Raw genomic sequence first — 54,257 nt, 5'->3', positions numbered from 1 at the left:
ACCTTGTGGGCATGTTGTGACTTCATATCAGACTGGCTGGTGCTTTACCCATGGTTTTCACTGTTTCTTTTGGAGTCCTAGGGAGCAGACCCAGGATCTCATTCCTGCTAAGCAAGCACCCCACCTCTGAGCCACATGCCACCTTTGCTTGCCAAGCACGAGGCTCTGAGTTTCATTCCAAGAACCTCAAAAAAAACTTGTTGGGGTTTCTTTTAGGAGACAGTGTCTCAGCCTGGCAGTGGTGGCCCATGACTTTAATCCCAGCACTCAGTAGGCAGATTTCTGAGTTTGAGGCCAGCCTGGTCTATAAAGTGAGTTCCAGGACAGGCTGCAAAGATACACAGAGAAACCCTGTCTCGAAAAACAGAACAAAACAATAAACCAAAAAAGAAGAAGAAGAAGAAGAAGAAGAAGAAGAAGAAGAAGAAGAAGAAGAAGAAGAAGAAGAAAGAAAGAAGGAAAGAAAGAAAGAAAGAAAGAAAGAAAGAAAGAAAGAAAGAAAGAAAGAAAGAAAAAAGACAGAGAGACAGTGTCTCACTGTGTAGTCCAGGCTGGCCTTGAATTCACTTTGTAGACAAGGCTGGGGTGGAACTCAGAGATCTGCCTTCCTCTGCCTCTCAAGTGCTGGGATTAACAGCATGGATCCATCACCAGCCTTGCCATAAAATAAGCAACACATACCATAAATATTTTCAAACAGGCCTTACGTGTCTCAGGCTTTCTGAATCTTGAACTTACTGTGTAGCTGAGAAGGACACTTAGAATCCTTATCTCCTGGCTCAGTGCTTGGTGTCTACAGTGCTGGGGATGGAACCCAGGGCTTCCTGCAAGCTGGGAAGGAAAGAATTCCACTAACTGAGCTACAGCCCCAGCCACAAGAAGTATTATTTAGTTATTTAATTTATTATTTTTGTTTTGTTTTGTTGAGGCAGGGTTTCTTTGTGTAGCCCTGGCTGTCCTGGGACTCACAGAGATCTGCCTGCTTATGTCTCCCGAGTGCTGGGATTAAAGGTGTGCACCACCACAAGAAGTATTTTTTAAAGTTTTGTTTGTTTGTTTTGAGACAGGGTCTCATTATGTAGCCTTGGCTGTCTTGGAACTCCATGTAGACCAGGGTGGCCTTGAACTCACAGAGATCTGCCTTTCTCTGTTCTCAAGGGCTGGAATTAAAGATTAAAGGTGTGCACCACCATGCCTGGCTTTTTAAAGATTTAAGTGGTGGTGGTGGTGGTGGTAGTGTGTGTGTGTGTGTGTGTGTGTGTGTGTGTGTATACAGAGGCCAGAAGAGTATCTTCTGGAGCTGGAGTTACAGAGAGACATGAGCTGACTGCCTTGGGTGGTGCAATCAGGCCCTCTGAATAGCAGCCAATGTTCCACTGGGTCATCCCTCTAGCTCTAAGAATAATAAGACATGTCAGTGACTTTTAAACTTTATTTATTTTTATTTTATGTGCATTGCTGTTTTGCCTGCATGTATGTGAGAGGGTGCCAGATTCCCTGGAACTGGAGTTACAGACAGTTGTGAGCTGCCATGTGGGTGCTGGGAATTGAACCTGGGTCCTCTGGACCTCTGGGGCAGCTCTCTAGACCCTGGATTTGTTTTTTAAGTAAAGCTGGAAGCTGAATATGGTAGTCACATGACTGTAATCCTAGCACTTAGAAGCCTGGGGCCGGAGAATCAAGAGTTTCAGATGACCTTGAGCTACAAAATCCATCTCAAAAATAATAAAATAAAATAGAAAATGATGAAAATAAGAAATAAAAAAATAAAAGAATCTACAATCAGGAGAGGCAGGATCTGGGAGTCCCGAGGTTCCCAGTTTCATGTCTGTCAGCATCCCTGAGTATGCAGGAATCTCCTTCCTCTCTGCTGTCTTTGTCTTCCCTGGCTCCCTCCTCCTCTCCTCCCTCCTCCACTCCTCCCTCCTCTCCTCCTTCCCTTCCCTCTTTTCCTGTCCTCTCCTCCTCTCCTCCTGGACCCTTACATCATCCTGCACTAATGCTGTGAAGATGGAGTTCTTTCTGATGACCCCACACACCTCTGTGTCCCATGATCCTTGTTGACTGACTATTCACAGAATCTGTTGATATGAAAATACTCAAGCCACTATGGAAAACTCCAGAAGACAGTTAAGAGACAGTCTCTCCACCACAGTTGCCGGAAGCTGCCAGCACTTGTTTCTCCTTCTGCACATTTCTCAACCACAAGGAAGTCAGTACCCGTGCCATCTTATTTCCTAAAACAGGAGGCGGGGTGTTAGGAGAAAGTCTGTCTTGTTTTGTTTTGGACGTAGGGTCTCGCGTTGTCTGCACTGGCTCTGAGCTTTGTAACCCAGGGATGACCTGAAGTCCTGACCCTCCCAAGGGCTGGGGTCACGGCCTGGGGCACCTGAGGAGGCGTTTTACCTGCCTTGCTCAGAGGCTGTGGGCGTCCTAAAGAAGAAGTCAGCTCTACATCACTAGAGGAGTCCAGGCAGAGGTCCACGGTGCATCTGGGGTGGGCAGGGCAATATATGTTCTTCCTCAGACCCAGAGGGTGTGTATCTCCCAGGGGACCCCAAACTACACAGGTGGCTGTGGCACCTGTCTGGACTTGGAGCTCTGTCAGGGCGGTCGTCTGGCCACATCACAGCTGGGGGAGTGGGACAGTTTTTATCCATTCAACATCTTCCTGGCCTGAAGTAGTGGTACATGCCTGTTACCCCAGAAGCTGGGAGGAAGCAGCAAGAGGGTCAGGTGCTCAAGGAGCCATCCTTAGCTCCACAGTGAGCACCTGAAAACCAAAACAGGGCAGAAGATGCGGAGCACTCGGTAGACCGATTGCCTCAAATGCACAAAGCCTGGGATTCGATCCTCGGTACCTAATAGAGTGTGGTGGCCACACATGGATGTGCAGGCAGGAAGATCAAAAGTTCAAGGTCATCCTCAGCTACATAGTAAGTTTGAGTACAATTTGTGTTACTGGAGACACTATCACACACACACATACACTACACACACACCACACACTCACACCACACCAGACACACATCACACAAACACACACACACACACACACACCATATATGCACACACCACACACACCACACCACACCATACCACATAAGTACACACATATCATAACACACACACACATACCCCACATACACATACATACCACATTACACATACACATACCACACCACATACATCACACACACTACACACACACACACACATCAATCTTCTGGGTATCAAATTATCAAGTCTTGAACTTAGATCTGCACCATCCGGCCAAAGTCAAGGAAGGTGTAGGAATTCTCCTGGGTGGTTTTTGTCAATTTGACCCACGCTAGAGATACCTAAAAACCTCACTTGAGGAAATGCCTCCATCGGATTGACGGTAGACAAGATTACAGTGCATAGTTTTGATTTATGATTGATGTGGGTGGGTCCAGGTCATGGGGTGGGGGTAGTGCCCACCCTGGGCAGGTGGTCCTGAGCTCTGTAAGAAGCAAGCTGAGTCGATGGTGGTGCATGCTTTTAATCCCAGCACTTGGGAGGCAGAAGCAGATGGATCTCTGTGAGTTCGAGGTCAGCCTGGGCCTGGTCTACAGCGTGAGATCCAAGACAGGCACCAAAACTACACAGCGAGAGCCTGTCTCAAATTTAAAAAAAAGAAAAGAAAGGAAGAGGAGAGAGAGAGAGAGAGAGAGAGAGAGAGAGAGAGAGAGAGAGAGAGAGAGAAGGCTGAGAGCCATTAAGCTGCGCTCCTTAATGGCTTGTATCAATGCCAGCCTCCAGGTTCAGGTCCCTTTGTGATGGATTGTGATTCCAGAGCTGTAGGTGAAATGAACTCTCTCCTCCCAAGTTGCTTTTGGTCTTGGCGTTTTATCACAACAGTAGAAACTTTAACTGAGAAAGGATTCAGTAAGATTTGGGGATGTTAGTCAACCAACTGAGCTCCTATGGACAAGCTCGAGGGGCGTGGTCGGGGCGTGGCCTCTCGGGTGGGCGTGGCTCCGGGCTCTCCTCTTCGAGCTGCAGACTGGTCTGAGCGCTCGGGGCCGAGGACCATGGAGCCCATGCCGCTGCAGGACTTCGCTAGCTTCCTGGACCCCGCCTCCCTTCCGCGCGTGCTGCGGGTCTGCTCCGGAGTCTACTTCGAGGGTAAGCGGGCCCTGGGGGAAGCAGCCAGGCATGGTGGATCATGCCTGTAATCCCAACAATGAGGAGCCCAGGCAGGAGGACTGGCACAAGCTGGAGGCTAGTCAGTCTAGTACTGAGTGAGACCCTGAGGATGTTGGGGTTTGAAATCGGACCCTGCCTCTTGCCCGAGCTTTATGAGTTCGCACCAAACCCACCTCCCCGCTCCTCGGCTTTCGTCCCGTGGGTGATGAGAAGTCGGTGAGGTAGCACCGGGCGGCGGGGAGGCAAGGACAACCTGAACAACCTAGGGAGTCCTGTCTCAAGTAACAAGAACAGTTAAAACCGTAAGTGGATAAATAAGTAAACGGAGATCACTGGTCCTCTGTGTGAGGCGGGCTTTAGGGCGCTTGCTACAGTTATTGTTGCCTTTTTTTTTTTTCCTTACATGAGAGGGGATCTTGTTTTGTAGCCCAGGCTGGCCTCAGACTTGCAGTGATCCTTTTGACTCTGCCTGAAATTGCCTTGACTGGCTTGCTGTTGCTCCTTTTTCTGTCTCTCTCCTCCCTCTCCCCCACTTTTCTCAGCTCTCCCTTTCTGGGGCCCTGAGCTCCAACCACTGAGATACACCCCAGTTCATTTTGTTGTTGTTGTTTTTTTTTTTTTTTGCTTTTCGAGACAGAGTTTCTCTGTGTAGCTTTGGTGCCTGTCCTGGCTCTGTAGACCAGGCTGGCCTCGAACTCACAGAGATCCACCTGGCGCTGCCTCCCCAGTGCTGGGATTAAAGGCGTGCGTTATTTAAGGACCAGATCAGCCTTCCGACTGGGCTCTATGCTCCTTGCCTTCTGTCTCCCTGGCCCTCTTGCTAGATGGTCAGATCATGTCTTGCTTTCTTCAGCTTGAGTGGTCCTTCCTCCAGGAAACCTTCCCGCTCTTTGCCTTGCACACCTGCCCCTTGCCTACAGCTTTTCTGGTTCGTAGCAGAGAAGAGATGGGCATATCAGGGACACAGTCACCAGTTATGGCTCAAAACAGCAAGTGGCCGAGGACTGACTGGCTGGGGGTGGGGGTTGGGGAAGAAGGGGATGTAGTGGATGAGAGACCCGCTTGGCTGCTCTGTGGAGGGAGGAACCACAGCCCCCTCGGAAAAGAGGGAGGCAGAGAGGAGAGTGGAGGGAGATCCTGGGATGCAGGCTCCTTCCTCAGAGAACAGCCTGTCTGTCGTGGGTGCCTGCTTCTTCCTGCTCTCCAGAGTGAGGGAACCTAGCTCTGCCACAGCAGCTGCCAGCAACGTGTTCTGATGGCCAAGTGGACTCTAGACTAAGGAGGGTCTCCACTTTCCAGTGGGTGTCTCCAGTCCCCTGGAATCTGATGGGTCCCTGAAGCAGCCATCTGTCTGTCTGTCTCCAGCCCAGAACATCCTCCCAGCATCTTTTGCTCACCTCTGTCACAATACTTGAGTTTCCTCATTTGGTCTGACCTGGGGTGGTGGGAAGTGGTCGAAGTTGGGGTGTGGGTGTGCAGATAAGGTCACATGGAAGGTAGGTGACCAGGGGGCAGGGTTGGGCAGAGTGTGGTGAAGTAGCTGGCCATATGGTTAGGAATTCCAGTTTTGAAGGTAAATACCCTGGACTTGACACCCCTAGTTCAGCCTCCTGCTACCCTCTCCCCTTCCCACCTCCACATTCCTGCCATGCTGGTGATGGAACCCAGGGCTTCGTAAAACCTTGAGCTAGCATCCTTAATCCTTTTTTTGGTTTAAGACAAGCTCTTCCTGTGTAACGCAGACTTCTTCCTCCTGCCTGTTTCCTGAAGGTGTGGTTACAGATGTGTTTTGCCACAGCTGGCCTTATGAACATTTGTTTACATTTATTTATTGTGTCAGGGGAGTATGCATGTGCCACAGTGTGCATGTGGAGGTCAGAGATCTCATTTGGGAATCAATTTTCTTCCACTGTGTGGGACTTGGGGATGAAAGAATCTTTACCTGCCAATATCTTGCTGACCCCTTTTTGGTATTTTTGAGGCAGGGTTTCATGTAGCCCAGGCTGGCCTACAACTCCCTATTTAGCCAAGGATGATCCTGAGTTCCTGATCTTCCTTTTTTAACTGGTCATTTGGAGGCACTGACAGCACTTCTCGGGGTTGTCTTTTATAGGAAAGAGAAACTGCTGTCACTAGTTATTTAGAAAGGGAAATTGTGGGCCCCTGTTCCCCATAGGGCAGTCATGCATCTTCAGGGCAGTGGAGCATCAGCAGCAGTTAGCAATGCAGGGCCAGGTATATATAACTCTGTGGCTAACCGGGGCCTAGGTATATATAATCTCCTCTGCCGGAAGGTCCACACCCTGTGTGCACTTCTCGGAGGGCTTAGAGTGAGGTTTACACCAGTTTCCCATGGCCGTGTGTGCAGGCCTACTAGGGCTGTGCTGGGGGAGGGGCTCTTAGGTGGCCTCAAGACACTGCTGCCTGCAGATCCCCATCCTCTGCCAGCTGGATGGGGACCCTGCGCACACAGCGTTGTGAGATCCTTACTGTGTGTCTTCTGATGGTCTCCATGGCTTTAGTACTTTGCATCAGGTAAGTGGGCTGTCAAACTTGGAGGTGGGGCTCAGACCCTCAACCTCCTCTATTTCCTTTAAGAGGAGGTCACTGGGCTGGTGAGCTGGCTGGTAGACAGGGTGGTCGCTGCCAACCCTGACAACCTGAATTCAATCTGTGGGTCTCACACGGAGAGAACTGGCTCCCAAGAGTCAGTTTATCTTGAGTGCTGTGGAAAGTACTCAAGATAAACAGGGTTAAAAAAGAACAGCAGGGTTGGGGATTTAGCTCAGTGGTAGATAGAGCGCTTGACTGGCAAGCTCAAACCCTTTCCTCAGCTTAAAAACAACAACAACAACAACAAACAGCTAAAAGCAACTCATCCGGGCTGGGAATGTGGGTCAATTGGTAGAGTGCTCACCTATCATGTGTGAAACCCTGGATTTGATTCCCAGTACTGCAGAGAACTTGGCATGGAGGCACACCTCCTGTCTGTCATTCTAGCACTCCGGAGGATCACAAGTTCAAGGTCATCCTCGATATAGAGTTCCAGGCCAAACTGAACTATAAGAGAGCCTGTTTTAATGATAGATAGATAGATAGATAGATAGATAGATAGATAGAGCAAACAAGTGTGCAAATCCCTCATCTGAGGTAGAAAGCAGTGTGTGAGAAGAATTAGGTACCCACCTGGCCCTCTGTATCTACATGGAGACTACGTATTCGGAGCCTGATTTTGTAACTGTAAAGGGGAGTTGGGGTTCAATGGGCTATTTATTACTCCGTGGGTAGAACACCCACCCCCTCAGAGGCTGCAGTGATGTGGAAAATGGACCAACCCTGACTGTACAGTCACTCTAGGAATCACTAATTGGGAGAAAGGCAAGAATGGGCCTGACCAGGGCTGCCTCCCATGGGCTGGGGATGGCCGGCCGAGCCAGCTGCCTTTTTTTTTTTTTTTTTTTTTTGGTTTTTTGAGACAGGGTTTCTCTGTTGCTTTGGAGCCTATCCTGGACTAGCTCTGTAGACCAGACTGGCCTCGAACTCACAGAGATCCACCTGCTTCTACCTCCCAAGTGCTGAGATTACAGGTGTGTGCTGCCACCACCACCCGGTGCCAGCTGCCTTTTAGCAGAAAAAAAGGAGGAAAGCTGAGGCTGTGGCTTGGAAGGCAGCTATGCTCACCACTATACCACCAACGCAGTGCTTTTTAAAATTTATTTAACTTTATTTAATGTGCATTGGTGTGAAGATGTCAGGTCCCAGGGAACTGGAGTTACAGACAGTTGTCAGCTGCCATGTGGGAGCTGGGAATTGAACCTGGGTCCTCTGGAAGAGTAGCCAGTGCTCTTAACCGCTGAGCTATCTCTCCAGCCCCGAGGCTGCGGCTTGGGACAGAGTACTTAGATGTACGCTTGGAACCCCAGATTCTGTCCTCAGCATTTTGAAAGAGAGAGAAAGATACTCAAGGCAGCAGAGTTTGTAAGGAACAGGGCACAGGCCACCCAGGGCTCCGCCTTTGCCAAAAATAGAAACTGAGTCTGTGTCTCCACAGGTTCCATCTATGAGCTTTTTGGGAATGAGTGTTGCCTCTCCACAGGGGACCTGATCAAGGTCACCCATGTTCACCTCCACAAGGTGGTCTGTGAAAACCCAGAGACAGGTCAGACCTTGGAGCTCAACCCCAACTTCTCAGGTAAGGTGTGCACCTCTGCCTCCCCGCCTGCCCTGGCATCCCATCGGCGGCATATCTTCAGCCTCTCATGGGTGGGGTTGCCACTCCCCACATTACTCCGTCCCTCTGGTTTTAGGCTGCCCTGAGCCTGGCATGTCCCTGACCTCTTCTAATCACATCTGCCTCCAGGTCTTCAGGTTTTGGTCTCTGTTTGCTCGACATTCATCCATCAAACATCTCCTGACGCCCATGTGTGCCAGTCCCTATGGGGAGCTGGGTGTGTGGATTCAGGATGAACTAGTCCCTTCTGGAGTGGCAGTGAGAGACGGCCAGGGTCCATGAAGCAGGCACCAGCTCAGGATGGGGTGGCCTGTCCTCCAGGGTCTTCAGATCCAGGAGCAAGAGGTGGTCCCCAGATAAGGGAGTGTGGCATGTGCCCATTCCGTGCCTAAGAAATCCCAAGGGAAAGAGGTGTGGTGGCACATGCCTGGATTCTAGCACAGGGAGGTAGAGGCTAGAGATCTGGACTTCAAGGCCAGCTTTAGCTACATATCTAGTCGGTCTAGGATGCATGAGACACCGTCTCAAAAAGGGTCAGGATCTGAAGATGAGGCTCAGTTGGTAGGATGCTTCGCTGTGTACACAAAGTCCTGGGTCCTATCCCAGCACCGCATAAACCAGCTGTGGTGTAGTGGCACATGCCTGTAATCCCCAAATTTAGGTGGTAGGAGCATGAAGATGCTGCCAAGCCTGATGATTCCAGTTCAATTCCTAGAACCTACGTGGTAGAAGCAGAGGGTGACGCCTACAAGTGGTCCTCATCTGACCTCCACACATGTGCTGTGGCATGCACACGCATACATACATCTGACCTCCCTCCGCACATGTGCTGTGGCATACATAGATCTGACCTCCACACATATGCTGTGGCATGCACACACATACATAGATCTGACCTCCACACATGTGCTGTGGCGTGCACATGCATACATAGATCTGACCTCCACACATGTGCTGTATGCATAGATCTGACCTCCACACATGTGCTGTGGCGTACACACGCATACATAGATCTGACCTCCACACATGTGCTGTGGCATGCACTCGCATACATAGATCTGACCTCCACACATGTGCTGTGGCATGCATAGATCTGACCTCCACACATGTGCTGTGGCGTGCACACGCATACATACATCTGACCTCCACACATGTACTGTAGCATACATAGATCTGACCTCCACACAATGCTGTAGCATGTACATGCATACATAGATCTGACCTCCATACAATGCTGTAGTATGCACATACATACATACATACATTTCATTTTTTTGAGACGAAGTCTTACTATATAGCCTTGGTTGGCCTGGAACTCACCATGTAGAGCAGGCTGGCCTCAAACTCATAGTGATCCGCCTCCCTCTGTCTCCTGAGTGCTGGGACTAAAGGTGTGTACCACCATGCCTGGCTTAAATGTGATTATTTATTTATTTATTTATTTATTTTTATTACATTCATGATATTAATTACATTTGTGGTGTTCATTGATTACATTCACAGTATTCATTCAATAACTATATGATATTCATTAAGTATATTAATTTTATTGATTTATTACATTCATGATATTATGTCCTGATACTACTGTCCATTTATGGGACTTTTCCATCACACAAAAACAGAGATTCTGTACTTAGGAAACCACTGCTCTGTATTTCTTTCTTCTCCATCTTGAGATAACATCTAATCTTTCTGCCAAATGATTTTAATTCAGTTCCTAAGACCCACATGATAAAAAGAAAGAACTAAACCAGCACATCTGTCCTCTATGACAGTATATGCATGCACATGTACACACACGTGCACACAAATGTGATTTTTTTTAACTTAATTTAATATTAATCTGGATTCTTAAAAAATGTCCATATGGTCTAGTGTGGCGGCACATGCCTTAAATGCCAGCACTCAGGAGGCAGAGGCAGCCAGATCTCTGAGTTCAAGGCCAGCCTGGTCTACAGAGTGAGTTTCAGGACAGCCAGGGCTACACAGAGAAACCCTGTCTCAAAAAAAAAGAAAGAGTGAGCCCTCAAAACACAGGAGAAACACATCATTTGAATATCTGAATAGCCCCGGGCTCCTCAGCACTGTCACAAGAGAAAGTGTGTCAGTCCAACCTAGAGGATCAACCTCTGCTCACCTCCCGCCACCCGCTGTAAGCATGTACACAAGTGAGCATATGTACATGTATGTGCATTCAGGATGCACCTGCTCTGTGCCAGCCTCTCCTCCCCTCTCTATTTACACATGTTACTTCTTCAAATCTAACACCAAGTCCAGGCCTCATAATAGAGGAGGAAGCTGAGGCCAGTGCATCATGTTTTCCACCCAGGCTGCTCCCAGCACAAACAACACACCTCCTGTTCTGTAGTAATGAACCCTTTAGGGGTTACTTTTTCTGCTTGCTTGGCTGGCTTGCTTGTTTTTGAAACAGGGTCTCACAGATTTCAGGCTGCCCTTGAAGTCCAAAGAAATCTGGCTGCCTCTGCCTCCTCAGTGCTGGCATTTAAGGCATGCACCACCACACTAGGCCATATGGACATTTTTTAAGTATCCAGATTAGGGCTGGAGAGATGGCTCAGAGGTTAAAAGCACTGACTGCTCTTCCAAAGGTCCTGAGTTCAATCCCAGCAACCACATGGTGGCTCACAACCATCTGTAATGAGATCTGGCACCTTCTTCTATACACATAATAAATAAATAAATCTTTTTAAAAAAAGAAAAGAATCCAGATTAATACATTTCTTTTGCACTGAAGGTCTAGCTCAGGGCCTCTCTCATGCTAAGTGAGCACTCTATCACTGTACCATATCTAGTTCCAGTATTTCTGTAAGATTTCCTTAAGTCCAGGCTTTGTGATATTTCCTTGATTAGATGTGGGTTGTGAGTTTGGGACAGAAAATTACTGTTTCCGGAAGTTGGGCGATGGACCGGCCTGGTGGTGAAACGTCTAGGGACTGCAGATGTGGTGGGAGAGCAGTCGGGTGGTCCTGGCAGATCAGCTGAGGGGTGGGTGTCAGAGGGCACCTGGGCCAGGAGCTACTGGGGCTCTAATTTAGGAGAGACAATGGAGGCAGAATTTGGATGTGTGGGCTTGGAGCTGTAGGGGAGGTATCTGGAGGAAAAAGTGATGGGTTGGCCAAGTTGGAGACAGAGGTCAGAAAAGTGGGAAAGCATGGGAGTTTGGTTTTGTGTGTGTGTGTGTGTGTGTGTGTGTGTGTGTGTGTGTGTGTGTGTGTATGAGTGAATGTGTCCTTATTCTGTTCTCTGTGTCTCTGGCGACATCCCTTGTATCACCATTCCTGTTCTTCACTGTCTGTTCACACACTCTCACCCAGCCTCCATCCATAGACCTTTGGTCTAGATGTCCAGATGCAGGCCCTAGCAGAGACTCTGGCTGGTAGTCCGCAGAGCCTGCCCCAGCAAAGGCCTGCCCTTCCCCCCTTCTTCCTCCCTCTGCTGACTCCCACAGGTCTCTTCAGCACACTCACCAGCCTGCAGAGCTACAGAACCCTGGACAAGCTCATCTCTGCCATGCCTCAGAACGCCACACAGCAGCCCATTTACTTCAAGTCAACTCAAAGAATTGTCACAGAGGCCAGGGTGGTGCCTGTGAACCAGCCCCTCAGGCTTGAGGCTGTAGAGATGCATCATGGGACCCACTATGCACGCTGTGTCCAGGACTCAAAGAACCAGGAGATCATCCTCCATCTGCCCCTTTCCCAGAATGGACCCTTCTGGAGATGCAAGCCTGGTCCCCCACAAACTCTGCTCCAAATCCTGCAGGACCCAGCCATGACGGGCCTTATGCTCACCTGCCCCAGCCTACCCTGGCGCACCGTGATCCTGAAGCCCCAGTATATGCTCCAAGCCGTGATGCACAGTGAGTTACCTGGGCAGGAGTGGAGTTGGCTGGAAGCTGCACAGTTCAAAGATACCAACTCTGTGCATAGTCTGGGGGCTCCAGCTTGCTTACGCAGTGTCGGCCACATAGGAGGATACAGATGCCCAATGCGATGGGAAATGTGGTATAAAAAGAGAGAAAAATAGGATAAACACATCCGAAGTCCCACATGCTTTACAGAGTTGGCCAAGGTTGGGTTACACAAAGGCCAGGGCTACACAGATGCTGTCTCAAAACTGAAAAACAAAACAATTTATTAATTAAAAGAGGGGACAGCAAGGTAGCTCAGTGCATAAAAGCCTTTGCTGTGAAAATTGTCCTCTGACCTCCATGTTCACTTTGGCGTTTGTATACACACACACACACACACACACACACACACACACACTCCAATAATAAAATTATATATACATGTGTTTTTAAAGCAGGAGTGGGAGAGTGAGATGCCTCAGAAAGCATAGGTGCTGCCACCATCAAGCACAAGTTCCATCCCTGGGGCTCACATGCAGAAGGAGAGAATGGACTTCTGTACATTGTCCTTTGACCTCCACATTCATACCACAACATGAACACATGCCTACACAACTGGAAACACAGATAGACGCACACACAAATAAATGAATAAAAAACAAACAGTTTTTAAAATAGTAAAATCAATAAAGGGGGAGGGGACCAGGCAGTGGTGGCGCATGCCTTTAATCCCAGCACTCGGGAGGCAGAGCCAGGCAGATCTCTGTGAGTTCGAGGTCAGCCTGGTCTACAAAGTGAGTTCCAGGACAGCCTCCAAAGCTACAGAGAAACCCTGTCTCGAAAAACAACAACAACAACAAGAAGTTGAAGAGGTTGGCTAGAAAACCTAGTATAGTATGATTGTGGGAAAGAAAAGATGAAACAGGAGTTGGAGCTGGGGCGGGGGCCACCACGGGGTGTTATGCTGCACTCCTGAACTGCCCTTCTCCCCACAGTGCGCCGCACCATTGTCAAGATCCCATCCACCCTGGAGGTGGAGGTAGAAGACGTCACCGCCTCCTCCCAGCACATCCACTTCATCAAACCGCTGCTGCTGAGTGAGGTCCTGGCCCAGGGAGGCCCCTTCCCAATGTCCACTGAGATCCTGGAGGTTCCTGAGGGCCCACCCATCTTCCTCAGCCCCTGGGTGGGCTCCCTACGCAAAGGCCAGAGGCTCTGCATCTACGGGCCAGCCTCGCCACCCTGGCGGGTCGTGGCCTCAAGCAAGAGCCGAAGAGTTCCCAGATACTTTTTTCTCTCTGGGGCCTACCAGGGCAAGCTGAGGCGGAGGCCAAGGGAGTTCCCCACGGCCTATGACCTTCTGGGTGCTCTCCAGCCAGGTCGACCCCTCAGGGTGGTGGCCACAAAAGACTGTGATGGAAATGAAGAGGAGAACCCTGGGTTTTCTTTCCTGGCTGTGGGTGATCGGCTGGAGGTGCTGAGGCAAGGCCAGGTCTGTGGGACCCAGGGCCAGGGCATAGATGTCGTGATATGTCAGCGTCTGAGTGAGCAGGCCGGGGAGGAAGAGGAGGAGTTGGAGGAGGAAGAGGAGGAAGTGGAGAGCAAAGAACAGATTCTGCTACCCCTCTACCTCTCTGGTAGCTTTGTGGAGGAGGTGACTGATGGCCGGCGCTACAGCCTAACAGATCTCACTGCCCAGTTCCCCCTGCCCTGTGAGGTCAAGGTGGTGGCCAAGGATGCCCAGCACCCCACTGACCCTCTGGTCTCCTTCCCCGGCCTGCGGCTGGAGGAGAGGCTCGCAGAACCCTCTTTGGTGGTAGGCCTGGATTCCCAGCCAGAAATGTGCTTTGAAATCCCTCCCCGGTGGATGGACCTGACTGTAGCAGAGGTTGAAGGGCAGCCGGGTCAGGTGGCTAGGCCACTCTCTGTCGCCAGGGTAGAGGAACTGTCAGAAGCCTTCTACTACAGTCTCCGGAAGCTGCCAGCCTCTGAGAGCCAAGCACCCCCACCCAGGCCCCCAAAGAGCAAGAGTGTCAGTGTGCAGAAGCAGATCATACAGAGCTGCAAAGAAGACAGTGTGAAGGTATACACGGGACCCCACGGGCAGGGAGGGGCTCACCTGTGGGGCTCACCCTGGGCCCTTTCCTTGCTTTTTGCCTGCCCTGATTCTCTCCAATTGTATTGAACTTGCAGCTCATTAAATTCTGTTCTTTGTACCAACTGTTCCCACTCAGGCCTCATAATCCTGAAGTTGGTGCAATTATCAGTATTTTAGTATTGAGAAAATGAGGATTGAGACGCTGGCATGCCCCCAAAGTCAGAATTACTAAATGGAAGGCCTGGACTTGAGTGTGGACATTCTGACTCTAAGTTCCTGGTGCTTTTCCTGCCACCTGGCTGCCACTCCCAGTGGAGCATCATCTGTTCTTACAGTGGCTCTGAGGATGGCCTCCTGTCCAGTTTGTTTTCTGTGGCCGTGATAAAATGCCCCGAACCAAAAGCAACTTAGAGGAGGAAGGTTTATTTTAGTTCACAATTCCAGGTTCCAGCCTTTCACTGCAGGGAAGTCACAGACGGGCTTGAGACAGCTGGCCATACCATGTCCAGTCAAGAGCAGAAAGCATCTGAGGCATGCATACCGCCTGCTAGCCTTCTTGCTGACTTTCTTTCTTTCCTTTTATACAGTTCAGCATAGGGAATGGTTGTCCAACATTGGTTGGCAGTCAAGACAATCCCCCATAGGCATGCCCACAGACCAACCTAATCTAGATAATTCCTCATCTAGACTCTCTGCCCAGGTAATTCTAGGTTGTATCAAATTGGCAGTTAAAACTAGCCAGAATAGATCCTAAATCTTTCTCTGGTTGCCTGCTGGACAGTGTTGAAACCTTCAGTGGTTCCACATGGCATCCTTTATGACTTGATTCCAGTCTGGCATTCCTGGGCCACCTTCTACAACTTTGTATTCCAACTCCAGCCACAGAAGAAGGGCTCTGGGTTGGCACATGGGTCTAGTATGGGTCACAGAATTCAGGTGACCCATACTAGACCTATACTAGACCCATGGCCATCGTCGCCCTGTTCTCTGTCATCTTACTGCTGTGTGCATAGCTTAGAGACATGCCATTTTCAGCTCACTGTATTGTAGTCTCTCTGCCTAAAGAGAGTTAGGCAGGGTAAGGGAGTGAGAGCAGAAATCCCACATCTCCAAGGACACTGGTGGACACTGCTGAACGAGCTAAGGGGAACCAAAGATGGGAGAGTGAGGACACAGGCTCAAGCTACCCGAGCATCTTTCTTAGTGGTAAACCCAAGAGGACTTCCCCCACAAGCCCTTGTGTTAGCCACTTCCTATTTGTCTATAGTATGTTTACTTGGTGGCTGACCCTACCTATTCTCACAGTGCCCCTCCTCTGTGCACACGCACGCACACACACACACTAACACAGACACACTCACACAGACACACACACAAACACAGACACACTCACACACTAACACAGACACACTCACACAGACACACACACAAACACACTCACACACTAACACAGACACACTCACACAGACACACACACAAACACAGACACACTCACACACACTAACACACACACACACACTCACTCACTCACTCACACAGAGATACCAGCATTCTCTTTACAGCAGAGATAACAAAGGCAAGTCACCTGAACTCATACAGCTAGGAGGAAGGAAGGGCTGGGTTTGAACTCGGCCCTGACTGCACTGCCTATGTGCCCGAGGAAGTTAAAAAGGTGAGTCCCGAGGAGTTTAAGTCTCATGAGGGACTCCTGTCCCTGAGGAGCCTGACCCAGAAAAGCAGACAGCAAGTGGCACTGTCGGGAAACTCTGTCTCACACAGGCTTGACAGCTGATCCTTGTACCTTTTCTGATTTCTGGTCTTTTGGATTTTTTGTTTTGTTTTCCTGCTCAGTCTCAAGTTATAAGACAACAGGAATCCTACCCACAGCCTGAACCCAAGGCGAAGACGACCTTGGAAGACCTTCCCAAGGACAAATCAAATCTGTACAGCAAGATTCCTGTCCACAAGAAAGACCTTAAATCCCAGACTCAAACCCAGGATTCAGGTGAGTCCTTTGGCCCATCAAGTTCCTCTCCCACCTCTGCTAGTTCTGCCCGGGAGACCCTACTGTGGTGCTAGTTTGAGAGAGCCAAGCTTGTATGGAGTGGGTCAGGTAGAGAGGTCTTTCTCCCTAGACCCCACACCCTAGCAATGAAATGAGACCAGTCCCAGATACAATGTCCTCTTATGACAATCAGGACAGAAAAATGGCTGCAGTGGTCAAGGAAAATGGACTGTGGCTTCTAGGAAGTTAGCCCACCTTCCCTGTTCATGGGAGGAAACTGAAGAGGGGAGGAACTTGCCTAAAGACAAGATTCCGAATAATCTGGACTTTCTTTTCTTCTTCTTCAGTGGTGGGCATGACATCCAAACCCTCAAGCACACTCGGCAAATATTCTATCACTGAGTCATATCCCCTGCCTGACCCAGATATGGATGACCATGACTATGAAGAAATTTGAGCCCTTTCAGAAAATCATCTAGGTACTGGGGAGGCCACAGTTCCCAGCTGCTGCTGCACTCTTGAGACCTAGGGCAAAGTCTCCAGGGACTCAGACTCGGATGGGCATGGAACTGAAAATGGGACAGACACTATTCCTACCTAGTTGTAGAATAATCCTTCTCTATACTGTGAGTATGTGTTGCTCTCATTGGTTAATAAAACGCTGATTGGCCAGTAGCCAGGCAGGAGGTATGGGTGGGTGACCAAACTAAGGATGGGAAGGAGAAGGGCAGAGTCAGGAGTCACCAGGCAGGTGCCAAGGGAGCAGCAGATGAACACACCATGCTAATAAAGGTGTCTCTACATAGCAGAATGTAAATAAGGAATATGGGTTAACTTAAAATGTAAGCGCTAGTTGGTAATGAGCCTGAGCTATTGGCTGAGCATTTATAATTGGTATAAGCCTCTGTGTGTTTATTTGGGACTGAACAGTGGGGATAGGGCAGGAAATGTCCAATTACACTACCTCCTTTGGGTTCTAGAGGGTTCCTGCCTCTGCCTGGTCCCAGAAGTTTACATGTGATGCTCTCAGCCTTAGAGCTTTAGTGTCCAGAGAAGCCATTTAAGTTCTGTTCACTCCTGCGCTTATCAGTTGTCCCACAACTAGGTGCAAAAAAGAATCAAAGGCCACCAGCTTCAGTACTGCCTGCCTCCTGGTAAAGGGAAGTCAATTCTCACTGCAGCACCATGTTTGCCACCTCCTTTGTCTGTTCTGACGATTCTGCAGTCCAGGCTCTGTGCCCAGGGGCAGACAGTATTCTCATGTTGGTAGAATCCAGCTCATGATCAGCACCTGGTAAATGGGCTTGTACAAATAAATGTGAGATTTTGCCTCCAAGAACAAAACTTTAGGTAGTACTTTGGGTCTCAAAATCTGTTTGTGGAACTAAAAGAGCTAAATCACAAAGATGGAGGGACTGGAGAGATGGCTCAGTGATTAAGAGCCTTTTGCTGCTCTTGCAGAGGACCCAAGTTCAGTTCCCAGCACCTACTCACAACTGCTTGTAACTCCAGCTCCAGGGCATCTACCACCTGTTTTTGGACTCTGTGGGCACTATACTCATCTGCACATCCCTGTCCACCCCCACAAAAATAAGACACAATTAAAAAAATTTAAAGCTGGGCTTGGTGGTGTACACCTTTAATTTCAGCACTCTGGTGGAGGAAGAAGCAAGTGGATATCTCTGAGTTCAAGGCCAGATTGATCTACATATTTATTAAGGGCAGAAAAAAAACCCAACAAGAAACTAATGGGACCCAAAGCTGTGGAAACTGGCATGCTTTTTAAAATAATTTATTTTTATGTGCATTGGTATTTTGCCTGCATGTATGAGGATGCCAGATCCCCTAGAACTGGAGCTACAGGCAGTTGTGAGCTGCCATGTGGGTGCTGGGAGCTAAACCCAGGTCCTCTGGAAGAACAGCCAGTGTGCTTAACCACTGAGCCATCTCTCCAGCCCCAAGGCATGCTTTGAGTGGTGCTGTGACATGGTTAAAGCTGCTAGGTGACTACCCAAGACCATTTCAGGCTAAAGCCCCAGACTCAAAATGACACCCACTTCTGTATGAATAATTTATTAAGTCTTACCTGAGCACCAGACCCTTTAGAAACCATATCCAAACCTTGAGCTCTTGAAGAGAAACAGCAGCCTGATTTTAAAGATTAAGAAACAGGCTTAGCAACTGATGGTCTCAGGAGGTAGACCACCACAGTGGTTAAGGAGAGGGCTCCAAAAAGCAGTCTGGATTAGGTTCCCAGCACACCCTGTACCAAATGCCAATTTCAGCCACTTGTTTCACTTTAGGCTTTAGTTTCAGGACATCTAAAGATTGTTTTAGGGATCAACTGATATATTTGCAAGGCATTTGGTACCTGTACTTGGCACTGTTGTATTTCTGGTAACCAAGCCAGACTAGCACGATGCCACACAGCTCTGTCTGCCATCCTGGTTTCTATGCTGCAGTCTCATCATGTCCAGAGGTAGAGATAAAAGGACAAATACAAACCTTTGTCCATGTAACTTCCAAGGTTGGTTTAGGCATGTTGGGTGAGGCCATCTGTCATATCCAGGGAAATGTGGGAGCTGAAAGCTGGTGAAGTCACAGAATTTAGCCCTAGGCCACCAGAGAAGACAGCAGATAAACAAATGCTGAATTTACAGCTGTGAGCCGGGGTCCATTTTCTGATTGGATCCCAGGCACTACTCCTGAGTCTGCTCCTCTCTGGGCTGCCTGGACCTGTCATTGCAGGTCCTCTGACCTTTATACCCTTGAATGGAGTTCTCCAGGTGATTCCTACAGGCTGCTGGCCAGTCCCAACTATGGGTATCTCATCCACCAATTTCTACCTGCCTCTCCCCTAGAAGCCAATGTTCCTTGTACTGGAAGATCCAGGGACAGACAGTGGAGAGAAGCGGTAAGATCTTGACAGGAAGTTCCTTCCTGGCTCTGAACTACCAGAGGATGGATCAACATAGAAGGTGCCACATACAAGTTCAAACTTGGCACAAGTTCAACCTTGGCAGAAAAGAAGGCTACCAGTTCCTAGGAAATAGGATTTCCAGGGCTTAGAGAGACAGCTCAGTGGTCCAGAGGACTGGGTGTTCTTGTAGAGGGCCCAGGTTTAGTTCCCGGCACCCACTCGGCTGCTCACAACTGTCATCCAGTTCCTGGGATTCTGACCCTCTCTTCTGGCTTATGTGGGCTCTAGATGAACATGGTGCATATACATGGAGGCAAAATACTTAAACACATTAAAAAAAAAAAAAAAGGATTTCTGAGTAATCAAATGCTTCAGTGTAGAGAAAGGCAGTAATTTCTTAGCTTGGAAACTATGCTTAAAGGAATTACAAGGACTGGGGAGGTGGCCTAGTGGGTAAGGTGTTCCCTTTATTGAGGATGGCCTGTTTGGATCCATAGCACCTAGAGGTAAGCTGGGCCTAGTGGCATGTATTTGTAACCCTAACATTAGGAGGTGGGGGCCAGAGACAGGCAGATCCCAGGGGCTCACTGGGCAGCTGGTCTAGCTGAAACATCAAGTTCTAAGGGCTCAGAAATACATGGTTGAGGGAGATGCCTGGTGTCAACCTCTAGCCTTGTGTACATGCCTCCATGGGTAGATGTCCTCAGCCAGTGTCAGAATGCACCTCAACACAAGCTGATTTTTCAGACTAATGGCTGTTGGTCAGAGGACTTGTTTTCTTTCCCTCAACAAGCTGGACAAGTGGGAAGGATATTACAATGGGGGTGGGGATGCCCCTTGAGCAGTGGCCTTCCAAGTGATGACTTAACACTAGTGAGTTCCCTTGGGAACAGAAAATAAGTATCAGCACTTTTTGTTTTGAGACAGGGTCTCATTGTGTAGCCTTGGTTGACTTAGAACTAGCTATGTTAGACCAGGTTGGCTCCAAATTCAAGAGATCTGCCTGCCTCTGCCTCCCAAGTGCTGGGATTAAAGGTGTTGGTCACTACACCTGGCTCATTTCTACTTATGATTGCTTTCTAATGATAGGTATATTAATAGGGTAAACTTATGTAAAAGTTGCTAAAAATAGGGTACACGTCCATTTTACCAATGTGAAGTTTCTCCCAGCTACATTATCTTTTTTCTTTTAGGCTTGTGAAATCAACTGTACTAAAACCATTAATCCACACTAAATATTAATTCTTACTCTGGCCTTTCTCTGGGTAAGCTTAGTAAATGTTATATTTCACCACGTTCCATTTCCCACTGCAGTCCTAAAAATTTTCCCAAGAGAAGGCAGAACACATGAGAGGTGACACCGGTAGTTTTTTGTTTGTTTGTTTTGTTTTTAGTCTTTGGTGTCTGGTTTATTATGTATACAGGAGAGTGTGCCAGGATCTCATTACAGATGGTAGTGAGCCAACATGTGGGTGCTGGGAATTGAACTCAGGACCTCTGGAAGAGCAGATGGTGCTCTTAACCTCTGAGCCATCTCTCCAGACCCTGTTTTTGTTTTTTTTAAGACTTATATATTTATTATGTATACAGTGTTCTGCCTGCATGTATGTCTGTATGCCATATCTCATTATAGATAGCTGTGAGCCACCATGTGGTTGCTGGGAATTGAACTTAGCCAGTGCTCTTAACCTCTGAGTTATCTCTCCAGCCCCGACACTGGTAATTTCTAAGAACATGGATCATATTGGTGTTTCAATGTACTGAACACCTTGTATTGGACTCCCAAACACAAGCTCTTCTACCTGTGCAGTGCAGCAGTTCTAGGGGCTGGAATTCCACACCACTCTCCTGTCTATGCTCTGTTTCCGACTACTAGTGCTCAGCAATCATGTGATCACTGAGAGCCATCAAGTGACCAGGAGTCAGGCTAGTCCACTACAAGCTTCCTGGTGCTTATCTCCTATTGCTAGTTCCTAACTAACAGCTTGGGATATAATAAAGACACTGAACAACTTATGTGTGTGTGCAAGCAAATGCCAGGAGGCATTAGCTCCCCAGAACTAGAATTACTATAGTTGTGAGCTGCCTGACATGCATGCTTGGAAATGAACTCAGGCCCCCTCGGAAAAATAGCAGGTGCTCATAACCTGCTAGGTCTCCCTACCCTCCACCCCCTTTTTGTGAGACAAGATTTCACTATGTAGTCCTGGCTGCCTAGAATCTGGTGATGTAGATCAGGCTGGCTCAGAACTCAAGAGATCCACCTGTCTCCTGAAACAAGCCACTTAATTGCTAAGTTATCATCCATGGAAGACCCACCTAGAACCAAAGCTTTTTTTAACCTGGTAACAGAAGAAATTGGAAATCTGTGAAAGTACCCTGATAGACAATTACATGCTTATTACACGGTTGGGCTTGCCCGGGGGACCGCCTATTTCCAGTGTAGAATAGCCATCTCCGGGTCAGACATCTCGCGGGACTGGGACTCTGGCCTAACGTGGTTGCGTAAAGCGCGCACGCAGCCATGTAATCTACGCGCATGCGTGGAGTACACACAGGAGTCCCTGTACGCATGCGCGGCCCAACCTTTAAAAAGCTGGCGCCACCTTACATGACCCTCTCAGGCGCTCAGTCTCTCTCCTCCTCCTCCTCCTCCCTCCCCTTTCTCTCCCCACCCATGTGTGTTTCACCCAGGCCTGTCACCTCTATCCACTTTAATAAAACTCTTCCGTGGTCTTGTCGTGTTCGGGACGTGTTTCTCGCGCCAAATAACTAACATACCATCATACACCCCAGACTGGAACATGGGTTTGTTTTTTGGTTTTTTTTTTTGCGGGGGGGGGGGGGGGGGTTGAGACAGGGTTTCTCCGTGTAGCTTTGGAGCCTATCTTGGAATTCACTTTGTAGACCAGGCTGGCCTTGAACTCAGAGATCCTCCTGTCTCTGTCTCCCAAGTGCTGGGATTATGTGTACCCCACCACACCCGGCTATGTTTTGTTTTTTTCTTGTTCTCAGCAATCCCCTTTGTCTAAGAATGCATCCATAACTAATAATACAACTGGTTAGCTGCCCTTACCTATGGTGTGGCTCTAACTACGCTCTCTAGCAAACCACCAGATGTTCACCATCAGCAATCAGGGTGAGAGCTCATTTAGAAGTGAGCAGTTATTTGCAGGTTCCACATTATAAACTCCATCCCCAAGTTAGTTTTCATCCAAGACATCATTTACCTTTGACTTCTGTGAACTCATTTCCTCTACCACAAGAGCAGTCTCTGTGAAGTCTCTCAGCAGACAGCCAACTCAGTTACATGATCACATACTGTCAGCACCAACATTAAAGGCCCCATTCTTCAGTGCTGCCAGGGGCTGAATAACCCTAGCCCAAGGTCTATTCATAATCCTTCATGGCAATGCCACATGCGTTGCACATGTACAACAAACCTGTGAGGAACTAAGCCTGACGATCGAGTCGGATCCCTGAAATGCACAGTGAAGATGAGTGAGTCTGTCCACCACAGAAAGGAAAACATACCCCAGTCAGTTGTGCTCTAACTTCCACACAATAAGTAAATGTGAAAAACCAGTAACATCTCAAAAGCTATTACACCAAACTGTTTTATTGAACATATGGACATTTATGTTACAAACAAGGCAGTAACATTTCTTCCCCTCTGCCCTGTGAGGCCCACACCAGAACCTCACTTAAACCACTTTCAGCCGTGGGCAAGACAAGGGGAAGGAAAGTGCAATTTTGAAAGTAACACCACAGACCAGAGTGGGAAACAAAAATAGGCAAAAGGTAGTGGGTTCTTTTTGTGGCCCATGGCCTTATTATTATTCATCACCTCAACAGGAAGCCTTTCAAGAACAGAAGCTCCCAAGCATGACGCAGTTCTGCCTAGCTGCTGGGTTGTGTTCCTCTCCAATCCCGTCCATCCAGCCTGGAATCCTGCCTAGCTTATCTGGAATTTCTGTTAAGGAATCCCACCCTGGTTTACTTCCTTCTCAACTGTCTATTTCCTTTTGAACCTCTAAACAACAAACAACAAAACAGAACAGCAGTGAGTTTCAAGAGGACATAAGATGAGACCTCCTCAATGAAACTTCTGTCCTAGAAGCCACTGGCCAAAACCTACAGAGCTGGAGACAACAGATGACGGAAAAACAGGAAATAGTTCAGGTACCTAATGAGCCTAGTTACTCTGCATCTGTGGATTTAAAGTGATCATCATCCACAGTAGAATAAATGTGCCCCTCGTTGCACAGAAAATCCACTGCTTGCCTAGAAGGAAAAAAAAAGGGGGGGGGGCACATATTAAAACCAGTGCCTTTTGAATATAGCTAAAAAGGAAACATCACTTGTTCTTCACTTCCTATCCTAACTAAGAATTACTCAGTGATTTTGTTCATAGAAGCCTCTTGCAGAGAAAAGCCAATTAAACCTCAGGGTTGAGATTATCCACGCAGACAAGAGCTACCAGGGCTGCCTCAAGATCCCAGCCTCAAATCCAAAAGGAATAGGGCCCCACTTAAAATGCCAATGTGGCTGATACAAGGACCTGAAGCCATAGTCAGCTTGCACATGAAATCCCTACTGTACACAGGGGTCTAAGTCTGCCCTCCCTGGATTCAGGCCCCAGAATCACACTGAAACGCTCTGCCTGTAGGCAGCAGAGAAACAGGAAAGGTCATTCAGAAAGAGTGACTCCTTCAGATCCTCAGGTCCTCAGACAGTGACATGTTTAGTGGCAGCCAGGATTTACCCAGTCATTCTTAACTCATCACCAGACTCTGAGATGGGCATTATCTATCACTACTTTACAGCACAGGAATAGGAAACTGACTCGGGCATTTCTTTTCTATCTAGACCTACAATTTTTTCCCCCAAGACAGGGTTTCTCTGTGTAACAAACAGTCCTAGCTGTCCTGGTACTTGCTTTGTAGACCAGGCTGGCCTCAAACTCAGAGATCCACCTTCCCATGACTCCCAAGTGCTGAGATTAAAGGCATGCACCAGCTAGGCCTGCAATTATTGAATGGGCTTTTGTTTTGTTTTGTTTTGAGACAGGGTCTCTTTAAGAAGTCATGGCTGTCCTGGAACTTGCTATATAGATCAGGCTGGCCTCGAACTCAAGAACCATGAACACCATCTACTTATATAGTCATCTCAGCTCAGTGCAATGGAACCAGGAGCCTGCTGCCTAAAACAGAAATTAGGTCAAAGCAGGACTGCCTAACGCCTTCAGACCCAGAACACATCAGGAAGTGGTGCAACAGTGCCCCCATGAGTCCTTTTGATTTTGTCAATTTCCCTCTCAACAGGCTGCAGCTGACAACTTCCCTTTTCTCTTTTGGTGCGGGTCTCATGCAGTCCAGGTTGGCTTTGAAGTCCTGATCCTCTCATTTCTACCTTTCAAGTGCTGAGACCACAGGTGAGGAACACCAAACCCAGCTCCAGCTTTACCTTTTACACTCACTTCTTTTTTTTTTTTTTTTTTTTTTTTTGGTTTTTCGAGACAGGGTTTCTCTGTGTAGCTTTGCGCCTTTTCCTGGAACTCACTTGGTAGCCCAGGCTGGCCTTGAACTCATAGAGATCCACCTGGCTCTGCCTCCGAGTGCTGGATTAAAGGCGTGCGCCACCACTGCCCGGCTACACTCACTTCTTATTGTCAGCAAACAGACTAGTACAATTCTGGACTAGAATCTAGGTCATGGACAGCAACACTCACTTGATTGAGGGTATAGGCATGTGTTGGAGCTGGTTCCTGAGATCCTGAAAGTTCAGTCCTTCTGGTCTTGGGCAAGCCTTGATCAAATTCAGCACCTGACAGTTCAAATAAAGACTTTAGCAACTACTCTGAATCAGTTTACTTGTAAACCCGAGTCCTACATAAGCAAAAAGAAGGGCTGGAGAGAGGGCTCAGGAGGAGCACTTGCAGAGAGCCTGGGTTTGTGTTCTCTCTAGCTTCCACTGGTATCAGGCCATTTGGTTTGGACACATGGACAAGAAAGGATGGACGGGGGGGTGGGGGGGGGGGGGGGGGGGGTGTTGGGGATTTAGCTCAGTGGTAGAGCGCTTGCCTAGCAAACACAAGGCCCTGGGTTCGGTACTCAGCTCTGGCAAAAAAAAAAAGAAAGGATGGACGGACACGGACACAGACACACACCAAAGGGGGTGGGAGGGATATAGGCCCGCTTATGCTTCACAGGGGAAACAGGCATCTTACCTGGTTTTGGACCATAGTGAGGCCATTTGCTGGCATGAAATTATTCCCACTGAAGTTTCCTGGCTCACTCATTCCTGGGTTGCTGATAGATGGTTTCCCTGCTGAAAGCTGAATTAAGAACAAGTTCAGAACATTAGAAAAGCCATCAAGTCAAGCCTACTTCAAATAACTTGCTAATAAACAGCAAGACACAATTTAATGTTTTCCTAGTAACTGTTTATATAGGAAAGCTATAACAATAAAAATTTCAGAGGGCTGGAGAGATGGCTCAGAGGTTAAGAGCACCGGCTGCTCTTCTAGGGATCCTGAGTTCAATTCCCAGCAATCACATGGTGGCTCACAACCATCTGTAATGAGATCTGGCAGCCTCTTCTGTATACTAAATCAATTAAAAAAATAAAATAAAATTTCAGAGAGGAAAGTAAAATAACCTCCTGAAGCACATATTCCCTCTCCCCTGAAAAGGATACTTCTGGCTTTGCGATTTCATGTGCAAGTTATGATTTCACTGAGAACCACTCAAGCAAGCATTTATTATGAAACATCACTGGGAGACAAAAGAACTTAGGCTTGCCTGCAGGTGCAATAAGGCTGTGGGTTCAATTCACAACACTATGAAGAAAGGGGGCACAGTTGCTCCATCCTCTTTTTAGTAACTCCTTTCGTTGCCTACCACTATCAGGATTACCTCAAATACTCCTCTGAATCGAATTCTGCCAAAGTCATCCACGGCTTCTCAAGCAGCAGCTCAAGTCTTTCAGTCTTCACAACATCTGACCTCTCAGCAGCAGACACTGCTGACCATTACCCCCGAGACTTCTTCACACCGAATTCTCTGGTTTCCTACTTACTCAAACTGTGCCTTCTCAGTACCATTCATTTGCCCTGTCTCCAAAGGCTAACAAGTTCCCCATCAGGATCCCATCCCAGACCTCTTTCTAGGCCACAAATCTTCACTACTGGTAGCCACCCCAGGAATCAGAGACTTATGAATTAAATTCTTCCTTTCCTCTCTAAGGCTGCTTGTCGATATAATTTACCTCAATTAGCAGACCCATTAGCAGAACTAATCCATCTTTGAGTGTCCATTCTTTCACTTTTCATAGCTATTAATTTCTACCATCTATGAATCAGACTGACTCTCCTCACCCCAGTCTCCTGACTAACACTTCAGCTCAACCTAGCCTTTTGAACCCTAATCATTCCTCCCATCAGAACAACTCCTAAGTTCTGGTCTGCATGTCCTCCTTACCTAAAAACTCATTAAGTGGTTCTCTCTGCTGTAAAAGGATATGAAACACTCAGACCAAGAATGCATGACTTACAACTAGTCAAAAGCTCTACTTCTCCAGCTGTTTCTCCCCCAGTCTACTCAGCCCAGGCTGACCTCTCTCATTTGGGATCCACCCACATCAGTTCTCAGGTGCTAGGACTACAGGCTGTGTTACATGTACTTTATTCACTGAGCTAGTCTCTACTTCCTTCTTGGCTTTAGCCTGTGTGCGGAGGCCAGGACAACCTCGACTGTCAATTCCTCAAGTGTCACCCATTTTGTCCCTTCTTCCTTTTTGGACATAAGGCCTCTCACTGGCTAGAACTTGACAAGTAGGCTAAGCTGGTTGGCCAGTAAACTCCCAGACACTCTCCTGTTTTTGCCTCTCAGCATTGGGATTACAAGCATATGCCACCATGTCCTGCTTAAAACAACAACAAAAAACCTTTAATAAAAAACATTTATGTGTGTGTTGTGTGTGTGTGTGTGGGGGGGGGGGGGACAGAGACACATGCATGCCATGGCACATATGTGGAACACAGAGAACAGTTTTCTCCTTTGATCATGTGGAGTGCAGGATCAAACTCAAGATAGTTAGGTTGGCCATTTGCATTTGCCCGCCAAGCCATTTCATTAGTCCATGTTCTGCTTTCCCCCAAAGGTTCTTGAGGTCAAATTCATGTCCTTAAGGACTATATCAAATGAACCAACTAGCCAATCATTTGGCTTCAGCTTTTGACCCATCCCCAACTGTAACAGCAACTGCTATTTCCAATACATGTCCGTCATCTTTAGAGTTCATTCTGTAAGTGTTGTCTCTACGGCACTGAATGACAGAACAATAAATCTATCCTGTAAAGTTAAAGCATCAGTACACTATCCAGTCAACAAACGTTCATTGAATATCCACGGTTGAGATGCTTTTATAATGGAGAGCCTAGAAGCAAAAGCTATCTAGTTTGAGAATTTTTGCTCAGCTTTCTTGGAAGTACTGGGTGAGAAAGAACACAAAACTCTAACAATGAGTGTCTCATTTAGACTTAAAAAAAAAAAAAGGCAAAGCTCAGGGAGACAATGTTCTGAGTACCTAGAGCCCTTTGAGCACTTCCAGAGGACCCGAATTTGGTTCCCAGCATGTGTTAGGATACCACCGGTCCTCCAGCTGCATGGTCACACATGTGCAAGGGGTCTTATGTCATCAGTGCAGCTGCATAGCCACGCAATCTGCGATGCGTGGCATAGCTCCACAAGCCCACCGGCGCCTTAAAAAGCCGGACAGACTCCTCCTCTTTCCCACGCCTCTCTCTGCAAATGCTTCTTCCCCAGGCCTGGTTCTTTTGTGTCTTCGCCCCCCCTCCCCCCCAAGCTCTGATACGGGGCTTTGTGTGGCTCGTGTTTCTGCATGGTAACCAGGACCGTTTATCATTTTTAAAACAGCATGCACGCTGTTTTAAACAACTGCTTATAACCCTACTTCCAGGGGATCCCATGCTCTCTTCTGGCCTCTGAAGGTACCCTCACACAATCACATACATTTACATAAACACATGTAAATAAATACAAATATTAATGTTTGTTTTCCCAGAAAAGGGAAAAAGCTGATTGCAGCTCACCTGGTTGTTGGATTTGCTAAGCATCATGTGTGAATTGACCACCTCCAGAATATGTGCAGTGAGCTCATTCATATCTTCCAGGGGAATGATCTTAAAGGCTACCAAGCTCTTCTTGTTCTATTAAAGAAGAACATGCAAGCAAAAGACAAAAATATTCAAGTCATTTTCTGGACAAACCACTGGCTTTTCCTTTAGTTGTATTTTTTCAATTTGGGGAAAATGTTACTTTTAAAAAACATGTATATGAGGGAGGTCAGAAGATAGACTTGGGTATTGGTCTTCACCTCCCACCTCAAGATAGAGGTGGTTTTTCCACTAATGACAGTCTATGTTGGAGAGGATGTGGAGCAAAGGGAACACTCCTCCATTGTTGGTGGGAGTGCAAACTTGTACAACCACTGTGGAAGTCAGTGTGGCGGTTTCTCAGAAAATTGGGAATCTAACTACCTCAAGACCCAGCCATACCACTCTTGGGCATATACCCAAGGAATGCTCAACCATACCACAAAGATATATGCTCAACTATGTTCACAGCAGCACTATTCGTAATAGCCAGAACCTGGAAACCACCTAGATGCCCGTCAACTGAAGAATGGATTAAGAAAATGTGGTACATGTACATAATGGAGTACTACTCAGCAGAGAAAAACAACGACAGCATGAAATTTGCAGGCAAATGAATGGAACTAGAAAATATCCTGAGTGAGGTAACTCAAATCCAGAAGGACAAACGTGGTATGTACTCACTCATAAGTAGATACTAGATATAACAATCAGACCACAACCCACAGAACCAGGGAGGCTACCTAGCAGGGGGGACCCTAGGATGACTGTGGCTTCTAATAAGTTTTGGTATTACTCAATCACTGGGCAAGCCTCAGTAAAACATTTCACTATTAGGATAAGAATTTGTACTGCATTAAGCTGGTAATAGAATAAACAAACAAATAAAAATAAAAATTAAAAAAAAAAAAAGAAGACAGAGGTGGTTTTTCTACTATATTCACCTGACTAGGTAGGCCCACAGCTCCTGGGGATTCTGTCTGTCTCCCAACTGCCTATGGGTGCATTACAGAGGCTCCTGATATGCACCTGGCTTTTACACAGCTCCTGGTGATTTTAACTCAAGAACTCAGGTCCCTCACACTTGAAAAATTTATCTGCCTCTGCCTCCTGGGTACTGAGAATAATGGTATGTGCCACCACGTGTGGCTTCAATGTCTGTTTAAAGATGAAAACCTAGCTACTTCCTCGCAATGAAGAGAACAAAATATCTTCCCATTTAATGTATTTTCCTAATGACATAAATTCAGAAATGCTTCATGTAAAAAAAATGTTTTTGTTTTGAGACAGGGTTTCTCTGTGTAGCCCTGGCTGTCCTAGAACTTACTCTGTAGACCAGGCTGGCCTCGAACTCAGAGCTCTGACTGCCTCTGCCTCCTGAGTGCTGGGATTAAAGACATGCATCACCACCATCTGCAGGAAACTTTTTTGTTGTTTTCGAGGCCAGGTCTTACTATCAACACTGGAATTCGAGCTGGGCAGTGGTGGCACACCCCTTTAATCCCAGCACTCGAGAGGCAGAGGCAGGCGGATCTCAGTGAGTTTGAGGCCAGCCTGGTCTACAGAGTGAGTTCCAGGACAACTAAGACTATTTGTTACACGGAGAAACTGCCTGGAAAAATCAACAAAACAAAACAAAAACACTGGAACTCACTATCTAGGGCCAGGCTGGCCTTGAACTCAGATCTGCTTGCCTTTGCCAAGTCCCAAGAGCTGGGGTTACAGGTCTGTGGCACAATGTCTGCTTTGTGCAAATCTTAAAGCAACCATCTTTTGAAATTTAAAGGAGTATATTCGTGTACGTAACTACGGGCATTTGCACGCCACAGCTCACATGTATAACTCAAAGGACAATCTTGAGTGTTGGTCTAGCCTTCTACCTTGAGACAGGTCCTCCTCTTGTTCACCAATGTGTACGTCAAGCCAGCCTGCCTATGAGCTTTCCAGGACCTTTCTCCACCTCCTGTTTCTCCACAAGAGTGTTGAGGTTACAGGTATGCATTTCCAAGTCTGGTGACTCTGGTTTACTTTGGTTAGGAGGATACAAACTCAGGTCTTCATCTAGCCATACCCAACCTTTGAAGCTACAATTTATTTGACTTTACCTGGAAAGACCTGAGGTGGCCAGCCACTTTCACGTATGTTTCCGGAGGAACCACAGTGTTTTCACCACTGGCATCCTAACAGATAAAATATAAACACATTAAAAAAATAATAAAAAAACAAAAAACTAACTAAATAAATAAACACATCACTGTTTTTTATTTACTTTTAATTTTTTGATAAGGTCTTATGTAATACAGGCTCAACTTCAAACTTAATACATAGCCAAGGCTGACTGACTGTGAACTTCTGATCTTCTTGCCTCTATCTCTCAAGTACTAGAGCACAGGCCTGTGCTGCCATACCCAGCTTATTTGGTACGGGAAACAGAACTCCCAGTTCTTTTGTTACTGTTTTAAGGTGAATGTGACTGGGTCCTCTAAATGTAGTCCAGGTATTCTGGAACTATTAACTCAGAATGGTCTAGACTTACAGTAATCCTTCAGATTTAGCTTACTTAATGGAGTATAATAGGCATGAGTCACCACACCAGACAGGTCAACAGTCTTAAATTTATTTATTTTTTTACGTGGATGCCGAGAATTGAACTCAGGTCCTCTGGAAGAGCAACCAATGTTCTTAACTGCTGAGTCATTCCTGCAGCCTGCCTGGTCAACATCCTTAAACTAAATCTTAGTACACATCTTTGTCTCCTTAATGTAAATTCCTGGAAGTGGATTTGTAGGTCAACTTTTTTTTGTATTTGTGTTTCAAGACAGGGTTTTTTTTTTTTGTTTTTTGTTTTTGGTGTGTGTAGCCTTGGCTGTTCTGGAACTTGTTCTGTAGGATCTGCCTGGCCTCGAACTCAGAGATTCACCTGCCTCTGTCTCCCAAGTGCTGGAATTAAAGGCTTGCATCACCATGCCCAGCAAAGTCAATTTTTTTAACTGAGGGGTTTCAGTACAGGGTGAGCTTTGGTACAGTACACCAGTTTATATTCATACTATCAAGGTTGTATAGTAGCCATTTCCTTATTTAAAAAAAAAAGAAGAAACCAAACGACAGGTGAACAAAGCATTCATTTCCAATGCTTACTAAGTCTGACCTGTATCATTACTGCCATTTTTATCTGGTCCTTTATAAATGACCTGTGTATCTGTCTCTGCTCATTGTCTAAGGCGTAGTACTTGTCTTTACTTTGCAGAGCTATTTATTTATTTATTTATTTATTTATTTATTTATTTATTTATTTATTTTGTGGAGCTGAGGATCAAACCCAGGGCCATGTGCTTGCTAGGCAAGCACTCTAGCACTGAGCCAAATCCCCATCCCTGCAGAGCTTTTTATTAAACTCTTTCAATATGTCCCAGTATGCTTCCCATTCATTTAAGTAGTACTTATTCAAGGCCCACTGTGTGATAGGCACTATTCTAGGTGTTGGGGACAGTGATGACCAAAAGAAAATGGTTTTCTCAGAGAATTTACTTTTTAACTGTCTTTTGTCACTTGCCTGTAAATCTTAACACAGTATTTTAGGTGGTTTTAAATTTTTATGTGGTCAAATCTATTGTGTTCTCATTTTTGGGGTTCTTACCATTGGTATTTTGCTCATGTATTTTTACACTAAGAAAACACTTCAAAAGATTAAATTGAAAAGCTGAACATCCAAAGTCCCAAAGTAGTTGCACCTTGATACAAGACACTTACATCTGTGTCAACCCACTGGCGAACATCCATGGGTGCAGCAGTCATATCATCTATTTTATAAACAATATTGGTTGGAGCCTTCTCTGCATGTCTGATTATCCCCACAATAGTGACCTGATTAGAAAAAGAAAACAAAGGAAACGGTCTGATTTTCCTGAAAACCAAAGCAAGATGTATACATATAAACACAATCAATTAGAAAAAAAAATTTCTTGAGACAGTCTCACTATGCAGCCCTGCTGGGCCTAAAGCTTGTTTTAAGGACCTGACTGGCCTCACAATTGTGGTAATTCTGCCTGCCTGCCTCTTGAATGCACAGATTACAGGTGTGAGGTACCATGCCCAGTCTAAAAACTTACCTATTTTTATTTATTTATCTGAGTGAACAAGGCTTGTTGTAGAATATTATTTTAAAATATATTACATTTGTTTATGCTGTGGAACATTTATTCAATGATGCAAAGATGTGTTACATTCTTTTATGTTGCATTTGTTTAACTCTGTGAAGTTGTGTTACTTTGCCTGTCTAAAACACCTGACTAGTCTAATAAAGAGCTGAGCCAATATCTAGGCAAGAGTGTTGCTGGAATCTCAGATGGTCTTTTAATAAAAAAACCAGAATGAGGCGGGCAGTGGTGGTGCATGCCTTTAATCCCAGCACTGGGGGGGGGGGGGGGGGGTGAGGGGAGACAGAGGCAGGCTGATCTCTGTGAGTTTGAGGCTAGCCTGGGCTACAGATCGAGTTCCAGGACAGGCTACAAAGCTACACAGAGAAACCCTGTCTTGGAAAAAAACAAACAAACAAAAAAATCAGGGTGAAAGCTGAAAGATCAGAGAAGCAGAGCAGCCAGCGACTAGTTCTTACTTCTACAAAATCCTCAGCCTAAAGAGAATGAGTTCCTGTTCACGCCTTATATACCTTCCTCTGCCCTGCCATTACTTCCTGGGATTAAAGGCATGTGTGCTTCCCAAGCAAAGGCATGAGCTCTCAAGTGCTGGGATTAAAGGTGTGTGCCACCACTGCCTGGTTCTGTGTCTGATCTAGTGGCTGGCTCTGTCCTCTGATCCTCAGACAAATTTATTAGGGTACACAATATACTGCCACACAATAGAAAGGATAGGCGGGGTGGCAGGCAGAGAGAATAAACAGGAAGAGAAATGTGGGAAGAAAAGATCAAGGAGTGAGAAAACAAGGGGCCAGCCACCCAACCAGACATGTAATAAAAAGGAAAGAAAAGAAAACAGAAATAGAGAAAGGTAAAAAACCAGAGGCAAAAGATAGATGGGATAATTTAAGAAGAGCTGGGGGGGGGGGGTTGAGGGGAGGGAATGGAGGATGGGTACATGAGGGTCAGGATGGCTGAGTTGGGGGAGGTTCGGAGGAGAGCAATGAAAATGGTATTTTGATAGAGGGGGCCATTATGGGGTTAGGGAGAAACCTGGTGCCAGGAATTCACAAGGATGACCCCAGCTAAGATTCCTAGCAATAGTGTAGAGGGTGCTTGAACTGGCCATCTACTGTAAACAGATTGGTGACTACCCTAACTGTCATCACAGAACCTTCATCCAGTAACTGATGGAAGCAAATGCAGAGATCCACAGCACTGGGCTAAGGTCCGGGAGTCAAGCTGAAGAAAGGGAGAAGGGATTATAAGAGTAAGGGAGGGTCAAGACCACAATGGGACTCACAGAGCCAGCTGACCCAAGCTCACAGACTCCAGACTGATGGCTAGGGAGCCTGCATGGAATCGACCTAAGCCCTCTGCATATGAGTGGAAGTTGTGTAGCTTGGTTTGTTTGTGGGGCCCCTAGCAGTGGGACCAAGATCTGTCCCTGACACATGAGCTGGCTTTTTGGAACCTATTCCCTATGGTGGGATGCCTTGCTCAGCCTTGATGCAGGGGGAAGCTTGGTCCTGCCTCAACTTGGTATGCAACACTTTGTTGACTCTCACAGGAGGCCTTACCCTTTCTGAAGAGTGACCGGTGTGTGTGCTCGTGAGGGTGTGGTGTAGAAAGGAGGTAGAGGGGAGGGAACAGGATGAAAGGAGGGAGGGGAAACTGTGGTTGGTATGTAAAATATATTAAAATTTTTAATTAAAAAAAAAAAGAAAGAAAAGAAAAGCTGGCTAGGTGCCTGAAGAGATGGCTCACTGGCTCCCTTCCAGAGGTCCTAAGTTCAATTCCCAGCAACCACATGGTGGTTCACAACCATCTGTAATAAGATCTGGTGCCCTCTTCTGGCATATATAATAAATAAATAAATCTTAAAAAGCTGGCTGGGCAGTGGTGGCTCATGTCTTTAATCCCAGCACTCAGGAGGCAGAGAAAGGTGGATCTCTGTGAGTTCAAGGCCACCCTGGTCTCCAAAGCAAGTTCCAGGAAAGGCGCAAAGCTACACAGAGAAACCCTGTTTCGAAAAATCAAAAAGAAAAAAGAAAGAAAAGCTGGCTAGAAACAAGCCAAGCTAAGGCCAGGAACAAGTTTCTGTGTGTAGTTATTTTGGGAGCTGGGTGGAGGGCCCCACAAAGAGCAAAGAGTCAACAGAGTAAAAAATAACCAACAACAAAAACAAAAAGCAAACAAACAAACCAAAAAAGCCAAGCATGGTAGTTCACACCTTTAATTCCAGCACTAGGGAGGTAGACAGAGTTGAAAGCCAGCCTGGTCTACAAAGCGAGTTCCAGGAGAGCCAGGGCTGTTACACAGATGAAACCCTGTCTCAAAAAACCAAAAAACAAAAAATACTTTTTAGAAAACTATAGTTATTACTACTGGGTTACATGTGTCATGATGCAGATGTCAGGGCTATGTTAGGACACTAGTCCTTCTTCCCATGTAGGACCTGAACTGAGAGCATTGGACTGTGCAAACAGCCCAAGACCTTTTAGCCAGAGCATGTTATTGGCTATACACTTTTAAACTTAGCAAGTCTTTTTTCTTTCTTTCCCCCTTTTTTTTTGTGTGTGTGTGTGGTTTTTTTTGTTGTTGTTGATTGTTTTTTTGTGGGGGAGGAGTTTCAAGACAGGATTTCTCTTGTTATCCTGGAACTCACTCTGTAGATCAGGCTGGCCTTGAAGGATATTGGGATCTTATCTCTGGTCCTCATGCTTGGACAGCCATCTTTCCAACCCCTTATTTCTTATCACTAAGTGTTTCTTCCACACAATTTTAAATACCTGTGAAATCTCAACATTTCCAATTTTGAACACTTCATCAGTCAGAGTAGCAGAAAGCAGCTGAGATATGGTACAGGGCACAATGTGCTGGGCTCGGACTCTCTGAAAAGGAAAAGTATGCATAAAGTAACCCTAGAGATAACACTGTTCATTTAATATTTGCTATGTGCCAAACACTTTGAATGTTCAAAACCACAATCTCTTGACTTCAAAGATAGAAAACAAGGTCAGAAAATTAACACATACTGCATTTGATTCCCCTGCCTCTGCCATCCAAAGTGCTAAGATTCAAAGTGTGTGCCACCACACATGGCAAATGCCACATTTTAAAATTCAAATCCCTACTGATCTGATGCTAGAACTCCAGGTGAAGAGATGTTTGCAATATACTGTGGGTTCACAAAGAAAAGGTCAAACTAGAGCAGGACAACACAGGTTAGCCCGCCTTCTGAACAAACCTTTAAGAGTTCAAGGTCAGCCTGGCCTACAGCGTGAGTTCCAGGCTATACAGAGAAACCCTGTCTTGGGGTTGGGGGCAGAAAGAACACATATCAGATATAGCAAGAGCAAGCTGTTCAAGACACCACTGAGGTGACAGAGTCTCATGTAAAGGCCTAAGAAAGGACAAGCAAAAAAAAGAACTTAGGAGATGCTCAGGTTGCCTGGTAAAACAGATGGCAGTCTCTGTAGAAAAAATGGGGTGAGTTTAGCCTGCAGGCCATCTTACAAGAGCAGAGTAAGATAGAGTGGGCAAAGGAGCATTTAATGAAGACATACAAATCACCTCTCAGAGCTGGGCTCTGTTTTTGGTTTTTTGAAACAGGGTTTCTGTGTAGACTAGGCTGGCCTCAAACTCAGAGATCCACCTACCTCTGTCTCCCAAGTTCTGAGACTAAAGAAAGGTGTGCACCATCCCTTCCACACAGCAACGTAACTTTTATTTTGCCTATCACTGTTGTGAGGTACAGGTGAGTAAAGAAGCCAGGAATGGTAGGTATCACGTGCCTACAGGTGCAATTACTTAGAAGGCTAATACAATGTATGGGGCTGTACACCATGTACATGTCTGGTGTCTGAGGAAGCTAAAAGAATGTCAGATCCCCTGGGATTGTCATTACAGATGGTTGCCAGAATCAAACCCAGGTCTCCTGGAAGAGCAGCCCTCCAAAATAAAAAAACAAAAAAGAAATCAAGCAAGTAATTAAAAGGGGGAGGAAGGAAAATGCAGCCCAGTGGTGTACCATTTGCTTAATGAGTCCAGACCTTCAATGCTTGTCTAGTACTACCAGGAGAAAAACAGAAGAAGATAGGTACACGGAAGGAGGGACGGTTACTGGAGAAGGAGGGACGGTTACTGGAGATGGAGGGACTGTACTGGAGATGCGGCTGAGGCAGTAGAATGCTTCAGCACGCAGAAGCCCTGAGAACCCACAGAACTACAATGGTGTATGCCCATAATCTCAGCACTTGGGAAGAGGAGGCAGATCATCAGCTACCTAGGGAGTTGAAAGCCAGCTTGAACTGCACAACACAGAAATAAATATATAAGCAAATTTAAAAAAAATAATAAAGAGTTGATGAGCAAAGTGGCATACACCTGTAATCCAGCACTCAGGAGACAGGTAATAGGCTCGATCACCACAAATTCATGGTCTACACATAGTAAGTTCCAGGCTACCCATGGCTAGTGAAAGCTTGTCTCAAAAACAAAAACAAACAAACAAACAAAAAAACACATCACAAAAGACAAGCTTTCAACTCAACACTATTTCTGACTTTGCAGAAGCACTAATGTAAACAACAAACCTCATCCTGCTACATTACAGAATGAAATGTCCTATTTGGGAATCTAAAACAAAAACATTTACCAGTAATTTCAACCATCAGAAACATACAGACAGGATGGTTCCCAGCTATCTGGGAAGCTGAGGCAGAAAGGCAGGAAGACCACTCCAGGTTCAAAGCCAACCTGGGTAACAGGGGTACACCGCACCTCAAAAGAGAACAGGTAAAGGATAAAGAACAGGTAAAGGGCAAATATTCAGTCAGCCTCATCCAAGGACTACCTGCCGCTCCTGTCCGGTTAGGATGAGCCTGGTGGCGCACGCCTTTACTCCCAGCAACAGAGGCAGGTGGATCTCCGAGATCAAGGTCATCCAGGGCTGTATTGTGAGCCTGTCTCAAAAACCAACCCCCAAACTCTGTCTCATACATGGGATACGCACAAGGCAGGGAAAGCTGAGCAGATTAAAGATGACAATGTTCTTCCTGTTAGACCTCAACAGCAAACAACTCAAAACCTGTTCTGAACACAATGGACTCTTGCCGTCCAAGGATTTGGGAGTCCCAGCTGTGGCCCGGGGGCTGGCGGCGCAGCCATGGAACTGGTAAAGCATACTTTGGAGTGCAAGGACCAGGAGCGGAGGCCCGGCCAGCCCACCCCGGCACACCGGCCACACCAAGTTTTAGAAAAAAGAAAAAAAAGGGTTTTCTTTTTACACACTTCACCATCTATCTACCAGGGAGATAACGGGCAGCTCTGGACCGAGAGCGAGTGTGCCGTCCTCCCGCTCGTCCTCCCACGGACGAGGCAGGCACCGCAGGACACGGACGCGCGCGGAGCCGGCGCTCTACCTACCGATTTCTTCTCGGCCTGCGACGGGGTGGGCGAGACGAAGCCGCCGGGCGACTGCGTGTAGCCGCCCGCTCCGCCATAGCTGGAGCCGCCGAAGCTCTCGAATCCGCCTGGACGCGAACGACAGTTCTCAGCGTCCGCGCGGCGCCCCGCGGGCTCCCTCGGTGTCCCCCGCCCCGGCCTTCACACGTCGCCGCTGCGGCCCCGGGGCCCCTCGCTGCCGCCCCGCCACCTCCCCATGCCCGCCAGACTCGCCCACTCGCCACCCCCGCGCGCCACTCTCCGCCTCCTCCCCCGCACGCCCGCCATTACTATTCCACATCCTGGTCTTTGCTGAGAACGAGGCCGCGGGAAACGAGGTCCGGAGGGCTCTGCGGACACTTCACAACTTAGTGCCGCTCCGGCGTGGCGCCTGGTATCTACTTTACACTGGCGCCACAAGCTCCTTTCCCGCGAAGGGCGAACCAATCAGCGCCCAAGACACTTCTAGTTTCAGCCAATCAGGACTCACGACCCTTCCCGGTGTCAGAGGAACGCACTGCCCCAAGAAGGGACCGAAGCCTCAGTGGCCACCTTTACTGAGGGCAAAACCCTGATAGGACGGTATTTCAAGAAGTCAACCAATCAAAGCAATATTTCCGGGGCGTATAAAATCAGCCTTGTCAAGTGCGGGACTGCTCACACCACTTCCTATGTTTGTTAGCCTATGCCCGCCAAACTGCTAGTTTGCAGGCGATGCTGAGTTTTAGATGCTGTGGTGCAAGTCACGCTTTCGACGTTGGCGCTCCGTTGTGACACGCCATTTGCACACCTCAGAGACTCACGGTACTAGCCTCACAGGACCTCGTGGGGTTATTTATTTTCTATAAAATATGAAAATCGCCAGATGTGGCGATTAAATCTCAGTTCTCAGGAGGCTGAGGCAGGAGGATCTCTGTGAGTTCGAGTCCAGCCTGGCCTGCATAGCGAATTCCAGGCCAGCCAGGACTACATAGTAAAACCCTGCCTCAAAAATTTAAATAAGGGCTGAAGAGATGGCTCAGAGGTTAAGAGCACTGGCTGCTCTTCCAGAGGTCCTGAGTTCAATTCCCACCAACCACATGGTGGCTCACAACCATCTGTAATGAGATCTGGTGCCCTCTGATGTATACATAATAAATAAATAAATCTTTAAAAAATAATATTAATTATTATTATTATTTAAATAAAGCCAGGTGGTGGTGGCGCAGGCCTTTAACCCCAGCACTCAGGAAGCAGAGCCAGGTGGATCTCTGTGAGTTCGAGGCCAGCCTGGTCTACAGAGCGAGATACAGGACAGGCACCAAAGCTACACAGAGAAACTCTCAAAAAAACCAAAAAAATAATTTTTTTTTAAATAAAGTAATTTTCTGTAGAACCGTATGGTCGTCTCTATTGAGCCTGTAAGAAACCTCATGGAGTCTAGCAAGATGGCTTAGCAAGCTAGACTATCTGAGGTCAATCCCTGAGACCTTCATGATGGAAGGAAATGCTTGGCAGTTAATCTCACCAAATGAGAATAAAGACCATTACCCAAATTCTTTGGTCAAATTAAGCAAGCTTTATTTTCTGTCAGACAGGGCTATCTCCCTAAAGAGGGGTTTGAGAAAATAGCATCGAACACAGGAGAAAGTGAGATTTATATAGCCCGAAAAACTCCAAGAATAGGCTGCTTTCAAGGGTTGGGGGATTTTCAGAAGAATTTTTTGTTTGTTTGTTTTGTTTTTTTGTTTTTTCAAGACAGGGTTTCTCTGTAGCTTTGCACCTTTCCTGGAACTCACTTTGTAGACCAGGCTTGCCTCGAACTCATAGAGATCTGCCTGACTCTGCCTCCCGAGTGCTGGGATTACAGGCATTCGCCACCACCTAGGAATTTTGATTATGTAGGAACTTGGCTGTACATTCCAAAATTATTTAGCAGAACATCTTATCAGGGTAGAGATGGGAGTGTGGAACACATCAAATTCCAGAAAATGGGTCAAGACCTGGTAAAATCTAAGTTTTACAGAAAACAGGAATAAATGTATTTTAACCTTGTAATAAGACACTTTCTAATCTTAAAATGAAGTCAGGCTGGTCCCTCACAACTCCCAAAAGTTACCCTTTGTGCACACACACACACACACACACACACACACACACACACACACTTGTAGCCAGGGGTATACACATACATGAGTGTTTTAAAAGAAAGAAATTTTGTGGTAGCATTTGCCTTTGATCCTAGCACACAAGAGGCAGAGGCAGGCTGATTTCTGAGTTCAAGGTCAGCCTGGTCTACAGAGTGAGTTCCGGAACAGCCAGAGGTACACAGAGAAACCTTGTCTCAAAAAACCAAAACAAAAAACAAACAAACATTCATTGGACAGAGGAGATATAACGAATGCTTGAGAGCAAGCCTGACAACCTGAGTTCTAAACCCTGAATACACACAAAGCCAGATGCAAAGGCACATCTGTAATCCCAGAATTCCTGCAGCGAGATAGGCTGAAATAGAAGCTTTTGTGCCTGCTAGCCTGCAGCACACTGAACCACAGAAACAGTAAGAGGCCTGAACATTGTCTTGTCTTCCACATGCACACCATGTCACACACATTTGACAAACGAATGTAATTTAAAAACATATGTAGCTGGGAAGTGGTGGCGCATGCCTTTAATCCCAGCACTTGGGAGGCAGAGGCAGGCGGATCTTTGAGCTCCAGGCCAGCTTGGGTCTACCGAGCAAGTTCTCAGGACAGCCAGAGCTACACAGAGAAACCTTGTCTCTAAAATAAACAAAAAAATTATATGTATATGTGCATGTATGTGTCCATGTATATGTGTATGTATGTGTCCATGTATATGTGTATGTATGTGTCCATGTATATGTATGTGTATGTGTCCATGTATATGTGTATGTATGTGTCCATGTATATGTGTATGTATGTGTCCATGTATATGTGTGTGTATGTGTCCATGTATATGTGTATGTATGTGTGTATGTGTCCATGTATATGTGTTTGTATGTGTCCATGTATATGTGTGTATGTGTCCATGTATATGTGCATGTATGTGTCCATGTATATGTGTATGTATGTGTCCATGTATATGTGTATGTATGTGTCCATGTATATGTATGTGTATGTGTCCATGTATATGTGTATGTATGTATGTACATTGCAGCTATAGCTTAGTGGAAGAACATATGCCTGGCATTGGCAAGGTCTTGGGCCACCTTCAGAATTTCTGAGGTTTCCTTCTCCTTTTCTCTTCTTTTTCTTTTTGTGTCAGGCACCCTGTATTGCCCAGGCTGGCTCCTAACTTCCTTTTATTTATTTTTTATCCACGTGTCCATATGGGTGTGTGCTTTCCAGAAGATGGTGGAGTCCCAGGCAGTTGTGAACCACCTGACATGGGCATCGGGAACTGAACTTGGGTCCTGTGGAAAATCAAGTGTTCTTAAACAGCCATTCTCTGGCCCCTGCTTTCATCTTCCTTGGTAGCTGAGATTACAAACCTGTACCACCACTGTTTACACTCCAACCTCTCCCACTGTGGAGTCTTTAAAGCCGTCTTCTAAAGCCCTGCTTAGAGGGCATGCACACATATCTTGCCTGGTGTAAGTTGAGCCTCCTAAATGTAACCATTGGACAGTTATTTTTAGTGGGGTGTGGTGGTGCAGACCTATAATGGCAGCACTTGCTGAGGCTGGAGACTCATGAGTTTGAGGTCATCTTAGGGTATCTCCCAATAAAAAGATTTGTTGTTTTTCCTTCAAGGATCATTTTATTGTAATTTGAGAGAAAAGGATAGTAACAAGGCAAACAAGCTAAAAATCTTGATAGTTTCAGGGAGGAGGAAGAGGAGGAGGAGGAGGAGGAGGAGGAGGAGGAGGATGGGTAAGAGGAAGACAGCCGTCCCTTTGGAGGTAGGTTTTAAGAAAGGTTCAGCAAGGAAGATTGGTGAACAGTTGGATGGGGCAAGGTCTTCAGAGAAAGAATGGGAATGTCCAAAGTCTCAGGGCAAGGAAGGATTCTTAGGGTCTGGCCAATGGCCAAAGAAGATATAAAAAAGAGAAAAGGAAACACACACACACACACACACACACACACACACACACACACACACACACACTTTAGAAGACAGGGTTTCAGTATGTAGTTCTGGCTGGGTTGGAACTCCCCATTTAGACCAGGTTGGCCCCAAGTTCTGAGATGAAAGCATGCATCAGTATGCCCTGGTAAATGTTACACTTTCTGAGATACAAATAAAAAAAGTAGGGTTGGGGATTTAGCTCAGAGGTAGAGCACTTGCCTAGCAAGCGCAAGGCCCTGGGTTCCATCCTCAGCTCCAAAAAAAAAAAAAAGTAGGTCAACAGCAGGGAAGATCAGTAAGCCACTGCGGAAAAAATATATTTATTCTTTAAGAGCAACCAAACGTATTTTAAGTCAGGCATAGTGGCGCACACCTTTAATCTCAGTGTTTGGAGGCAAAGGCAGGTGGATCTCTGTGAGCTCAGTTTCAGGACTGCCAGGGTTCTGTAGAGAGAGACCCTGTCTCAAAAAAAAAAAAAAAAAAAATCTTATTTTGCCACATGTGTGCCTGGTACCCATGGAGGCCAGAAGAAGGCATCAGATTCCTGGGTTTGGGGGTTACAGACCGTTGTAAACTATCCTGTGGGTGTGGGGATTGAAGCCAAGTCCTGTGGAAGAGCAGCCAATGCTCTCAACTGTGGGGCCACCTCTGCAGTCTCCCCAACAATTCTTTTATGACCCTTTCACTTCTGTGCTCCAAGGCCTTTAGTATCCCTTCCCTATGATGTAGAGGAAGAAATTCATGATCCCAAGAGTGGCATACCAGTTGGGAACTGTATATGTAGCCGTGTGAACCTGTCCAAAGCCTGCTCCTCTCCCTACACTAACAGCTGGTCCTTGCTGTTTCCCTGCACCTGCAACCCGTGTGTCAGGCTCACAGAGGCGGCTGACTGAATACTTGATAATGAGCAAAAGAAGGAGGAGCTTCAGGAATGAGTGCAGAAGGGCATTTGAGAGCCTGGGCCAGATATCAGCTCTTGTAGATTCACGCCCAATGGCATCCTTCCTCACCTTCTTGGACTAAGCTCTCAGTGGACTTGAACCCCAGATCTACCACAATTGCAGGCGGCTCTCCCAGAGGCTCAGAGGCCATGTGTGGGCAAAGGTCACTGGCACCAGAGGGCTACCTTGTGCCCACTCCCACAAGGACGTTGCCATGTTTGCTTTCTGTGTGTAGTTAAGGTTCTGGGGCTGAAAACGAAGCTGGGAAATGACCCTGGAGAGAAATGACTCTTGGCTGCCGCTGCTTCCTTTTTTGAGACAGGCTCACACTGTAGCACAGGTCAGTCTGGAACTCAACGTTTTAGCCTAGGCTCTCTGTAAACTCACGGCCATCCTCTTGCTGTGTAGACTCCCAGACGCTGGGATTATAGGCATGAGCCGCCATATCTGACGCTTCCGTCAGTTTGCCCCAATATGATTTTCCCCTATAGAGTGATGGAGATTGTGGAAATCACAGTTGCTGGGAGTCATGCACACACTTGGGGGTCATTTGAAGAAGGGATGCTAAAAAGGGGGGCAAGATAGCAGCAAGAGCTTGATCCTCAAAGGAAAGCTGGCAGAGTCCGCTTCAGGACGAACTTCATTGATGAAAGGGCCTCAAGGTTGTGATGCTGTGAGGTGGGATAGAAGCCCTAGACAGAAACGATATGAGGTCTGGAGATCTAAGCATGGTGGGACCTTACGGAAGGACAGGCTTCCCTCTAAAGCCTGGAGGGGAGCACTGTTAAGAGTGAGAATGAGTGTGTGTCGGGGGAGGGGCGGCAGCGCACACCTTTGATCCCAGCACTCAGGAGGCAGAGGCAGGTGGATCTCTGTGAGTTCAAGGCCAGCCTGGGCTACAAAGCGAGATCCAGGACAGTCAGGGCTACACAAAAAAACCAAGTCTCAAAATAAATAATAATAATAATAATAATAATAATAACAACAACAACAACAATAACAATAATAATAATAGAAAGAAAGAAGGAAAAAAGGATGAGAATGAAAGAGAGAGGGCACTATGACAGATGTGGGGGCAGAGGAGGCTCTTTAGAGGGAACACTCATCTTTAGACCAAAACTTTGTGAAAAGTCTCAGACCGACCCTAGAACAAAAGAAAGGTCTGATTTTTAAAAACCTCGTCGGGATGTTTCACATCATGTCATTTAGCTCAGAATAGCTGATGTGACAGGGAGCATGGAGGAGAGCTGTGAACTCACAGCACAGACTGCCTCCTAACTCTCTGTCCCAAAGAGAGCTGCCCTGGGCTACGGGACCAGGCCTAAAGGTCCGGGCCGGGGTTCTAATGGAAGGCTGAGCAAAGTCTATCTACTTATTTTTTATACACTTACCTTTCCAGTCAACCCAGCATAGAGATAGCCAGCTGGGTCCAGCCCAGGAAAAACCATTACCACTCAGGTAACAGACTGCCCAAGGACTGAGTTGAGGCAGAAACCCTACTCCCCTAGATGCACTCTGAGCCCCACCTGTGTCTGTTTGGGGCGGAGACATCCCTGCTTTATTCACATAAAAACTCAGGGAAGGTGGCTCAGTGGTAAAGAGAGTTTCCTGCTTGTGCAGAGGACGTGAGTTTGGTTACCAGCACCCGTGTTGGGCAGCTCACAACCTGTCTGTCTCACACCTCTGGCCTCTCAGAGCACTCTTTTTTTTTGCTTGTTTTTTGAGACAGGGTTTCTCTGTGTAACAGCCCTGGTTGTCCTGGAACTTGCTTTGTAGACCAGGCTGGCCTAGGACTCACAGATCTCCACCTGCCTCTGCTCCTGAGCACTGAGATTAAAGGCGTGCACCACCACCTGGCTTAAGAGCACTCTTAAACAAAAAGAGCCTCTTCTGTGTGCTTATGACGTCTTATGTGTTAGCAATGGGGACAGTAATAGGGCCCTGTGGGGACACTAATAAAAAGCTTGAGATATTTTAAGAGAAGGTCCTGCACCTGCCTGGGGGGTGCAGGATGGGGGGGTGCTGCTGGAGGTTTAGGAGGAGCCCTCCCTACCCCTAATGCTCATTCCAACTCCAGGTTAGTGGTTGCTATCTCCCTGTTCATTCCTGAGGCAGTAGCAGCCCTTGGCTCCTTGGTCCCTGGTCCCATGGGTCACTGACCTCAGCATGCATTAGACACCTCTATCACGTCTGATGCAAGGGACAGTCACCCTGCTTTAATGAGAGCGAGTCAACAGCACTCAGTCTCTGTGCTGCATTCTTCCTGCTAGCAGAAAATTCAGATTTGGTGGTTATTGTAATACCAGCTTCCTCGGGGTGACTCAGGAGTCTGAATGGGGACAAAACTTAACCCTGCTGGTCCTCCGCCCACAGGACAAGTTGTAACATTTCGAGGGACAAAGAATGTTCCTCTCTCCCCACCTCCTTTCTTTGTTGCGTGTGCAGTGCCAAGGATGGTACCCAGGGCCTTGTGCAAGCTGAGCAGGCAAGCTGAGCTTGCCTTGTTTTGTTTTCACAGGATCTCTTGTAGCCCAGGCTGGCTTCAAACTCTTTCTGTTGAAGAAACTAGCCTTGAACTCCCCGGGGGTTGTTGGTTCAAAAAATATATATCATTATTAATATAATATATAATATTCATATCATATTCTGTGTGTATAGTATCTATAATATTATATAATCAATAAATATATAATAACTATTTATATATAGGTTTGGTTTTGGTTTGTTTTTTGTGGTTTTTTGAGACAGGAGCCCTGGCTGTCCTGGATTCCACTCTATAGACTAGGCAGGCCTGGATCTAAGAGATCCATTTGCCTCCTGAGTGCTGAGTGTGTTAGTTCCCACCACAGTGGCCAGCCTGCCTTGGCCATGTTATCATCACCTCAAACAGTTAGCTACATCATCATCACCTGCCCCCAGGGGCCTTTCACTGTCAGCTGTGCAACATGCCCAACTGTCACAGTCTCTTCTTCTTCTTCCTCTTCCTCTTCCTCTTCCTCTTCCTCTTCCTCTTCCTCTCCTCCTCCTCCTCCTCCTCCTCCTCCTCCTCCTCCTCCTCCTCTCCTCTTTCTTCTTCTTCTTTCAAGACAGGGATTCTCCGTGCAGTTTTGGTGCCTGTCCTGGATCTCACTCTGTAGACCAGGTTGGCCTCGAACTCACAGAGTTCCGCCTGGCTCTGCCTCCCGAGTGCTGAGATTAAAGGCGTGCACCACCACTGCCCGGCCTCAGTCCTCTTCTTTTGCTCTTGTTCCTTTTGCTTTACTGTCTGTCTGTCTCATTCACGTCCCCATTCCAAGATGGCCTTTTGTTCTTTCACATCCCTCCCCCAAATATCTTATACTAACTTTGTTGCTCTCGGTGTGTTCTCTTAGGGGCATACCTTAGCAGGGGGTGTGAGCCCCAAATTATTCAGGGTCAGAGAATATGGGCTTGCCTTATCCAGCAGGGCTGCATAATGGGATGATTTGACCACAGGTGTGGTTATCAGGTGTTGGAAGGGTCTACACTTGTCTGTACAGTGTGCTTTGATCTTGACTGGGGGAGGTCTTTTGCCTCTCCCCTTGGCATATTATAAAAGCCCTTTTAAATAAACCTCAGGGCTTTTGTGTATTGACCCAGGCCCTCCTGAAGCTATCCTGTGTCTAGCTTTCTCCTTTTCATCTGGATTTATCTTTCTATCTCATATTTTCTCGTTCCCCTCTCCTCCACCCAACAACCCTTCTAATGATGAGAGCAGGTTGGAGCTGGAACCCCGCAGACCCCCACAGCAGGGCTTGCTGAAGGTCCCCCTTTCCTAGTCTTTATCCTTTCATTGTGCCACCGCGCCTGGCTCATCATCCAGTATTTTTTGAACCCAGGTAAATGTCCAAGGGCTTCCAGTTTGAGAGTTTGCTACCACCTAGAGAAAACCTGGACTTTTTGGAAGAGGCCAAGTGAGGGCTTTGCCCTTCTCCATCTGCAGATCAGATCCTTCACTCTATGAGGACCCGGCATGCAAAGCACCGTCTTGTACAGTAGACACAGGTATTAGAAGCACAGCCTAGAGCAGGCATTGGAGAAACCAGAATTGTTAAACATGAGGGTCTGCTTTCTTCAAAGGAAGGAAGAATGATGCCTGGTCACTTGGAATGCCAGAGTGAAAAGGTCAAACATCCTGGTTGCTATTCTATTAGGAGCCAGCATCCACCTGGATTCCCCCAAATTCTGAGAATGTTTAGGGCCCAATCCTGGGCTTTGTCTCTCAGTGTGTAGAACTCATCCTTATGAAAGAGACCCCATGTACTCTGTCCTCCATCAATAGAATCCATCCTTGGCTCATTATAAACTCTTCCTCTCCAGACTCTAGCCCTGAGCACTGTTTCCCAGGAAATAGGAGTCATTCTTTGGTTTGTTTCTTTTTCTACACAGGGTTTCTCTGTGTAGCCCTGGCTGTCCTGGAACTTGCTTTGTAGCCCAGGCTGGCCTCGAACTCACAGAGATCCACCTGCCTCTGCCTCCTGAGTGCTGGGATTACAGGCATGCGCCGCTGGCACCAGCGCCAAACTCATTCTCATGGTAAAGGTCTCAGGTACTTTGCTATAACAGATATTTTGGAAGGGAATTTTGATGTAGCCATCCCTGAAGCTTTGTTATGAGAATTGTCATGTGGACACTTTCCCCACTAAGTTTTACTGCATTTAAATGCGTGAGAAAATTAAACCACAAGAGGTTTGGATCCAGTCCGACTCACCAAGTCCAGCTGTACGGTTTTTCATCCTCTTCACAGTTCATTTCCTCGCAGGCCGTGATGCCTGCAGGGACCTCACAGCACAGGGCGGCCTTGACTTTAGGCTTCCTAGCTTCTCGGAATGTGAGCCAATGCATTTCTGTTCTTCACACGTTCCCCATCACAGATCTGGTATAGCAACAGGAAATGGGCTAAGACAGCATTTCTGCCTCAGACTCTTTGCTAGTCTCACCCCATATTCATCTTTCTGAGATGCAGATGGGACTTTTTTCTTTTCAAAGATTTCTTTTTATCTATTTTATGTGTCTTGAGTGTTTTTCTTCTTGTATGTGTGTACACTTTGTGTGTATTTGGTACCTTTGGAGGTCAGAAGAGGCACTGGATCCTCCAGAGCTGGAGTTATAGCCAGCCATGAGTGTCCATGTGGTTGATGGGAACCAAACCTGAGTCTTCTGCAAAAGCAGCAAGGGCTCCTAACTACTGAGCTACGTCTCCAGCCCCTCTTTTGCCTCTGCCTCTCTTCCTGACTCCCCAAAGCTCTCAGCTCAAACATCTGAGCACAGGCTGGCCCTGCCTGCTTTCCCAGCCTCAGGCCCTAGGCTGTTATTCCCCAGCCATTGGGGCTCGCTTGCCACACAGTCCCTTCCCCTCTGCTGCTCCTGCCGACCTCCCCCCCCAATACAACCTGTTTTCTCCATTGTTCCTAAAGTTCAAGGTGCTTCAGTGTGGAGGTGTGGCTGGGAGGCTGTGGGGCTTGAGTTTATCTTGCTTGCGGGAAGATCTGGGTTTCATCCTGGTGCAAACCACAACAGGAAGAAAACAAAAAGAATGATAAATACATAAACCACAGAAAGATAAAACCCAAACCATCCCTAATAACAAGAAAAAAAAATCAAAACAAAAAACCCAAAGAGGGTTAAGCCTGTGCATCCCCTCCCAGAAACCTCCTGTCACCTTCCCCAGGCTGAGTCACATCCTCCCTCAGGCCTCTCAGGTCACCTACTCAGGTGACCCGCCCTTGGTCTCCGACGCTCTTTCTTGTTGTCCAATGTCTGGTAGCCCCCAGCTCCTGGCACGATCAGCGAGGAACTCTAAGTGTTGTTTGTAATAAAGTCAGACTGGCCTCAGAGTCATCAGTTAGCCAAAGATGGCCTTGAGCTGCTAATCCTCCTGCCTCCACATCAAGAGTGCTGGGATCACAGGTGAACACTACCACATCTGGTTTAAGTTTAGGGTCTTTTTTGTTTGTCTGTCTTGTTTTATGAGACAAGATTTCTCTGTGTAACAGCCCTGGCTGTCCTGGAACTCAACTTTGTAGACCAGGCTGGCCTCGAACTCACAGAGATCCACCTGCCTCTGCCTCTGGAGTGCTGGGATTAAAGGATTACACCACCACCGCCCAGCTTAAATTTAGATTGTTGTATTCACATATCTCCAACTAGCATTTAAGGTCCTTTGGTGGCCAAGGCCAGCCAATGAATTCATTCATTCATGTTGCTGTTCTGCAAGAAGATAATGAGTCAGAGAGTGGATGGTGCTTGCCATGTGCTTTCTGGAGACTAAGGAGGCTGGCTGAACTGAAATGCCTTCACTTCTACAAGATAATTTTAGAGCAAACTGCAAAAATCGCATCATTTTGCTCCCAGTACTTCTGTATTTCTCTCCCAAAGTCAGGGATTCTAAGGCAGCCAGCATCTTGCAACATAGATGTGGTTTCCACAGAGATGTGCAAGCCCTGCCTCCAGTGCTGACTGGTACATCTCTCCTCCAATCAAGCTCACGCCCTGCTGGACAAAAGAGGAAAAGCAAGAGCAGCCAGCCGGCAGGGATAAGTTGGAACTCAGGTAACTGCCAGACGGGAAGTTCTGCTCAGACACGTGGCTGGCCACAGGTTGGAGGGAGCCTGCATGCACACCTGGAGGGGCTGCGGCCGCCGTGGAGTAACCCTGAGGATGGCGCTGCTGCGGTGGCTGATACTCCTGGCCCCCTGGGGAGTGGCAGGGGCTGAACTAGGTAGGGCAGCGGGGAACGGGGGGGGGGGGGGGGGACACCTGCTCGGTCTTTGTTTCCTTCTGGGAACTGGGCTGCTGGGAATGGCTCCTAGAACAAGGCGGAAAATGGTAAAGGAGCTGAGAGGTTCAAGTGGAGAGACTTAGACAGCCATCAAAGCTATTTATTGTGTGGTGTAGCTTAGTTGGTAGATAGAGGTCAAGGGCGACTTAGGATACATGAAAAGACTCCTTGAGTCAGAGCCGCAGCCTGTCAGGGGCAGGACACCGACTTGGCCAGTGGAACGCGCTGATTTGGCTTAGGGTCTAGTTACATGAGCCAGCTACTGAGAGGAAGCAGATTTGTGAATTCAATCAGGACACTTCTGGTTGAAGGTCAGGTGTAGCTCTATGGCACAGTGATTGTCTGAATGCACAAGGCAGTGTATTCCACCCCTGAGACTCGAACAAGAAACAATAAAATAGTGGCTAAGGGCTGGCGAGATGGTTCAGCGGACAAAGGTGTTTGCCACCGAGACTGACAAAGGGAGTTCAGTTCCCCAAACCCACATGGGCGAGGAGAGAACCTATTCCCAAAAGTTGTCTTCTGACCTCCACACAAGCGTTGTGGTGTATGCCGGCCCAATAGATAAACGTAAATAAAAGTAGAACATAAAAACATTAGTGGAAAGCCAGTCTCTGAACCTGGGTGGATGTAGGAACCAGGAAGAAGGCAGGGAAAGAAATTCAGGTCTTCCAGGAACAAACATCCCCTTAGCTGGGAAGAAACATCAGCCAAGGAGAAAACCCAGCAAGGGCAAGAAAAATGCATAAGCACAGTTTTCCAAAGTGACCTTGAAGGTGGCTTATTTATTTATTTATTTATTTAATTACACTCATGATATTCATTAATTACACTCATGATACTAATTACATTTGTGGTATTCATTGATTACATTTGCAGTAGTCATTCAGTAACTATATTTATGATATTCATTAATTACATTAATTGTGCTGATGTATTACATTCATGATATTATGTCCTGATACTACTGTCCATTTATGGGACTTTTCCATCACACAAAACAGAGATTCTGTACTTAGGAAACCATTGCTCTGTATTTCTTTCTTCTCCATCTTGAGATAACATCTAATCTTTCTGTCTCTATGAATTTGTATATTCTATATATTTCATGTAATACATTCTATAATATTTGTCCTTTTTTTGAATGTAAAACCATTTTATGTACAACTGCAGGAGAAATTATACACAGGTATTTTGAACATTAAAAACAGGTTATAATTCAAAAGTCCAGGGTTATTTGAAACTGGAAAATATTTTCTCTGTAGAAAATAGTATAAATGATAACATTTCCCAATAAGCCCTTTTAAGCCAAATAATAGCTGAATTATACATATGAGTATTGATTAGATTCTGGGATACAGAAGAAGCCTATCTTCATCTGTTCAGAGATCTATGTTTTACTTAAGTTGTGTAAGTGAGACTCCTATTCATCTTCCCCTTCGCTGTTGGATTTACAGCAGACAGACATTTTTCTATAGGCTAATCCATAATCTAAAAATATTTTAGCCCCCCCCCCCCACCAAAGTACAGCCAGCATTTTCTTTCATCAGCTTGATATGGTACAAATTTCTTATCCTAATAGTGAAATGTTTTACTAAAGCATGCCCAGTGGTTGGGCAAAACCAAAACTTATTATAAACCACAGTCATCCTAGGGTCCTCCCTGCTAGGTAGCTTCCCTGGATCTTTGGGCTGCAGTCTGATTGTCCTTTGCTTTATATCTAGTATCCACTTATGAGTGAGTACATACCATGTTTGTCCTTCTGAGTCTGGGTTACCTCACTCAGGATGATATTTTCTAGTTCCATCCATTTTCCTGCAAATTTCACGATGTCCATGTTTTTTTCTGCTGTGTACGTACATGGTCTCACTGTGTATCCCTGGCTGGCCTGGGACTTGCTAGGTAGAACAGCCTGGCTTTGTACTCACAGAGACCTACCTGCCTCTGTCTCTTAAGTGTTGGGATTAAAGTATGTAACTTTTGAGTTACAACTCAGAAAAGGCTTCATAGGGAGGATCTGCAAGAAGCCACTGCTGAGGAAATATTGTTTTACGAGTATGGCTGTTTTGCTTGCACGCATGCCTATGTACCACATGTGTGCCTGGTACCCCCATGGAGGCCAGAAGAGGGCATCAGATGACCTGATACTGGAGTTAAAGACAGTTGCGAGCTACCTTGTTAGTGCTGGGAATTGAACCAGGGTCCTCTGTGAGAGCAGCCAGTGCTGCTCTTAACCACTGAGCCATCTCTCCAGCCCCTGCACACATGATGTGTGTGTGTGTGTGTGTGTGTGTGTGTGTGTGTGTGTGTGTGTAATACCTTCACAACAACTTAGCTCATGAAGTGTTTTCATTCCCATTTTACACAGAAAAATGACTTCAGAGAAGCAACTAGCCCAAGATGACACAGCTAGTGAGTCTGGACATGAACCCAGGCTGTCCAGCTGTGTTCTGTTTATAATGAATGTAAAGTGCTGCAGAAATAGCCCACTAAGGGGAAAGAGCTGGGAGACTTAACGGCTGTTGAGCATTTTCAGTGGTATTAGGTTCTTGGAAAATTGTCCCTTTAAGACTTAGTTGAAAATAAAAGTGGTGGTGCATGCCTTTAATCTCAGCACTTCCCAGCACTCAGGAGGCAGAGCCAGGCGGATCTCTGTGAGTTCGAGGTCAGCCTGGTCTACAGAGTGAGAGCCAGGACAGGCACCAAAACTACACAGAGAAACCCTGTCTCGAAACACCAAAAAAGAAAATAACAAACTAAAAAAAGAATTTAGGAGCTGGAGAGGTGGCTCAGCAGTTAAGAGTATGGGCTGCTCTTACAGAGGACCTGTTCCCAGGACCCATGTGGGAGGCTCATAATTGCCTGTAACTCCAGCTCCAGGGGATCCCACACCTCTGGGCTCCACAGGCACCTGGAGCGGTAGTTTCTCCGATCCTGCAGCCCCGTGGTGGGGACAAATCTCTCCCACCCATGTCCTGCAGCCTCTTGGTCCCAAGTAAACACACAGAGGCTTACGTTAATTACAAAGTGTATGGCCAATGGCTTAGGTTTCTTGCTAGCTAGTGCTATCATCTTTTTTAAAAAAAAAATTTATTTATTTATTATGCATACAGAAGAGGGCGCCAGATCTCATTACAGATGGTTGTGAGTCACCATGTGGTTGCTAGGAATTGAACTCAGGACCTCTGGAAGAGCAGTCAGTGCTCTTAACTTCTGAGCCATCTCTCCAGCCCCTGCTATCATCTTAAATTAACCCATTTCTATCCATCTGTGTTTTGCCACATGGCTGTGGCGTTACCGGTCTCCTGGCATGTTGCTCCTTGGGTGGCAGGCTGGCATCTCCTCTACCTCTGCCTTTCTTTCTCCTGTCCCTCTCTTGGATTTCCTGCCTGCCCATAACCTGACTTGCTATAGGCCAGAGCAGCTTCTTTATTATAGCAACCATAGCAACACATATTCACAGCATACAGAAAGGCACCTGAACTCATAAGTGTACACACACTCTCACATACACAGAATGAAAAATAACAAAAAGAAAGCGCTGGACAGTGGTGGTGCACGCCTTTAATCCCAGCACTAGGAAGGCAGAGGCAGGCGGATCTTTGTGAGTTCGAGGCCAGCTTAGTCTACAGAGGGAGTTCTGGAGCGACATAGAAAAACCCTGTCTTGGGGGGAAAAAAAAGAATCCTGTGGCACCTGCGAGTGTTTTCAGGCCTTCCTGATGTGCAGAGTGACAAGCCACCTATCACACGGCAGCCCGTCTCCACTTTGCATGGAGCTGTGGGTTCTACGATTCTTAGCCAAGAGCTGGGGTGCTGTCTGTCAGGACATCAGAATGAAGATCCTTTTCCTCCCATGAAGCTGTGCAATACTCCACTCATTCCCCTGCATCATACGGCACAGAGAAGGGCAAGTCTCCCCAGTGAGAGTCAGCAAGTCGGGGGACCTCCCTGAAGGCTGCATCAAGGCTGAGGGAGCAGAAGGACCGGTTAGGACTGGCCAGGGAGCATGGCAGCTTTCTTGCCTGTAAGACAGGATGGGTACACCTAACTGGGGAGCTGTTTGGAAGGGTGGTTGTGGAGTTAGAACAGGAACAGGAAATGTTAGTTTTAGCAGAGGACCCTTAAGTCTTAGTTTATAGAGAAGGAATTACAATTGCAGTACTTAAGCATGCCTTTAATCGCAGTACTCCAGAGGCAGAGGCAGGCGGATCTCTTGTAAGTTCGAGGCCAGCCCGGTCTACAAAACAAGTTCCAGGACAAGCGAGAGCTGCACAGTAAGAACCTGTCTCTTAAAAAAATTAGATTTATTGTGTGTGTGTGTGTGTGTGCACAATTGAGCTTGTGTAAGGGTGCACATGTGGAGGTCAGAGGACAACTTGGAAAA

At 46.9% G+C, this 54,257-nt stretch overlaps 3 protein-coding genes across 3 annotated transcripts in view; 2 read left to right on the top strand and 1 right to left on the bottom strand.

The window, feature by feature from the left end:
• Nucleotides 1-4,055: 4,055 nt before the first annotated feature.
• On the top strand, nt 4,056-17,032 carry Themis2 (thymocyte selection associated family member 2). The gene is made up of 6 exons (XM_036177342.1): nt 4,056-4,149; nt 8,222-8,362; nt 11,874-12,284; nt 13,271-14,358; nt 16,225-16,378; nt 16,726-17,032. The coding sequence occupies exons 1-6, from the start codon at nt 4,056-4,058 to the stop codon at nt 16,833-16,835; spliced, it is 1,998 nt and encodes a 665-aa protein (XP_036033235.1). The 3' UTR covers nt 16,836-17,032.
• A 5,867-nt stretch (nt 17,033-22,899) lies between these two features.
• Rpa2 (replication protein A2) lies at nt 22,900-38,500 on the bottom strand. The gene is made up of 9 exons (XM_036180132.1): nt 38,352-38,500; nt 38,043-38,149; nt 35,405-35,506; nt 32,227-32,340; nt 30,582-30,656; nt 28,414-28,530; nt 25,528-25,635; nt 25,030-25,124; nt 22,900-23,582 (listed from the first exon to the last, which is right to left on the bottom strand). The coding sequence occupies exons 1-9, from the start codon at nt 38,359-38,361 to the stop codon at nt 23,498-23,500; spliced, it is 813 nt and encodes a 270-aa protein (XP_036036025.1). The 5' UTR covers nt 38,362-38,500; the 3' UTR covers nt 22,900-23,497.
• Nucleotides 38,501-49,750: 11,250 nt separating this feature from the next.
• Nucleotides 49,751-54,257, top strand: part of Smpdl3b (sphingomyelin phosphodiesterase acid like 3B) — a 22,480-nt gene continuing 17,973 nt past the window's right edge. The window contains exon 1 of the mRNA XM_036180069.1: nt 49,751-49,811. Within this exon, the coding sequence (XP_036035962.1) occupies nt 49,751-49,811 (61 nt within the window). The remainder of the gene's footprint in view (nt 49,812-54,257) is intronic.

The sequence above is a fragment of the Onychomys torridus genome, chromosome 2, assembly GCF_903995425.1.
Source record: "Onychomys torridus chromosome 2, mOncTor1.1, whole genome shotgun sequence".
NCBI lineage: Eukaryota > Metazoa > Chordata > Mammalia > Rodentia > Cricetidae > Onychomys > Onychomys torridus.
This window is presented reverse-complemented; position numbering and strand designations above follow the sequence as displayed.

What these genes read in the sequence shown, in the direction of transcription:
- Themis2 (XM_036177342.1), top strand. Translation starts at nt 4,056, where the DNA reads ATGGAGCCCATGCCGCTGCAGGACTTCGCTAGCTTCCTGGACCCCGCC. An exon ending in CTCCGGAGTCTACTTCGAGG is followed by an intron (nt 4,150 to 8,221) that starts GTAAGCGGGCCC and finishes GTGTCTCCACAG; the next exon opens with GTTCCATCTATGAGCTTTTT. An exon ending in GCTCCAAGCCGTGATGCACA is followed by an intron (nt 12,285 to 13,270) that starts GTGAGTTACCTG and finishes TTCTCCCCACAG; the next exon opens with TGCGCCGCACCATTGTCAAG.
- Rpa2 (XM_036180132.1), bottom strand. An exon ending in GCCACCTCAGGTCTTTCCAG is followed by an intron (nt 28,531 to 30,581) that starts GTAAAGTCAAAT and finishes CTTCTTTAATAG; the next exon opens with AACAAGAAGAGCTTGGTAGC. An exon ending in ATGCCTATACCCTCAATCAA is followed by an intron (nt 23,583 to 25,029) that starts GTGAGTGTTGCT and finishes TTTTCCTTCTAG; the next exon opens with GCAAGCAGTGGATTTTCTGT.